Raw genomic sequence first — 57,542 nt, 5'->3', positions numbered from 1 at the left:
TTGATAATTCTCTATGTTTCATATTAAAAGGTTATTTTAGAAAAGAGAGAATTGTCGGGGTGTTGCAATTATCCACCGTCATCCATCAACGATGACCTTCGAAGGTCCCTTACTTGCCCATGTTCTCTCCTCTTCAAAGATCTAACCATTTCAATTGAAGTCGTTGCTCGTTCCCACCACATCAGGCTATATGTCGAAGGGATTTCAGTCCATCGGTTCCCACCACCGCAGACCACCACTGCACCCCAACGATGCCCGTCAAGTTGCCTAACTCAATTTCTGAAATTGGATTCATATGGTGAAGGGTTTTTTGTATTTGTTGGAGATGAATCAAATATTTGGATAGGTGTCGGGAATGTGTGGTTGTCAAAGCCACAAAGGTACAGTTCTTCCCATGCTTGGTTTGGGTCTGTAATTCAACAATGGTGAAGATCGAATGAGACTAGAGCTGATCTAGTCTTGCCCAAGGGTATGACTGTGTTAGATGTAGTCTTATCAATGGTTAAGACTCAACTAATCTTAGTCTTTGCTCTGACTAGTTTTTGGCAGAATAGGTGTCACTAAGATGATATAAGTCTACCCCATGGGCTAGAATGAGATGATTCTAGTCTACCCCATGGGCTAGACTGAGATTATTTCAGTCTACCCCATGGGCTACACTCATTTAGACGTAGTCTCGCCCTATTTTTCCGAAAATTACCCAAGAGAAATAAAGAGGTAACTCACTGTAATTGGGTTGTAGATGAATGAAGAACAATTCATCGGATGAGGGAGGCTAGACACATTGCTCGAAAACACATAATTTCGTCGGACTCCAGGGGTACCTCCGTGAACTGCGGTAGCTCCGGTGATTATGGATGAAGTGGTGGTGGCCTGGTTGGTGGTTTGGTTGGGTGAGAGAGATGGTAAAAGAATATAGTGAGGTAAGAGTAAATACAATGTGAAAGAGGGAATGGTAAATGAGTAAGGGGAAATAGGATAAACATATAAAAAATAGGGCGTTTTTGTGTATTTGTAGGGCGTTGAACAACAAAAACAACCTAATTTACTATGAACTTCCCATTGTACCCTTACTAGATTATTTTCCAATTACCTGCCCCTTTTACCTCCTTTATTGACTCTCTCCTTTCACTCTCTCTCCTCACCTTCACTGATACTCCGACACCACCGTCATTATCCACCGTCCTCCATCAACGGTTGACCATACGTTCATTATTATGCCCGGTCACTTGTTACTAAGTATGATCCAAGTCTCAATCAATGCTTCTTTGACTTAATGACACTCTAGACATCAACTTCTCCATAATACGACTGTTATCCCCACCCGCTTTTTATTGTGTTCAATCAATCCTTCCCCGGTTATTTATGTGGTACACATTGCAACTGTAGCAAAATATCATTGGTGAAAGGCATAATAAAAGACCCTTACAAAACTTCGATTTTTGGTACTTCGATTTTTTAGTTGAGCGATTTCCGTAGATAATGCTTAAAGATAACAAAATTCTCAAAATATGTCCCTTTTCAATATAATTCCCAATATAATTTCCACGTCAGCATAAAATCCGGTCTTAATATTTTTTTACAAGTCAATACAAAATCGCCAACATTAGCGATTAACTATGGTAAACCGCTAATTGAGTTGGCGGTGTCAATTAGCAGTTAGATAACCGCCAACTCAGTTAGCGGTTTGATACACCGCCAACTCAGTTAGCGGTTTGGTATACGTTTGGTACTCCGCATAAGACAAAGACCTCACTGTTGCACCAGTGCACCACTCCTCCTCACCTTCCTTCCGCCTTTTTGGATCCACTACCTTTCTTCTTGAGCTTTCACAACTCCCAAAAAAAATGGCTTTATGGTGCGTTATATTCACCTGATTTTCACTTATTTTTTCTGAACTTATCTTATCTGAACTTATCTGAATTTAACTGAATTTATCCGAACTTATTAAAACTTATCAAAACTTATTTTAGTTATAAATTATACTTGGTCAACCCTTATTTTTCCTGAACTTATCTTAACTTATTTTTCCTGAAATAATTGGAAATAAGGTGAACAAAACATGGCCTTAGTCAGAGGTTCAATGTCTTCTAGGAGAATGGAATTGGCTATATATTCTAGCAATTGACGACATTTATGCAACTAATTCTCTCATCTTGCAACCAGCTCGTGGTTGGATCAAAATTGGCTTTGGATTTTGGTTCGATGAGGCTTCTGAATCAACTTTGTACTTCAAACACAAGTGACTAACCATTAGATGTTAGAGGCGAACGAGAAGCCTATTCCTTCTGCACAACCTCCGCCAGAAGTGGTGGTCGCAGACACGCAACAACAAGTAAAGGGGATTTGTAAATATGTGAATTTTATAAATATTGTTAAAAAGCTTAATTGTTTTTTTGGGGGGTTTGCTTGAATTTGATCAAGAACTCGTAATTATTGTTGAATTTGATCAAGAATTTTGAAATTGTTGTTATAAATTTTACTTCACCGCCATTTTTGTTGTTCTTGTTGTCTTGATGTTGATAGTAAGCGTGCAATGTATTTTGTTTTCAGGATTTTTTTTTAAAAAAGAAGTTTTATAGTAGAACCGCCAATTCAATTACCGGTTTCATAATGCGTTAAACCGCAATTGAGTTGGCGGCTTGTAGAAGAACCGGGAAAAAAAAAAAAATCTAAAATACCCGATGACGTGAACGTTAAATTGGCAATTATATTGAAAAGGAACATATTTTTGGTATTTCGTTATTTGTTAAGCATTATCCAAGGAAATCCCTCTACAAAACCTTACTTTGTATATTCCTCTTGCCATATTATACCATTTGAACAATCATACTCTCTAGTGGTGTCGTTTGCCTTTTTCAGTTTTCCCTACCGAAAAACTGACATTACCCAACAAAATAAGTTAAGCACAAAGTTTGAACCTATATTCATCCGTATATGACAACAAAATAAGTTAAGCACAAAGTTTGAACCTATATTCATCCGTATATGAAGTAAAAAAGGTTCACCGCAAAATGCAGCCAAATTAGTTGCTCAAACAATGACAAGAAAAATGGGAGGACAAACCTGTGGAAGCCAAGGAAACATCAATCTCTCAACTTCCGAAGCAAACATACAGACTAGAAACTTTTACACCTCTTAACCATGTTTTTACAGGCAAATCACTCAACCCTCAATTACACGCTCAACAGACCAGTAAGAATATACCAAGTAATAATCTACATATTACAACACTCAAATCATTATCAGAGGACTTTCGGGGTGTAACCCCCAGTTTTCATCCACAAGACGTCATTTTGAGACGTTGTCTCGACTGGATGGGTAGACTCCTCCGCTCACCGTCCCTCTTAACTCTACAATCTATTTACAGTCCGTTCAGCTAGTTTTACACTTTTACAGTTTTACCTACCTATCAAGAGGGAAATCCACATCATTTTCAGTCACCTTGAAAGGCTGAGGATGCTTGTCTGTGCAATACAAATTCCACATCTTGTAAAAAGCTCTTTCGAGGTTTTTAACCTGGGAATTCAAATGAATAGCATCAGTCAATAATCAATGACAAACTCCAACCGCACATGGTTGAAGTCGTACGAGATTCAAAGAGAGAGAGAGGAAGCTCACCCAACGAGCGGTGTCGAACAACGGGCAAGTTAAACGAACAGCCTTCAATTGGTTTCTAAGGGACTCAAGTTTTGAAGGATTTAATGCCAGTGCAACTGCCCGCTCTTCATAGTCCTCGATACTACCAATACCATGAGCATTGTTTAAATAAGTAAAGCTCCTTTTAACAGCCAAACTTCTAAACAAGCTAACAAAAAATTCACACCACACAACTTGATAAAAACCTGAATTCCAAGTGAGAAATTCTCTCAGAAGAAGGGGGACAGACTCTTATACTATGCCCTCAGCGCAAACCAAAATTCCAAAAAGAAGGACGAAGAACTCAAACCAGGGATATCACTTAAATCCGAACATGTTTTGAAAAATAATAATGGTTGGTAACTAGGCCTCTGGGAGTCTGGGGTATCTTGTTTTCAATACACTGGCATCTTTTGAGAAGATATTTACCCGACTAATAACTTTATATGACACATCAATCAATCTGATGTATTCTAGACTGCGTATCAAGTAACACCTTGAGAATCATGAACGTAACGTGCAAAGGAAATTACATCAGGATAATGCATACTCCCTCGGTCCCTAAAAGATTGCCCCATTGCAACTTTTTGGTCAAATGTTGAAAACTTTGACCATGAATTCTCATTAGTTTATACGGAGTAAGAAATAATATTATCATGTGGGGTCTTGTTAGATTCATTTTAATGTATATTTTTAGAATATACAATTTTATATAAATTTTACGCGTGTAGAATTAGAGATATTTACGTTTTAAATCGTGCATTGTGTATAAAGTCAAATGGGACAATCTTTTTGGGACGGAGGGAGTATATACAGCTAATATAATAAAGCACCTGGATATGTAATGATTACCTGTGCACTATCATCTCTTCTCCAAGTCCAGTAGCAAGACATAGTGAACCAGCAACTCTTGTAGCCATTTTCTCAAGGGGCAAAGTAATCATTGGTAAGCCAGCCCACAGGATATCTGTGCCGGTGGTGTGACCATTGCATAAAGGCCTAAAAGACGTAACATTCACACATCAACTAAAACTGAACAAAAATTAAGCAACAGTAGGAAACTACCCGATAACAAAAGGTGCGCTATGTAAGTAAAACAGAGAAAAACTGTTACGTGTCCAAAAACAGATCAGCCAAAGCACTGCGTCTGATGTGCTCATTTTTTGCAGCAACATCTGTAAATATAATCTGATCTTGCCCTACTCCTTGAGCAGCAGCATCTGTAGCACATGAAGAAAAATAACGATAGATTAATGGAGGTGTGGAGATTGAGAACCCATGATAGTGAAGAATAACTTTTGGTTGATTGCACTTTCTAGTGAAAATATGCGTGTTGCGAAAATTTTACATACATGGTAATAATCAAAGGGGAAAAAATCCTTCTCCAGGGAAGGAACGAGACCAACTTACATGCACGTAGTCTCGATTCTCCAGCAGCTGGAAATTTTAGAAGCCACAAGGCACTGTTTGGTACACGTTTAAGAATATTGCACCTTGAAACAAAACAAGATTTATAATGTTATTAGCAATTATAGAGTACTTCCTATCAGAATAAGGAATCTAAAAAAGTTGTAGGTAGATGCGTACTGAAAGGTACAAAGGAAGATGGCAAGAAGTACCAGGTAGTGAAGATTTCAGGATCCATTTTATATAATTGATTGAAGCATGCAAACAAGAATTTGTCTTCTGGAAGGCCATAATCTGAACGTTTGGGGTGGCAATTTGGTTCCAATAAATCTCTATTTTTCTGGGCAAAATAAAAGAAATTTACATATTCACTCAGAGGAAGAACTTATGGGGTAATAACAGTTCAGAAAAAACAAAAGAATTCAAAGTTCGAGTATCCAAAAGGCAGGAAAACAAACCTGTTTGTAATCATTTACAAAGTAGCAATGAGGGAGATGAACGAGCTTCTCGGAGTAAATATGAGCAGAACGGAAAGGTGATACAAACTGGAAATAGGAGTAAAGGTGTTATTTATTAGCATTAGTCAACAAGATATAAATAATAAGAAACTTGTTCGCCTCCAACCTCATCAGTGACTAGGTAGTCAATGTATGACGCACCCATCGTGCCTGGAAATCCCATGTATGAGACCTGAATAGGTGCGGGTTGCATGGCGAATATTTCATTTCTGGCACCCTGTGTTTACATGAATGGATTTGAAAGGATAAAGTTAGAGAGGTTCCAAACTTCCTACTAAAGACTAATGCAAATAAGTTCTGATGAACGATGAGTCGATGACATATGATGAAGTATTCTTACTTTGGTGTAGCCATTGAGGTTAACAAGAATCTGTATGTTATCCTGATTAATAAGTTTGGCTATCATATCTGATGACATAGCAGATACATCTACAAAATGCTCAGCTTCCGATTGAGTTCGTTGTCTCCACTCAGTCCCATCATTAGGGCTTAACGCGTAACAGAAAACCTGGACAGTTTGCTTCATCTGATTATCACAAGTGCACTACGAAAAGCACCAAAACCAAATAGTTTATGATAGTGCCAGAAATACCTCAACATTTTCTCTATTGTGCATACCAAACACAGAGCCCATTAGATGTGAAAGAGGATGGTTACCAAAGTCACTGCTCACGTAACTGCATAGTACAAACACAAAGTTATTAAGATGGCAACAAAGCAACTCCAATTGATATAACACTACTAAATCATCGGACTCACCCAACCCTAAGCCTCTGGAAACCGCCTTCACTCTTTATTGTAATAGGTTGCGGGTGCTTGAAGGGAGACAGTGCATAGCGGGATGCAACTACTGAGCAGTGCTGCGCATACTTACGGCTAGAAGATGGAAGCCATAAGTTAGGCCTCAAATTTACACTTTCTGTTGAAGGAAATTGATAGGTAAGCTTACCTGATTTCAAGAGCAAGCATAGAATCAAGAGGATATGCGATCGCATGAAAAGGTTGTACACTTGGAAGAACTGACATCTAAAATCAGAATCAATTATTCAAAAGCAAAGTTAGCTGATTACTTAAAATCCGAGGGTAGGTTTAAAGGATATACAGATCGGAATTGCTTCTAACCTTAACTTGTCTTTTGATTATCCCCTCAACTTCGGAAAACATTTTGTCTTTATTTTCCCAGCTGCAAACGCACTGTACAAAGTGTGATAAGATTAATCGTATTAACCAAAAGAACTTTTACTGAAATATCAATGGGAGTCGAGCATAAATTCATTCACCATACAAACTGATAACATACACATATTACAAGTTCGATCAAGCTCAAAAAAAATGTATATGGGCAAAGATAGGTGGCAAAACGTCTTTGAAATTAGTTGTAATACCAAAAAGAATTATAATCGTATTATCCATTTGTATAAGCCTTGAAATATGATAAAAACTTTTTATATCATCCTTAAAAAACCAAGCCATGCGTTATGAAGATGATGCACTGCTGTGGCTTTAAAGTTGATGCAAATACTTCACGCAAACACTAGTACCTGTAAAGTGTGGAGAAGATTACAAGTCGCTTCTGGGAAATCTGGGCGCAACTCCAATGCTTGTTTGTAGCTTTTAATTGCTGCTTCCACATGTCCACTGCAACAAGAATGCTCCATGTATTAATAGTTAACTCAACGACGGGACTACTAATATATTTGTAGCAATACCCTTACCTGTCTTTATAAGCTGAAGCCAGATTAGCATGTGCTTCAGCCATGGTAGGTCGTATGTTAATAGCATTAATATAGTCCTGGAGTGCTTCACTCACTCTTCCAAGCTCCTTATAAGTATTTCCTCTATTCACTAGACCATCAGCGGCCAATGGATCAATACGTAAAACTTCGTTGTAGCAAGATATTGCATCTGCATAATTACCCTAGTACAAGAAAAGAAAGGAAGGTCAGGAAATACGGAGGCGAAAGAACGTAAAGATAAATGAGGAAACAGATGATCATAATACCTGCTGTTTATAAATAACTGCCAGATTGTTGAAGGGAGCAGACAATCCAGATGTGACACTCAATGTTGCCTTATAATAAGTAGCTGCCACTGCCACCATATTCCTGCCCACAAGAAATATCGGTAATTATAAGCTGTACCAAGCATACAAATAAAAGACCGAGACAAACTAACTAAGGAAAAGAAGACTAGAAATTTTACCATTCCATATAAATATTTCCGAGGTTGGTTAAAGCTTGAGGGTGATGAGGTTGTAGAGAAAGACATTGCTTCACAGAAGAATATTAAATCAATGTATTAGATCGCAAAATTTGGTGTCAATCTGAAATTAAAAAAAAAAAAATCGCTGCTGAAAAAACCTACATTATAGCATTGGATTGCTTCATCAACTCTGCCCACATCTTTAAGCGCATTACCCTTATTTAAGGGAAAAAAAACCAAATCAGGTCTAATAACATGACAATATGCGGAATATACAAAATGATTCCTCATAATCAGAAAGATCCCAGAAACAAACCAAATTATTGTATGCCTCCAGAAACCCTGAATCACAGTTAATGGCCTCTTTGTAATGAAGAATTGCCAAATCCAACTGCCCTTGCTCATAATACGTACTAGCCAAATTACCTGCCATTGTAAGGCCACAATGCTATGTCACAAACATAGACAATACTAATTTGGCGAAATATCCATCAACGAACATAAAATCAAACCCAGAAATACTTCTGACAGCCAAACATGCCAACTTGAAACAAATAAATCATATATGAGAAATACACATTCATGGGTAGTCTAACACAAGCTACAACAGTTTCCCCACAATCAATAAATGAAAGTACGAATATAATACAACCATGTTACATTCTCCCTCCACTTCTATGTTATTCTTGGTCGGAATATTCTAGTTGAAGAAAGAAAAACTTTGGCCATGAGTGTGTTAATTAATAATATACAATGACTTTGAAGCTTGGGTTCAAAAAGGCATCAGTAGTTCCATTATCCAGACAGATAGCTGAAAAAGTCATTGGTAGTTTCGGGAAGAAACAAACAGAACATCACAATAATTCAAATCTCAGAGATTTATCTAATCTCATAACTCCTACAACAATAACGTAGAAAAAAAATAGAAGGAAGCTTACCGAATGCCATTGCATAGTTTGGTCGCGCCTGAAGAGCATGCTGATAGCACGTGACAGCTTCTTGACTCATTCCCAAAGCCTGAAAGAAGAAAAATAAATAAAAAGCCTGCTTTTTCTCCATGCATAAATATGTTGTTAAACTAACCTACTCAGCAGCATAGAAAGAAGCACTTTAAACCAATTTACCTTGTAAACATTTCCCAAGTTCAAATACGCATCAGGAAAAGATGGTTTAAGTTTCACAGCTTCCTGAGAAAAAGCAAGCATGAAGGTCACAACTCACAAGTGATTGGAAAAAAAATAAGATCAGAATTATCAGTCAGAATAATAAAGTGAAGCACGAAAAGTTACACTTAACTGTACACCATAATTTCAAAAGAAAAGGGGACACAAGAGTTCTATCTACCTTGTAATACTGAAGAGCCCTATTTAGATCACCCGATTCCATAAAAAGGCCAGCAAGATTTGACCAAGCAACCGCAAAAGTTGGTTGTATACGTATAGCCTCAAGATAGCAACTATAAGCCTGCACAAAAATAATTCTACAATATGAAGACTTGGAGATGGAAGTAACAACATGATCAACATTAGAGCCTGCCGTGTAGCCAAGAATTGATATATGTACTGAACCGTAAATCAAGCCATTTACAGACACAAATTACTCCCATCAGTAACAAAACTGGTGATTGAAGAAGAAAGAAAAGAAAATTAAGGGGGGTGGGGGGGACAAAAGGAAAATCAAATATTGAGACAATCATTTCCCGTTCAAGTTACATATTCCCTCCATTTCATTTTGATCTACTCACTTCACTTTCCATCAATACCAATGCTCCCATACTATTTTAGGAGAGATAAAAGCTAAAGTGTGATAGTAACTTGCATAAAGTAGTATATGTGAGAGTAAAGCGGTGGGTCAAATGTCTAAAAGAAGTAAGTTACCCGTGCGAAGATTAAAAGAGAACATCCATAAAAGGAAAGTGGGTAATTAAACAGAAACGGAGGGAGTATATCATTTTGAGCCTATTTCATAAAAGCAAAATCTACCGATAGGATGATCATACCCGGAATTGAAAATGAATGGTTTGCTAGAACTAGATGGAGACTACTGTTAGATAACACAATATTGAACATTACAAATTAACAACTATGTATAGAAGAAGACATTATCACTGAGTTCAAGAACTTCCCTTTGGCAACTTTCTTCCTCTCGTATACCCCATAATTTAAAAAAGGAAAAGAATAAACAAAGAGGAATTGAATAGGAGATCAAAAAAAAAAAAAAGCTAAAATGCAACATGAAGTAAGAAACAGATCATCATTAAAAGTCTAGTCTTTCTATAGACTAGCAACACATGCTGATACTGACCAACATCTTTCCAACGAGCTTCAAGAAAGCAAAGTGAATATTCATCACTTACACGATAAGTAAATTAACGTTTCCCTTTAAAGTAAAGAAAAAATAAATATCTTTGGTATATCACCATGCAGGACTTACTTCTTGCACTAAGCCTTGTGCCTTCATTAGATTCCCAAGGTTGCTATGTGCATCGACCTGATCAAAGGCACAGAAAGTTCAGCCAAGATATGGCGTTGAAATCCAGAATTCTGACCTTAAGCCCTATTTGACCAAGGTTGACATAGAGGGAGAAAGAAGGAAGAATAACAACGCTGTGGCATTAGTAACCGGGTCTAACCAAAAGAGGATTTAATGCCAGAGCCTGGCGGCAACATTGGGCTGCCTCTATCAATCTTCCATTACGCATGTATGCACTAGCTAAGTTTGACCAGGCATCCGCAAAATTTGGCCTCAGCTGTAAGCATAATGTACACGAAAATTCATTAGACACAAGGAACAACAACATGAGACAGTATAATAAAATTCAGGGAAAGAACAAGATTAGACTCGACCACTTAAAATTCGACAAGAATATCAGTTTATGTGGACAATAAAGTTACACTCATGAAGAATTATCTTCAAGCACGCACAGGTTTTGAAAGAATAAAATAGTGCTGAGAGCAAATAATAAGATGCGAACCCAGCTACATTGTAAAACAAGACACTAGGTACAAAAACAATTAGCATATCATCATGTAATTAAAATAGTTAGTAAGGATCATCTTCACAGAAATACAACTAAAAGCTACTAAAGGCATGGTTTCTTCAGTTTACTAAAGGGTCTGACAAGATTCTTAAGATACTCCCTCCATCTCCATAATGAAGTCCACTTTGAGCTTTTATAATAAAAATAAGTAAGCGTAAACTGTGTAATTAACGAGTCAGGTTGACCAATAGTGTCTAGTATAGTAGTATGCTTAAAATAGTGAATGATCATTGTAAAGAAATGCATTTAACCAAGGAAGAGAGTAAGATAGGACAAACTAAAAAAGAGAAAAGGAGTATATTTTTAATAAGTGAACGGACTTTTACTAATTGAAATTGATTTATTTACTGATTAAAACTGATTACTACTTATTTGAACTGATTTTTACTAATTGTAACTGACTTCTACTGATGATAACTTTTACTAATTGATTTATTTACTGATTACTACTTATTTCAATTTGTGCTTCCACTTTGATATCAACCACAATTATACAGAAAATTCCACTTACGTAACATAACAGAGAGGTAAAGACAGATTAGCTGCAGAATATGCATAGATCACATGTATCACTAAGAAACATACCTCAATAGCAATTAAATAGTAGCGGATTGCAAGATCTACATTTCCTTTTTCCTGTACGAAGGAAGTAGCATTAAGACTAGAAATCCATGTGTCGCGTTTCCAGCAATTAAATAAAATTAAAGCATTAATGATCTCATGTCAATGCATTATAATCACCTTCCATGCATTTGCCATGTTGCCAAAACACTCTGCAAAATGCGGATCAATTTGTATAGCTTCTTCATTCCTAGCAATGCACATATCAAAATCATGCAGCTGGAATATGACAACAACACAAATGACAAAGGATCAGCTGAAATCTGTTTAAAATTAAACTAGCAAAAGAAGACAAATAAGAAAACCAATGGAACCTGATAATGTATGGCACCCAAAAGGAGAAGATTATCTGTGCGTAACGGATTTCTTTCATAAACAGTATTACTATGCTCCAAAGCCTTTTTATAGTCGCCCGCCTTGTACAATTGATGCGCAGCACCTAGTAACACGTCTTCTTTTACATCTAACAAATAATATTGTAGTGAAAGTTAGAACCACATTATTGATGCAATCTCCCTTCAGGCCTTCACCAACAGTCAGAAGCACCATAGAGTGTCCAAAAATTTGTCAGACATTGCCACTAAAAAACTCCAAACATTAGCACAACCCCCCACACCCAGCATCCCGAATCCCGATAAGTCGATAACTATCCCCAACAATGGCTCACAAAGTCACAAGCATGCTAAATTCAAGTAACAAGCAACAGTGCAATACCTTTAGCACTGAATACATGTAACAATAGCTATTAAAGCAGGAATAAAGAACATAAACATCGAAAAACTTGATTTCATTTTCTGAAAATACATCACAAGGTGATCGGAATTCAAAATTACTCCTAACCCTCGTAAACAAGGACCCTTTTGCATCATAATTCATCACTAATCAAACTTCCAAATTACAAATAAATTCAAATTTCTTAGTTCTTACACTACCAATTATGAGGACGGCAGCTAGCTCAGTTAATAAAGTCTTATGGGATAATACCACGGGATCAAATCTCGTCTACATCACTAACCTATACAACTCTCTATGCACCCACAAATTTATACTATCAATTTAAAAATGATCAACAAAAAAAACAGAAAAATCAAGCTCATAATATCCAGCAATTAAATTCATGATTTAAATTAAAAGAGGGAAGAAAGAAAAACCTTCACGAGATTCGGTGCCCTTGAAATGGTTGAACTTAACATCGGATTTAAGATCGAAAGACGATTTCGACAGCTGCAGATCACTGTTCTTGTGATGATGACATTGTTGCCGCGATTCGGTTCGTAAGGAAATCATATTCGATTCTGTAAGAAAACCCTAACCAACAACAACTGATCACATACAACAACCAAAACCACACTATATGTGCAATCAACTACTTTGTATAATTCATCCAATTACGAAAATGCATAAAGTTCCTTCAAATTGATGCTAATCGAACATTTTCTCTCCTGAATTTGGAGGAGGAAGATGATGATGACGACGTTAGGAAAGAGGTGGAGAAGATGGGTATGAGCAGAGTTTGTAAGAGAGCGTAAAGGACGCCATTTGTCTACAGGAAAAGAGGAGAGAGAAAAAGGAGGAGGGAAATGGAAATCAGAGCCGTTGAAGTGTAGGGTGACAGATGAAGAAGAAACATAACCAAGTGTAGCAACTCGATCGGTGAATGTTGTTCTTTACGTAATTTTGGTGTTACTTCGTGTTTTAATGTTTTGGGCAACTTTTGTCTTTTTCTTTCCCGATAATTATAAATTTATAATTCCTATGATTATATTCTTTTTTTTTTTATTTTATTTGTAGAATAAATTCCTTTATCACCTTCAGATTCCTGGTTCCAACCTATTGATCCTATCCTAAAATAAATAAAATGTTACACAAATTATTTGTTTTAGGGAAGGTAATTCGGTTTCTGATTTTATGGTTAATCCTTGATGTAATGAGTTATCAATGAATTAGGCATACAAATATATATAACGGTTTTATGTGTAAGACAACTTTCTTGCCATTTAGCCGTATTTTTAATCAAATAATTACAGGTTATGATCAAATGATTACATTAAATTAATTATGATCTACAATCAAATAGTCATACCATCTAATTAATCTATCTATTACTATATACTAAAAGAGACACCAGGAATGACACGTGTCAATTCCTGGTGCGATTGTTTCCCGCCAAAAACCACTTTTCTAAAAAAGAGTATCTGTTTTATTTTATTTTTATTCTCCACCTTTTTTTTATAACTATTTATGTATGGAAACAAATTTTAATTTACAAATTATGGAAATAATAGATACGAAGTAATAATAATTATTCTAAATTTGTAATATTTTAGTCAAATCGCTATATTAATAATGGAAAACATATCACTCAATATTTTGGTCAAATTGTTATATTAACATTTTAAATATGCATATTAGATGAATAAATTTAGACGAGTATGTTAAAAATGTTATAACTATGCAGTACTTTGGGAGATATTCAGTTAAATATTTTGTGAAAAAAATATCAAAAATCCATGCGTGCACGGGATCTAATATAGTTACTATATACTAAAAGAGACACCAGAAATGACACGTGTCATTTCCTGATGCGATTTTTTCCCGCCAAAATATTTTTTTATTTTTTTACTTTAAAATAAATAAATTACATTACATTTTTTTAGAAACTAAGATAAACATAATTTTAATTACCATAGATGTGTACTGCACAATATATTATTGGAGGAAAGTTAAATCAATATTATTTTTTCCTGTATGATATAATTTTATTTATGTATTATCATAACTTTTTAATCTGATAAGAAATATTAAAAATATTGATAAATGAACTTCTAATGTTAGTCTACTATTAATAATATAATACATGGTAACTGGTAAGTAAGAATGTTATTTAAAATAATAATACATGGTAAGTAGACTAACATATAAGTTTATTTACCAAGATTTTACCCAATTCAAAATATGTTGTATTTGGCTAACTCGGGTATGCTCGGGTCTTTTCGAAAATTAGTCTTGAGTCATTCGATTTTGGTTAACGTTGTTAGATCGTTCTACATACAAGTAAACGACTATAATTTTCAACTTTGTATAGTAACATGCAAATTTAGTTCATTTGAATATTTTTTTTACACAACTTTAAATTTATACTTTTCATATATCCTTTTTACTTTCATGTTTTCCTAATATCACAAGTCTTTTACTTGCTATTAAAATAATAAATTGTTTTAGTAGTAGTCGTGCGTTGCACGGGCCCTGAACTAGTTAGTTATATTTTCTAACAAAAGAGTTGTTACGTACACTTTTTCATCGTGTCATAATATTTTTCAATGTCGTAAGTTTCTGTAGATCTCCTAATATACTCCTTCCGTCTCTTTTTGTTTTTACGTTTGGTATTTTTTACGCGTTTTAACGACTAATTAATGTGCATTGAGATTCCTCTATTATTTTATTTAAACAAGTCAAATTACGTTTATTTATAATGTTTTCACTTTTATCAAAATTCTGATATTGAAATGAGAAAAATTTAATGTCCAAATGGAAAAGTGTGAGATATTAAATGACCAAATGAATTTAATTGGCTAAAATAATCATTGGACACAAATTTTGATCGAATATTAAATAATTTATGTGATAATATAAAAAGAAATGTAAAAAATATTTTGGAAAACCCAAAAAAAAACGTAAAAAACAAAAAGAGACCGATGGAGTAGTAAATATATACGGAGTATGCTTTTATATAACGAATATTTCACACCCACTAACGAATATCTACATTGTTGTCTTTTTCTTTTTGATACAGAAATGTCATGCATATGTATCCCGATTGGAATTCCTCAATAGGGCTTTGTTATTTTGGAGCGAATTAATCTAAACTTATACAAGTTGATTTGAATGAATTGAAGCTAAATTTCAAATCCCGTAGATGCTTTTATTAATTTATTTTTGGTGCGAATGAGCCACAAGGGCTACAAATTACAAACGGGAGAAGGTGAGGATTCGACCATGTGACGTATCCAATGTATATACCCTCTATTTTAACCACTAGGTCAAACTTTATCGGTAACTTATAAACTTTATTTCCCTCAAAAAAAACTTATAAGCTTTATAAATCACAACATTAATTTGCACTAGTCTTAATTTGTTATTGACTTAATCAATAAGTTATTGAACAAGTAGCTTGGAACCTTCAACACGAGCTTGATACAAAGCAAGCAACTTCTCCCTAGGAGGTAGACATTCTTTTACAACACCAAACTTAACAAACTCTTGAGCCCAATTCCACAATAGAGGAAATCTTTCATACACCAAAATCTTCTTTCTTGTAACTTCCTCTTGTACTCCAACCCAATATGCAATCCCATTAGCAACTATATCAACAAACCCAACATTTTCACCACCAAAAAACTTCTTCCTTTTCACACTAAGCTCATTTTCAAGCCATCCTAAGCATTCAAATGCTTCATCCATGGCCTCTTCACACTCTTTTTCATCAACCCACAAGGCCTTTTGTCGCGCTCAAAACAACCTATCATCTATGAAGTTTGCCCGTGAAAGGGCATTAGCTTTCTCCCAAGGGTCCTTAGGCAAAAGGGGAAATCTTTCCCAAGTTTCATCAATTAATATATTGAAGGATAATGAGTGACTCTACTATTGGTTTACCATTATGAACCAAAATTGGGATCTTTTTATTAATAGGGTTGTACTTCAAAAGTTGAGGACTCTTGTTGGTGAGGTCTTCCTCTATGTATACATAAGGGATGCCCTTAAGTTTAAGGGCTATTTGGATCCTATGGCTAAAGGGACTTGCCCATCTTCCGTAAAGCTTCACCTCTTCATTATCCATTGATTTTTAAATTTCTTCCTTTATATTTAAATATCCGAAGGATTGTTGCATGGTTTTTTCTTCTTTCATAATTATATAGCTTGTACATGGATGTCAACTAGCTTAGTTAGTAAAGTCTTGAGGGGTGGTGCCTAAGACCTGAGATCGAATCTCGTTTACATCATTTCTCGTCTTGCCCTTTGTAGCTCTCTCTACACCAAAAAAGTAAATTATATAGCATGTAGTCATGTACATATCAATATATATTTGTACATATCAATTAATTTACGGTCTAGAGAGAAGACGTGCCTAGTTGTAAGTGCGTTTAACCTTATTAAAAGAAAGTATATGCTACAATAATGTGTTAATTTAATGGTACTACTTTGCAACAAGGATAATGCAACATGATTTCATCATGACTTCATTCATGATTTTCATCTCTTTTAAAATGACATGGTGGGTGATCTCATTCCACTATTAGCCAAATACTGTTATGGTCTTATGGACTACTGATGTATGATAGATTGAAATAATATACTTCCCAATATGATAAGATAACAGATTTAGGTATCAGGTATGTAGTACAATAGAAAGGTAGCCAGGTAGGTATGAACAGTGTGATCATATGTATGGTCCGAAGTACTTCGTAGTTTGTACCCGTATATATTATCTGAACTTATTTTCCGAAATAAATGGAAGTAAGGTGAGGAGAAACATAACCTTGGTTGTGCCATACATGAGCCGGAAATTCTTATATAGACATATGCAACAAAATAGATACTTCATATATAGACAGAAGATAAAGATGGAACTAGGCCGGGTTGTTGGCCCGAGGCATGGCACGAGCATGAAGTTGTGGCCGAGCTTAGGCCCGCATTTTTCTGGAAAATGCACGGCAAGTCAAGTCAAGTCACGTCACAACATGACATGACAAAACACGTTAAACAGAGTGAAATTAGGCTTAGGTACGAAGATATGGCCTGGACCGACACTTGGGCTTGGGCCGTGCCTGCCCCCCTCTATAAATATTTGGCATAGTCTAGCCCAACAAGAAACAAGTGGACTTGGCATGAGCGGGCTCAACACGAAGCACGACCCAGGCCACCACCATTTTTAACAAAAGCCAGAAAGGAAGAGATTGATATCAAAAAGCTGAATCTTCAAGCAATATGAATCTCATTATTCATATATATATATATGTACAGGTTTTGTGGATAGCTTTGCCGCTTATTGTAATTTTGTTACAGATTCTGTCCTGCTAAACAACTAGATTTCATAGTTACAAATATAAATCTGAGAAGAAGTAAAAAAAGAGAAAAGAAAATCTACTGTAATGGTAGTTCATCTTTATAACTCACATCCCTACTTGGGAAGAGATTATAGTGACCTTCCTGATCATTAGAATCAATGAGCATTGACACAACAGCCCGCATCGTGGGGCGATCATGAGGAGACATACTAGAACACAACAAAGCAATCTTTAAAAACATAGTCATATGAGCAACAATGCTCTCATCTTGTAAGTTTAATCTAGTGTCGAAAATACCAGTCGACAATGAGTTCCTCTTGACGTAGTTTCTGACCCACGAAACAAGATCACCCCCATCGTCTATTGGCTGTACTGGTGTTTTTCCTGTCAACAACTCCAGCATTACCACGCCGTAGCTGTATATGTCACATTTTTCTGTGACTTTCATGGTGTATGCATATTCTGAAATCACAAGGAAATAATACTTATATCAGTGAACATGATGACAAATGCATATACAGAGAAGCAGATTAAGAACTTGTATGTGTGACTTCTTATTCACTAAACATATCATATCTTACATTTTGCTATCATAATTGAACATATGGAGATTCCTTAACTCAGGTTATCGTTCTTTCCACATGAAATCCATTTATACGAATTTATCTGAACTTATTTTGGTTGTGAATTAAATTGATGGAGTATAAAACTAATATTAGGGCTTCAACTATCAACTTAAGCTTTTGGTTGAGTTGATCATTTAACATGGTATCAGAGCCGGCGTGACACAAAGGTCACAAAATCTAATCTCATCCACCCCTTATTTCAAGGTGGAATATTTAGCGTTGGGTATAGGGAGGCCTATGTTGCATTCACACTTCAAGCCCAAAGGACTTTCATGTGAGGGGGCGTGATAGAGAAATAAAACTAATATTGGGGATTCAACCATCAGCTTAAGTGAATTCCTGACGTGAACTATTTCATTCCGAAACACTTTTTTTCTATGTGAAATATACCAAACTACAAATCCATGAAATTAACCTTATGTTATGAAATTATAAAAGAAATGGGAGATAAGAACATACCAGGGGCAATGTACCCATAAGATCCAGCAATAGCAGAAACTGACTTGGAATAAGGCAGGTCAACTACTTTTGCCAACCCAAAATCACCAACATGAGACTCAAAATTCTCATCAAGTAAAATGTTATTGGACTTTATGTCGCGATGAATTATTCGAGGCTTACAGTCATGGTGCAAATAAGAGAGACCTTGTGCAGCCCCAAACGCAATGAGAAACCGCGTTTGCCAGTCAAGATTATAAGATTTCCCATGAAGAAGTTCGCCGAGGCTACCCCTTGGCATGAACTCATAAAGAAGAACATTAGCACCCTCATGAAAGTAGAACCCATGCAACTTGACAATATTCCTATGCCTTATTTTCCCAAGAGTTGAAATTTCAGTCCTGAAACTGTCATTGATGCAACCATCTTCCTTGTTAGAAGCCAGCTTTTTCGCAGCAAAAGTTTTACCAGAAGGCAATACTGCTTTATACACCTTCCCACAAGCTCCACTACCAATCACAAACCTCTCATCAAAATCATCAGTAGCAACAAGGAGATCATCAAAAGTAAACCCTTCTTTGGGAAAGAAGTACATATCTGAATCAATGTCACTGAAGGACTTATCTTCTTCAACTGGTGTAACAATGTCAACTGGCCGAGTCAACAAGTATAAGATCACAACAATGAAGAATAGAGAGACACCACCTATAACAGCACAAACTATTGCAACGATTCTACCAAGACGGAAACCACCCCTTCCGGAACTATTAGGAAGAGTGAGTGAAGAGTCGTAGTCACTGCAACCACCAAGGGGCCCACCGCAGAGACCGTTGTTGCCGGAAAAACTTGAAAGAGATGCAGTTTGGAAAGCAGGCAAAGAAGGTAGAGGGCCACTGAGGTCATTGTAAGAAAAGTTGAACCCAATTAAACTTAATAGTGTCTGTAATGAGCTAGGAATCTGGCCAATTAACTGATTGTTATTGATGTAGAGATACTCCAGTAATGCAAGACTCCCGAGTTCTGGGGGTATCTTTCCTGATAGATTATTGCAGCTCAGATTCAGACCAATTTGCAGACTTGATAACCTGCCCAATTCTGGAGGGATTTCACCAGAAAACAAGTTACCACCCATCTGTAAATCGGTTAAACGAGGGAGGTTTCCTAAAACTGCAGGTAAGTTTCCTGAGAAACTGTTGTCAGAGAGTTTCAGAAGCTCCAAATGAGAAAGAGTTCCAATCTGATCAGGCAAACTGCCTTCAAAATTATTCCTGCTAAGATCGAGACGTTGTAGCTGGCTGCAGTTAAAGATGTCAGATGGTACAGGTCCACTAAATGAGTTTGATGAGACATTAAAAGCCACCAACTGTGAAAGTTTACCAATTTCTGCTGGTAAAGCTGATGTGAAGTGGTTGTGTGCTAACAGAAGCCTTTGTAAGTTACTGCAGTTTCCAGTCTCAGGTGGGATTGGACCACTGAACTTATTTTCACCCAATTCAACTGAAGTCAGATTCACTAACTTGCAAACATCAGTTGGGAAACTTCCGGTGAGGCGGTTATCATACAGGCGAAGCTGCACCAGTGGTTTGCAGCTGATTATATCTGATGGGATGTTTCCAGAAAGCTTGTTTGAACCCAGATTTAACAAGATCAAGTTAGAGTTTCTGCAAAGGTTTTGAGGGATACTTCCTGTCAGATTATTCGAAGACAGATCAAGAACCCACAAATGGCTACGCAATCCAAGCTCTTGAGGAATTGTACCTCTGAGAGAATTGTTGAAGAGCTGCAACATCAGTAGCTGAGGCAGATACTGAAATCCAACAGGAATTGTACCTGTCAGAGAATTTATCGAGAGATCGATTTTACTGAGATTCTTCAAGTCTGTAAGCTCCTCAGGGATCACACCCGTCAACCGATTCTCGAAAAGATAGAGCAACTCTAACCCTTTAATCATACTAATCTCAGTAGGAATTTCACCAGTCAAGAAATTCTCTGAAAAATCGATTTCTGTTGCTGCAGAAAGTCTCCCTATCTCTTTTGGTATTGTCCCATTCAAAGCATTTCTGTATAGGTATAAACTACTAAGGAACTTCAAGTTCATAAGCTCCTTAGGTATTTCACCCACAAGATTGTTTCTGTAAAGAGCAAGAGTTTGCAAATTCGTGCAATTCGAAAGCTGCCATGGGATAAACCCAGAAAGCTGATTATCCCATAGAACTAACTCAGTCAAGTTGCTTAGCAAACTGAGCTCTATAGGGATGTTCCCATTCAACTGATTTTGAGCAAGACCAAATAACTCCATACTCTTACATCCACCTATTTCTGCAGGTATACTACCAGTAATGAAATTCTGACCCACTCTAAACTTCCTCAAGTTCTTCAGCTTCCCTATCGAACGAGGTAGCGAGCCGCTGAAACTGTTGGTGTATGCCACAAACTCTAACAAAGAAGACAGATTTCCAAGCACCTCAGGAAGAGGGCCAGAAAGCTTATTGTTGCAGATATTCAAATAGGTCAAAGATGACAGTTTTCCCAATTCTTCAGGGATATGCCCTTCAAGATGATTGTTCTGCAAAGATAGAGATTGAAGATTGGAACAGTTCCCAATCTCTTTGGGTATGTTCTTAAACAACCCATTAAAGGAAAGATCAAGATGAATCAAATGAACCAAACTTCCAATACTTGGAGAAATTGATCCAGATAGATTCAGGTTGTTTAAATCAAGAGTTTCCACAACTGGGTTACTACCATTACTACAGATTACACCTCTCCATTTACAAGGGTTTTGGTCCATTGGATTCCAATTACCAAGATCATCAGATTTATCAACCAATCTACTCTTCACATCTAAAAGGTACTGACCCTCCAAATTAAGGCCATTTGCCTGATCACACAAAAGGGTATGTACAAGAAGAAATACCATCAAAACCTTGTAATAATTTGATGAATTTAAACTACCCATTACCAAATTAGCTCCAAAAAACCCCAAATCAAAACAACCCAGTTCACAATTCACCCCCCCAAAAAAAACTACAAAGTTTTGGCAAGGTTTTTATGTATTTACACACTATAAAACCTATATTTAATCATCCCAAAGTTCTACAGTTAGAATTACAGGTAAAATTTTCATTGATAAGGAAGTCAATGGTGTAGGAAAGAAAGGAAATTTGCATACCTTAAATCTTTTTTAGGCAAAAAGATTACAACTTTCTCACAAAAAATGATTTTTAGGCAGGGGAAGTATTTGACTTTGATGAAATGTCACTAAAATTTTTGATCTTTTTAGAGAAATCAAATTAGAAAGGACTTTCAACTTTGTGTAATGATGAAGAAGAAGACTGAAATCCCATTTTGCTAAATTATTTTAAAAAACATAATCATTTAGAATATGATTTGTATGATTCAGAAGAAAAAAAGGAAGAAGAAAATGGCCGACAAAGCATGCAATAAAATCACCATTTATGGGATCCCTCTCATCTCAATATCATGCCGTCTGAAAGATTGGTAAATTTAATAATGGGTTTTTTAGAAAAGTGGCCAACTCTTCAGATACAGAAGCAACCCACCAGAAGTGGATAGTTGAAGTTTGAATAATAGGAAAATACGTTTCTTTATTTTAAAAAATTGAACAAGAGAGATTTTCCCTCTTTGCTTCGTTTTCAGTACAGGAAAATGACAGATTTTCCCCAAAAAGTCACTTTTCCACCCTTAGTGATCTTCTAAATTGACAATGTTTTGTACTCGTGTAAAGAATTGGCAACCAGGTTGTTTGGTTTGAGTTAGGTTAAATATAAGTGATGAGTATTTCGATACAATTTCGGTTAGGTAACTTTTGAACGAATTAATTAACTTATTATTGTGGAAAAATGTTACGGTGTAACTTTTTGCCTCATTTTTGTTTTGTATTATCCATTTTCAGGGTATGAATTGGGTCAAATTTGTTGGATTTTGTCTAAGATGGCTAGATGCAAACTATCCAAACCAAAATTGAATCGTCTTGACTCGAATCGATCTCAACAAATGGGTAAGCAAAAAACTTATTTGTTTCCAACAAGGTAATTGGAAATAGATCCCCAGTTGGATCTAACTCAACCTCAAACAAACTAAATGACTTCTTTCCATATAGAACCAAACTGAACTAAGTCGACACAAAATAAACTATTTTTTTTTATCTTTACCTATAATAGAAGAAGATAAAACAGTAAAGTCGTAAACCCCCATATGTAAAATGTGCACCTTCTTAAACTGTACGGAACAGTCTCCTGACTCTTCCATCACTAGATAAATTATGTATTTTCATTCAACTCCGTCACCCCATCACATAATAGTATTTTTAACTTTTAACTTAGGTTGATTAGTTGAAAAAAATGCAATATACAATAAGAAAATACTGTAGGTGCTAAACTTTAGGAACGAAAATTATTTATCATGAACACACGGGATTATGCATGATACCACGGCTAGTACCTTACAAAATACAGGTCCGGTCCTGACATTTTGAGGGCCCTAGGCGAAATAAGGAATTTGGGCTCCTTCCAAAATAATACGTCTTTAACTGAAATAATATATTTTTTTTTTTTGTGAAATCCATTATATTGTTGAATTCAAATCAATAAATACTTACTATATCTCCTTTGCAGGATCCTAGAATTTCAAAATCCGGCTCTAGTCGATTTCTTGAAATATTTCAATAAAATAAATACTCACTTAATTACAAGATAATTAATATGCGTAAGGAGATATTTTTTGAAAATAAAGATTCATTTTGAGCATATAAGAACCCTAGACCTCTAGTAGATATCAAAACTTTAAAACCTACTTTCTACCAATGAGCCAAAGAAATAACATGTGTATTTAATGCGTTGTTCATTACTAATACTAAATTACGGGATATATAGACAATTATTTTGGGCCCCTTTCCGCCTTGGGCCCTAGGCGGTCGCACCCTCGCCTACCCCCTAGGGCCGGGCCCGACAAAATACAACCAGCTTTAGGAAGTATTATTATACACTAAAAATTGGCTAATCACACTGGACTAGACTGGGTAGTCATGAACTTTGTAGACCGATGGAATTTAGTCAAAGAGTAATGGAAAATGTCAAAAACAATAGTATCCCACCTTCCTGTCTTTAGCGTACAAAAGCCAAGTTGCCAAATTCTAATGTAAGTAGCAACTTGAATATTCAGTAAATTACCAGATTCCAGCATATAACGTAGCCTTGCAACATGATGATGAATGCCCTACGGAAATGCTACACGTATATCGAGTCAAAACTCCACTCTCCAAGTCTCGAGGGATAGTAAGAGGTGTTCAAAATCCAGTCCGGACATGAAAATAAATCGAAATCGGATCCGTTTCGGATCGGATCAGATTGATTGATTTCGGTCCGATATTCTGTCCTTTAAATTTTGGTTTACGGATTTCTGCCTGGTCTTATCCAAAATCGAAACTTTTCAGTTTCGGACCGGTTAACCCGATTTACATTAAATAAATCATTAATATTTTATAGTGTCCTAAATAATAAGTCGTTATCTTTATTTTTCTACTCTTGGTCTTCTATATCCATCTCTACTCCTTTGAAAACGAAGAACTAGTGTTCGAAAGATTTTCTAACTATATTACGTTTGAAAATAAATAACCTCGAAAATTGTATGAAGGCATATTTAATAATTTCGGTCCAATCCGGTCTAAACCCGGACCAAACCAGATAGTATGTTGAGTTGGTTATAGTATTCTTTGTAGCTATCTCTTCATTCATGAGTACCATGACCACGGTCATAGAAAGTGAACCGGAGTTTGAGGGATCACCTTTTTCCTGTAAGGTAAGATAAGTTGACACACCTTAGTAAAAAATTCCTCAAATAAGCTCCGTGTGATTTGAACCTTAGACAACAGGGACCTAAGATGGGAAGCAACATCACTATTCCATCAACGACCTCAATCTCGGGTTGGAGGTTTAATTGTTAAGTTGTGCGGAGTATGATTTTTGATAGAGTATAAACTAATCCTGGGGCTTCAACCATCAGCTTAAGATTTTGGTTGAGTTAGTCCTTTGACATGGTATCAGAGCCAGCGTGACGCAAAGGTCACGGGTTCAAATCTCATCCACCGCTCCTTTCAAAGTGGAATATTTGGCGCTAGGTATGAGGAAGTCTATGTTGCATCCAGCCCAAAGGGCTTTCATGTGAGGGGGCGTGATAGAGTATAAAACTAATCTTGGGGCTTCAACCATCAGCTTAAGCTTTTGGTTGAGTTGGTCCTTTGACAATTTTATACTTGTACTGGAAGACTAGACTTTGTCAAAAGACATTACCGAAGTTTAGCATATGCTTTATTTAAATATTAATCAAACAATGACTTCGCCTAGTAGAACTGATTTCACCCTCCAATCAAATAGTTTGGATTCAATTCTCACTAGGGGTAATTTAAGGGCGAGTTCCTCTTATATCCGCCATTGACCCACTCTCAAAGTATCTATCCAGATACAAAGTATACGTTTTTTTTCCTTTTTTTTGACATAAGATTTGACCAATAATTGTAGGCGACATGATTATAAAATGGAACATTACCAAACGTTAATTATCATTGGATAAACGTTTTCATCATTATTAAGATACAACCCCCCCCACCCCCACTATTCATATCCTCCTATAAAAGTCGTGGTATTTGGCTTAAATTTTAGAAATATACTACTCCAAGTTTTATAATACAAAGTTGTTATATACTTGTTGTTTCGGGTGCAAATCCCTAAGAAGGAAATGTGTCTGAATAAAGGAAACGTATGAGTATTTGATTATATTCGGTAGTTAGCTTTAATAATCTTAAACAAGTGTATCAAGATAAGTGGATAATGTATAATAATTGTAATAGATGTTGAATGCCTTTACAAAATGGAGAGTAAGAGCTACTTATAGTAGCATTAATTACGTTTTGGGCCGTGCCATCACAAGGACCGTTTGGGCTACTTCTTTCGTGTCTTTGGGCTTTGGTTAGCTTGCTCGAATTCCATGACTGTTTATTTGGCTTTCGTGGGATCATGAGAACAAATAGGCCCAAAATGAGGAAGCCAGTTTGGACCCCGACACTTGTACTTCAAATTAACCATGTAGTATGTAGTAAATTTTAAGTATAGGTTTCGAACGATTTTCCTAAAAATAGCTAAAGCAATAATCAATTCCCAATTTGACAATTTGCATTAGATTGAAAACTATTTCCCGTGGTACAGTCCACGTATGATTGGGATACGAGTTTTTTTTTAAAATTTTAATTCCTCATAAAACCGCGAAAACCGATAGCGGTTTAATAAGAACCGCTAACGCCAGTAGCGGTTAAGAACCGAACAATCGATCTGATTGACCCAATGTTACAAAAAACGAGGACCAAAAAACTCAAACTGGTCCGACCCAACACCGAAACTGAACCATAATTGATTTGGCCCTAAATGACCCGATACCCGAATCGCCCCGCACCGAAATAACTCGAACATATATTTCCTGAAACTTAATCAACCCGAACAGAAAATAACTGTAAAACTTTAAATTAACCCGAATCGATCTGACCGGAAAACCTGAAACCAATCCAAATCGGGAACAACTCAAAATTACCAATAGTTTAAACTAAACAACACAATTATTTTTAACTTTTAGTACTTCCTCCGTCCCGAAATATTCACACCATTTTAACTGGACATGTTTGCCAATGCACAACTTTGACCACCAATATCTTTAACTACATATTATAAAAACTTATAAGATATTAATGTTTTGAAAATATATATTAAAATGAAGACAACAATATATTATATTTCCTCCGTTCCGGAAATATCGCACCATTTGTTTTTTCTACGACTTTGGTCATTTCTTGTGATTCTTACGTAAGGAAATTTTAGTCATGTGGGATCATGTTAGATTCGTCGACATATATTTTCTAAATATTAATTTTTATAATCATTACTTGCACACGATTCAAGATATTAAGAGTCAAAGTAATAGTTAGAGGTGTAAAAGTCAACCATGGTGTGATATTTCCGGAACGAAGGGAGTATACTAACACTTATTTTCATATACTAGAAATAAAATAGGGTCAAAGTATATTATGTAAATAGTGCAAAAATTCAAAACGGTGCGAGTATTCCGGGAGGGAGAGAGTCCGAAATATATTATATCCTAAGGAAATTGTGTATCCGTCAATGCATCCGAACAGTTCTATGATTAATTAATTATTCCGAAAAGCACAATCAACATTATCCGATTACTTATAATACTACAGGATTATGACATGCATGAAATTTTCATTTTGTACTATATATTTCATTAGATACAATTGCTACACAATTACACAAACCAAACATATACAATTATACATGACAAGTTGATAACATGTTGTGACGCAACCATTTTGCTGCATGAGAAGTAAATGGTGAAACGCTCGGTTGACGCCGGAAATTCGTGGCAATTCCAACATAAATAAGAACCTGTTACAAGCAACTGATGATGCTCTGACGAGCAGCAACACTTGAACCATGACAACCATCCTATACACTTGAACCAGCAACGAGTGTGGTTGGTTGCTATTGCTAAGTAAAAACAAATATTTACCTTAGTAATTCTCTTACTGAAGCTTGGGAGTAGCAGATACTAAACTCTTCGGTATAAGCTGTAACCTATAAATCTAACTAAGTTGAATTAGTAGAATTAACATACTGAAGAATTTAGGTGCTCTTCTGGGGAAGGGTTTCAAAAGCTGAAACTGTGTTTTCGAACTTGATTCGATGAAGAGGTGTTCCACTTTGCTTTATCGCACATGCTACCTTGTCTTCAAGAGGGCAACGGGCTTTCAGCATCGAAAACACGTGATTGTTTAACCTCCTTGCTTTCTTCATGGCTTCTATTAAGGATTCCCATCCCTTCCAGTTTAGAAAGCAGAAAAATCAGTTTACTCTGAGGTATAACAATTCAATCTAAACAACCTCTCAAACGCATAGTTTTAAATCTCAATAAAGAGATTTAACTCAAATCTTAACTAAAGATAATGCAGAGTCAGATTCCAAGCCTTAGTTCTTGTAGGGAAACATGTTCTACTGCTTCTCCAAAATAACAGTAATCAAAGTCCATGCATAGACGCATAGTCCATACCAGTGGCGAATATTTTTACTCAGCAATTCCTGTTTACCCATTCAAATTAATGTTTCCTTAACTGTCAATGTAGGGAAAACTCTCATAGACTGGCACACCCATCCCCCACTGTGGATCCTTACGGACTGTAATTATAGGGATGTCTAGATGCAGTATAGACTCTAATCCTAGACCAATACACTGTTGTAATTAACAAGGGCGAAGGAAGCAAGTATTGCAAGGAGGAAGATGGGTGGGTGGGGGGGGGGGGGGGGGGGGGAGTAAAAAATGATAAATACAAAAACCATTTTACGTGTTCAAGGAGGAGATATATCCACTTGAGGCTTGATTACTTGACACATTTGTAGAACCAAGAGAGTTGCCCAACTAATGGCTTGCTCTCGGTAATTAGTTGAACACAAATTAACAAAAAAAGTTGTGCTTGGTCATCATCAACTCAGGTTTATGCTGATATTAGATGCATCATCAAGCTTTCAGGAAATCATATTATCAGCTTTATTAGTCTTACTCAGGAATTGAGAAACTTTAGCAGCAGTGAAATATGTATAGGCAACATCAAAGTTACTGAATAGAACCAAAGTTTTTGCAAAAGGAACAGTGAAGCAACCATGGTAAATAGAATCCGGAATCAACATAATAATTGGAAACATAAACAACCGGATAATAAACAATTCTTACCTGGATACCCTGAACATTTTTATGCATTTGTGTAAGTTCTGTGACCTCTACTTCTGCAGCGTTAAGGACTTGATATGAGAAATCAAAAAGTTCAAAATGTAGTTGCTGGCCAAGTAAATATATTATTGTACAGCCTCCCCAAGCTACTGAATCTCCCAGCACTTCATGACTGTTAGGGGCTCCTTGAACAGATTCTTCTAAATGTTCCTGCAGAGAGTGCAGTCAAAAAGTCCATAAAAAATGAGAAAAAAATCTTCTCCAATACACTTCCTTATATCTTGATAAAACTTGATGCATGTTCAAGTGAATTGTTAACGCTCTTGAGAGAAAGAGAATTTCACTCTCATCAAATCTGATCACAATATAGATAGGGGTATCACACCATACCATTACCCTAATGCCTATAACAAGGCTCCCAAATCCCACCTAGGAATTCAACCAGAGTTCCCCAGATTAAATGCATAGTTCCCCTCTCTCTAAATCAGAATGTACATGAAAGTGCGCCTTGTCTCGTATAAAATAAACTAAAAAGAGTTTTGTCATCATGATTCAAATAAAGTAGTATGCTCATATAAGAAGTATATGAAAATTTTCAAGTAAACAAGTTCAACAAAACCCTTGATAGGAAGGCAAAGATATGAAGATACAGTCACGATAATTATAGATATCTAGCATCCGTGAGATTTTCTACTGCCTTCCCTACATGCAGACCAGCCTTATTTTGGAGATTCTATTTGCCACCAATCTTCTCAAGGTTATCAAATACTATATCTAATCCAATAATTGAATTAGCAAACAACAAAATATGAACTTAGTCTGTTAGAAGCTTTTTAAAAGAGCCAAAAAAAGTAGAACCCAAGTTATTTAGTTGTGACTGCAGAGACACTAAAGACCTATAAAATTGTCAGTATGGTTATATGAATATCTACCACTAATTAGAATCCGTAAAGGCGGATTGCAAAATCAATTTAATATGTGTGTTCTAGGAGTATGGAAGTTCCTTTCAATAAAAGAAAGACAGATGCTACTCTTCACTGACCCCTGCCCCCCCATACAACAACAATACTTATTTTCAATTATGTTTCAGAGCACGGAAGAAAAATGGATGATGAACATAAACACATTATTACATATTCGGGAAACAATCACACCATTAATTAGAAGCAAAGATGCTCCTAAATCCTAATGGGTAATTAATGAAGAACAAAAGACCTATAATTGTAACACTTACTATTTGAAGGCCACTAAATATTCGGTAGAAGTCTTTTGAAGTTGTAATGTCTATGAATCCTGTCTTTGGAGTTGCACTCCACTTGCCACAGTACTTATCCAGTGCAGCACTTGTAAATGCAAGAGCATATTCCAGAACACTTCCAGTGTTCATATTAGCTTTGTACAAGAGATCTGCAACAAGGCAGTTTAAATGTTACACATGTACCGATACTTAGCATTATCATTGTCTTGGTTGTCTATGAATGTCCTTTGTTTGAGAAACAATGACAATTTTCTGCATGAGTTCCTTTGATAGCACAACGTTATAAGGTATATTGCAAAAAATTGGTTTGTCCATCCCTGTGATCAGGATCACAGGAAACTCTACACGTTATTTTCAAAAGAATAGTAGTTCACGGAATTATACTGAGAAAAACCATGTTCCTGACTGTATTTCAAGAATCGAGATCAAGTAGTTCTAGCTTCCTTCTAGACTCATGCAGCAGGAGCTTTGAAGTATATCTCCGTCATGGAGATCCAACATAATTGGAGCAACTTGTCACTTATTTATGCCCCTGCTTCTAGAACAACAAATCCTCCCAGGTTTAACCCCTTGATTTTATTGAGTGGCCTAGGATGGATAATAATAGACTGTAAACAAAATGTTTGACATCTATGTGCGTATAAAAACTTCCATTTAACTATGATTATATTAGAAAATTTCTTGAGATTGTTCATGCCCCAAAAAGGCACAAAAGGTCAAATCATGAACATTTAAAAAGTTCATAAAATCAAGGAGTTGATCACTACGTAGATGTTAAAGTTTTGAATTTCATATTATTAATAAAAAATGCAGATAACGTTATCCATAAGCAACATGGTTTTTGGCCATTAAATTTCAATAGAAAGGGTGTCACCCATTATTGATGCGTCAAATGTCTAACTATAAAGCATAAAGTTCCAAGTTTCAAGAAAGCTATCAGCAAAAGAGTGCCATATTGTTCCTAGTAAGTTACCAGTTAAGTAATAGAACGTGTACCTTTCTACTTTCTCGGACTATAATAGATTTACACAAGTAGATAATATATCATATAGCAGATGGCTGAAAAATGAAGGAGACTTGATACCTGCTGCTTCTGCTTGTTTTGACATTGTGTAGAAGGATGTTGGATTTGAACAGTTAGGATTCGACACAATTGCAGTAGTTGTTGACTTCATGAGATTGACAACAGGGCTTTCCCCGTCTCCTTGTGATAGCAGGATTTGACCATCCGCACCAGGTATGAAGCCAAGCCAGGGTGCGAGTTGCATAAAGCGCGTTGTATCTACTTCCCTCTACAGGAATAAAAAAATCCACTTGTGAATAACAAGAAGAAACGTTGGTTTTAACCAGTAACTTGGTTATCACGCTCATGCCATGTACCTTATAATGAAAATGACATAGAAGCACATATGATTAAGAAAACCAAGATTTGTTTCTCGTTCATCTGCTATGCAAATCATGAACGGCAGGCGGCATGTTTATCAATCAGATATGGATAGTGACTATATTGTACTTCCTCCATTCTTTTAAAATTACAACACTTCCTTATATAGTAACTTTTACATTATTGCAAGTGGGTTTTTATAGTGTAAGTAGGGTTTTTTAAAACTTACACTTGCTTTTTGGGTAATAACATGGGGCAAACTACCCACTTAACCACTTTCCTTCTCTCTCCTCTTATATATCAATATATCAAGTGTTGCAATTTTAAGAGAATGGAGGAAGTATGGAGTATAGGATATTAGAGCTCTAATCTAATTTTACTGGTTACTTTAGAAAGCAGGGAGGGTGGGGGGGGGGGGGGGGGGGGAGATAAAACTATCCTGCTCCAAGTTTAGGACAAAGCAGGGACGTCAATTTGCATATAAACAAAAACCTTAGTTCCTCTAAGTACTGCAAAGTGGTTCCCTCCTATCCTGTCTTCCTGCACTAGCTAATTCTGAGCATATTAACTTATGCTAATACGGCATCTTATCAAATCAAAGCATTGGTTATCAAGAAGGGTCGGGACTCAAGGCATAAAGCAAACTGTATATTGGATTTTGGAATACACTGGTCTTCCTGTTATGATCTTCTGCCGTGGTCTCATTTTAAAGGATCAAGCCTAACCAACCAACAACACAGTTAGTAGGTCAATTTGTTTTACTTTTCATTATATTAGGATTGAGGATTACTGAACCTTTCAAATTTTATGACAGTACTTTAATAATTGCAATTCTTACAAGTACAAAATTTCTATATTGATCTTTAATAAAAAACGATAGGATAAGTATTGAATACATATCCTATTTTGGAAAGCTGACAAAATCACACGCAGATACTTGATAGGCGTTGAAATGCTTACTAAATGTTTAATAGTTCTAATTTTAGCTTCATACACACATAGCCTATATGGACTAGGGAATTAGGGATACATAAAGCATATTATAGGACTTACCAATACAATGTCTAGAAGACCCATCCAATACAATGTGCTTCCTATCTCCTTTATTCCCTGAAGAACTTCCTGCTTGAGTTCTGTCTTTGAGGTCCAGTTAAGCTGCTCTTTTATGTATCTCATGCACCCTAGACATTAAAACTTTAGTACTTTAATCTGCAAGAATGGAAAGACAAAAACCGGCCGAAAAAACCAAAACTTTCCATTAGAAGGTACCTGCAACACCACCATCAAAAGGTAGCAGACCTATTGATTTGGGCAACGATTCTTGCAATCCTGTAATCATTGCTTCAAGAGAACTTATCTGTTCCATTAAGTCACTCAAAATAAGATGCAGATATGGATCAAAGAAACAGGCTTGTTAACGTACATGCATCCCCTGATTCAATCAGTTTTCAGTTTAAGGAGACTGCTACCCCCTCCCCCTCTCTCACTGGGGAAGGGGTTACAAACCATCAAGTGTTATCACTTTTCCTTTTTATGTTTCTAACCTTTCCTTAAAAACACATGGCACCAATACAAATGTCATTCTCATCTACAAAATAAAGAGCCCAATGACCAGTGTTACCTAATACATCAGTACCCCCCGCGAATTGCGTATTGGGAACACGCGTATTGGAACGGGCCTACTCGTTCTGTGGCACACTTTTGGGCTAATGTAACATAATTAGGTAGCGAATTGCGTTTGTGTACCCGTTCTGCTTATTAAAGAGCACCACGTATTAGGTAACACTTAGAGCCACTAGATACTTATTAACTTCCTAACCCCACCAATAAGCAGGATAAATACCGAGGCATTGTTGTATAAGTGAGAAACACTTTAGCAGCTACTTGTAGACAAAGAAACTTTACCTTATTAGATATGTGATCCAACAGAGCACGGATCAGCCATGGCAAAGACCGGATTCCCAAAAGGCGGACGATGGAAAACATGTGAGGCATTCCAAAGAAGCCACTGTGTAACCGCGTAAAACTTTGGTGTGCAGAATTTAAATCCTGAACAATAGTAATACAGAAAAGAAAGAAAATGGAAACTTAAGTAAAGAGTTTCTTTCTGCCTTTGCAACAATAAGGTGAGAAGATGAGTGCTAAGACAAAATAGATGACAGACTGCAGCTCATGCCCATGGGAAATAGGAGCAGTTACTATTGTATTCAACAACAGAGCAACAGTAACATTAAGGTTGATGCCTCACAACTAAAGTGTTTAGTATCCCATATGCAAAATGATACTACTGTGAACTAAAGCTTTAAGTTGCTCATATAAAATGGAAAGAATCATGTTGAGTCCAGGGAAGAAGTCAATTAAATTCATCTTACTTGGTTACCACAATAAAAATTTGGCTTGGCATATGGCATTGATGGCTTCTGAACTCGAACACTGGACATTTTTGGTGATCGGACGAATCGTTGAGTAGTATTACATAATATGAAGTTCGGTAGGAAATCATTTTGCATCTCTGTCCAGATCTACAAATGACAGGAAAATAATATCAGTCAAGGGTGGTGCTGGTCTTGCTAGATACACATAACACTGGCATCTGCAATAAGAAACATGTCCTATATTATCATGACCTCAGAAAATAAAATCAATTGACAAGGAGATAAGAAACAACGAGGCAACAAACAATTCAAGAAAAAAAGTCTTCTCAGAACCAACCTCTACATTAAACAGAGATAAACTTACAGAATTCCATTTTTTTTAATTAACAACAACCTTTTGATAAAGAGCTACATAACATGGTATTCATGGTCGGGGCAAAAAGAAATGTGCTGTATGGCAAGGAACATCTAACAAAAGAGTACAATGGCTACTGAAAGACAGCTTGTCACCAGTAACGGGACTCAAACAAATAAGAACTTCAAACTATGACCATTTCCGTATTATTCAACCAGTGTCTAAAACTCATTAACTTCATCTACATCCGCAGATAAACTAATAAGATCAGAAGGGCCATTGCTCCAAAATACTCCAATATGCAAAAAATGGTGCTTAAAATTTAGAGTTCCATTTATGCCCAAACACCCCAGGTTATAGCAAAGAAATCACATACTCACTAAGTTTAGCTTGCTTTCCTAGATAACAGCCTACAAACAATTGAGTCAATGAAACCTCCGAACACACGTGATATAAAAAATTTCAAAAAAATAACTCTAAAAAATTTCAAAAACATAACTCCAACAAAAAAGGACGATTAAGGATCAGATCTAAACTTTTCTCTCCATCGAGGGGGTGGAGGGGGAAAAGGAAATCCAAGAACTCACAGAAAGCAGCGATAATAAGTAAATTTATACCAGTTGATAGATAAACATACAATCAAAGGAACAATCAAGCTACTAGAGCCGTAAGTTATGAGTGACACAGTAACAATCATATATGCTGAAAGGTAGAATTTAAACCTGGTATGCAAGTCGGCTTGAATATGAAACAAGAGATATGTTCTCTTGCATCTCACTGAATATCAGACTGAACGAGTCTATTGTCAGATCCTCAGACAGCAGCTTATGAGCATGTTTTAAGATATTAACGAGGTTTTCCAATTCCTGGGCATAAAAAAATACTCAGAGATGAGAACAAATAGTTTTTTGATGGCACATTATCCAAAAGAATCACAGAAAAATTCAGACACTCACCACAATAGCACAGATATCTTGGGACTCAAAACGATCAAACAAAAATTCCAGGTTCTCTCTGAATGTCTTGTTCATACGTTGGGAGATCAGGCATCTCAAATCAATACTTCTTCCCAGTAACTACATATACATCATTAACAATATTAGATTATTGATGCAAGAAAGCCAATAAAAACTTATTCAAGATCACTAACAAATAGAACATATTGAGGTTTTACTCCTTTCCAGATCCCAACAACTGCAAGATCCATGGGTGTAGTTGTTGTGTGACAGGATACCTTTTATAAAAATCTAATGTTCTTTTTTTTCATACAGTGAACATCACCCTTTTTTCAATTTCCTGTCAAATAGCATTTGATATTTTTGGCAAAAGAAGAAAAGAGAGATTCTACTCTTTTAACTTTTCAAGTGTAACCGGTCTCAAAAGATATAATTTCACTTTCCTACAAAACCAGAAAATATCAAGTTAAACAAAACATCTACCTCATTTTTTCTTTTGAAATCCTACAGAAAAATAAGGTAATGCAGAGCCAGGAGGACCACAAGTCCTCAAGCAATAGAAGGAAAAGAATATCAGCATAGAAGTGCTTGCCAAACACAAACAAGCAGTCAGTCAAGGAAATTCCTCAGAAGCTTCTATGGAACATTTGAAGACCTTTTCCTATGACAATCTGCAGTTATTATGATTCGACAGTCCAGTAGCTGCCGCAGAAAGATTTAAGATATAGTTGTTGCATTTTAGCAGCACGTAGGCATTTAGTGATTCCAGTTAAACTTCTTCCAAATATTTCAGTTTATTATCTATTTGATGAAAAGTTGAAAACAACTCGAAGATTTTTTTATCTTTTAGGCTATTATAGGGTGAATCAAGTGCTATGTTCTGGGAAGCACTTTTTATTTTATTTGTAGACAAACTGTAACATGATAGCTCGAGGGAATCTCTTTATCTTTTAGGTATACGTCAAATATTACTCATCAAAATTAAATGAACAAGTCACTGGGAGATACCATGATGATTAAAGGTGGATGATCACAAAACTATGTCGAGTCATGGTCATCCCATCCCAAACAACTTGCAAAACCATGCTCACCTTTACCCTAGTCATTTTCAATAGTGCGTTGAATCTCATAGGTTGCACAGAATATTTTTCTCCATTGTCCACTGCAAAGAGGAATGAGGAGTCGAGCAATTCCCTAACATATGAAAGCAACAAAGAGTAAAGTTTTAGTGAAGTATCAAATTTTAGAAGGTAACTTTAAGTATCATAGCAAAAGAAGAAAACAGATCAGCTGCCAGCAATACCTCGCTGCCCAACTCTTGTAATATGTGAAAATTATTTCACACAATTTGGATACAAAAATATCAAAACAATGGTCCACCTGTAAGAAGAGACAGATGTATCAAGCCCCACGTCAGAATGACCAACGAAACACGTATGTGATATGAGCACTAATCAATAAGTAGTACATCAATGTTATCTGCAATCAGTATCTTCTATGCATAATCTTCAAATAGAAGAAATCTAGAAAAGGAAAAGAGGAGACAGAAATTACAAATTAGTCTGTAAATTAAGTACATCATGCTCATTGAAGACAAACTTGATGGATCAAGAAATAAGTACTGCAAATCTACAAATGCAAACTACTGGATCTTTGAGGGAAAATTTTCTTGGACCAAGAATGCATGTTTTTTCTTTTTTTCTTTTTGTGGCTGTAGTGAGAGCCAACAATACCTGTAGTTTCTGCGTCTTCGAAACAAGTTGATACAAGATAGCCCAAGCCCCAAGGGAACAAGAGTCTTGTTTGGACATCAGATTGGAAGTCCTTTTGATTTTGTATTTCAAGAGAAACGAATGGATTTTTTGCAGTAGAACTAGTGGGTGTGACTGGTTAAGCTTTATTTATGGGATAGACTAGAACTGCTCTATGCAGGTATTTTCACAGTCATCTTTTAATGAAGTGTAATTGGCGCACCTCCTTTTCTCATTGATTTATTGAGAGGATTCCTTGTCCTTATGCTTAACAGAATACTTCACTGACAGTTGCAATATTTTCCCCTTTTTAGAAGACAAAAGAGTCAAAGACACGTACCAACTTCTAACGATAATATAGAAAAGCACCAGAAATGCCATGAATCAAAATAATTTTTTCAAATTTAAATAAATGATGCTGCCAGCAACTTGCCGCACTCATTTTCTTTCCCTTAATATGACAAATAATAGAGGACGGTGGGAGCTATTATTTTCTCCTGGATATGAATGAAAAGATTCCGGATCATATTAAAAAATTAATTGGAAACCAAACCAACAAATGTTGACTTCATTCACTTACAGATAAGCTATATTGAAAAATGAAAAATAATTAAAATATCATCCTTGATGCTATAAGGACGCTGGCCTCATTTTAAAAACTTCTACTGACCTCAGGAGGACACGAATGAAGCCATTAGTTCCCACAGATCTCTTTGTCGACAGCAGGAAAAAAAAAACTTCTCAACTTCTGCTCGTCAAAAGGCCTTACTCTTATGCTTCCTATCCTCAATAGAAATAGGTTTTCACTCCAAACCTTCCAACATAGGCAACTTTACCCACAAGCAAAAATATATTCCTAGACAAAAAGGTGATCTAACCAACTATAGGTCCTCATTTGTAATCACATTAACCCCATCATCCTTATTATAACTAACACCCTCCTCCAGTAGTTATGTCTTCCTCATGTTTCAGCTTTTAACTTTCTCATCTTTCTTCCCGTCACGATGTAACTAGCTACCCCTCATTCACATAATCATTCAACCACTCTGTAATTTGATCAATGAAACATGAAAAATCTATGATGACAAGAATAGTAATCCAAAAAGCAAATGACAAGCAACAACTATAAATACTGATAAATCAGAAGCAATTAGTTTTCCGACAGACAGCGAACATGCAAGAATTCACAACAGCAATAAATAAATCACATATCCAATTAAAGGGACTCAGCGAGGGGGTGAGGAAGGGAAAAGACATCTAAAACTACCTCAGCTTCAATTTCATCATAGAGGAAGCGCTGCTTGAGCACAGTTAATGCTTGTTGGGAAGCATCGTTGTAGATGTCAAATGGCATAACAACACTCTCAAATAAGCCCGCATTTTGAGACTCAAGCACATAATCCACTAGCATCCAGGGAAGAGAGCATTCAATTGGGAACTGCAATCAAGCAACAAATCAGTTGCATTTCATTTAGAAATATAGTATTGTGTCATGCTTACGGACGTGTGATAACTTGGGTGTTAAACTATGGAATGCTATACACAAGTAATCAATTTGAATCAGGAGGAAATCAGAAGGAAACAAGTTGAAGGTCTCAAGTTTGTGCTAAACAGAAAAAGCTAACAGAATTAAGTGTGATGGTGGGTCTATTCTACACAAAATTTTGGAGCAGAAGTAGCTGCGTAGGTGGTCCCCAGGATCAAATCACTACTTAACCAAGTGTAAGGATTATTTTGAAACAACTTTTTACAGTAGCATTGCAAAGGGCATGTTCCGTGTTCAGAAGAAGCAAACCTAAAACAATACTCCATATTCCTATTTTTAATCTTAAGTTACATATTTATATCAAAGTAGTATTTAGGCTATAATCCCCCCCGCCCTCCCTCGACAGAAAATATAATGATAATGGATTGCTGTTTTGAGGAATGTGGAATGAATTTTAGATTATTCCGTGGAAACATTCCTACTTAAGGGCATTCACTTCCTCCATTTACTACCAAATCCTTCTTCAAATCCTTGACACCAATCTTAACTACAGAAAATTTATAAAACAACAAACAAGTGATAGAATGGGGAAGGCGGAGACAAGGAAAGGAGATTTTTTTGGAAAAGTAGACCCTGCTTAGGGAGAGAGAGAGAGAGAGAGAGAGAGAGAGAGAGAGAGAGAGAGAGAGAGAGAGAGAGAGAGAGAGAGAGAGAGAGAGAGGGCTAAGGAAGAAAAAGGACGTGAAAGTGTGGGATTGGATTCTTTGGAGAGAGAAAAGATAAGAGCAACTTTTTGAACAGACAAGTATGCTATATTTCAGACATCTAATAAAAGCAAGTGGGAAAAATAATATGGGATGTGTCGGAGGAAGCATGAAGTAGCAGAATCAGTTGTCAATTTGACTTAAGTGAATTTTGAAATAACTCTCTGTTACTACTGGGGCGAGACTGTGAACATCTGATGCCCCACCCCCATCCACCTTTCTAGAGAGGAGCCTCCTTACTCTTTAGAAACATTAGCAAATTGTTGATGTTGATGCATTTAGGACTGAGACAAAAAAAGTGTGAAGAGCGGAAGATACAAGGAAATATTTACTCGGTATTATGTGCACATAGGAAAGCTATAAGATACTTACTCGTAAAGAAGCGCAGAACAACAATCAGCAGATAAGGTTTCCTAATTTTACTACCAGCAGCCACACTTCAACATACATCAACAAAACATATCTATGGGTCTAGTTTCAACTACGCTGCAAATTTTAAGTCAATGTAACTTTCCTACATAAATACTAATAAAAAGCAACTTTACAATCGTAGTTAGAAGAGGATTTCAGTCTAGTCAGCACTGGCAGGCTAAGTGTAAACGACAACTCATCAGTTACAGGAATGCAATACATATAAACTATTTGACACAAAACACACTACATTTGACTAAGAAACTATAAACAAGATAAATATTTAGATTTGAGTGAGCTTGAGAATTATCACTTCCCAACATGGAGTTCTGCCCTGCTTTACCTGGATGACACGGGATGTTTCTAAATAAAATTCTCTGAACCAAAGGAAGCCAAGATCTGTGAGTGTTGCTATTGTCACTGCAGACACAATCAAGAGCCAAGATCAGCTACATCAATAATAATTGCTCAAGAAGCTAGCAAGTCTAGTAGCTTCGAAAACTGAAATTGTAAGTACATCAACATTTAACATCACAGCAGAGAGTAGCAGTTGCTCTTGGTTTTATTATTTCAGGGAATACCAACATGTATTGAGGGGCATATACACAAATAAAAATGTCAACAAATAAGAAAGCGAAGGGGCAGAGAAAATGAGTTGAGTGTGAATAACAGAAGATAACCTGTGTAGTCCAGCACATGCAGAAAGAAGCCCAGCTTGTAAAAGAAGGTTTCCAACTGTTTCAAATCCTCAGCAGGTATATCTGATCCAGTATTGCTGAAGAGCCCACCTGGCTTTCTCAAATTTCCACCAGAGACAACCTCGTAGATCAGGAACTGCAAGCAGTGGACCTGAATTTTGGAAGGAAACAAGTGCATAAGAGAATGTTGAAACAACTAGGTACCTCTCGAAGAAAAAGAATTAAGAGGAAAAGCAACATAACTATCAACTTGCATGTCTTAGTACCAATTGAAACAGAAATAATGAAATAGATAAAAAGAGAGATGAGCATTTGACTTCTTTTTGTTATTAAAGTGGCACTGTGGCAGTATGCATTGTGGTCAAAATGAGGGCAGAGGAGGTGCTCACAAGTCTTCTCCCACGCCTCAATTTGTTGTCCTATTGTAAGTTTGCAGTGGGACGTGGTTGTTCTATTTCTTGGAATTTCCTCTTAGAAGGGATCAGTAAAATAGGGAGTTCAAACTTGAAAGAGCAAGCACTCAAGGATGTCAAGGTGAGAATCCCTATATAAGAATCAAAGCTCCTCATATTGGGCAATTGCACTTGATCTCTTAAAACACCCACCAGCCCACCTACTAAGGGGTGTTCATGGGTGGTTAACCGTCCCGAAACTTGATTCTGTTCGGTAACCGAAAATTTCGGTTCGACATTTTCATGAACCGTAACCGTACCGTTTAAACCGGTTACCGTTTAAACGGTTAACTGCGGTTTCGGTACGGTTACCCGGTTAACCATAAACCACTATTCAATTTTTTTTATTTCTATTTTGGATCGCATTTACGTATTATTTTTTTACAAGAAATAACATTTTTAAATAGAAGATCAAGTCAAACAAAAATAAGTCCAAATAACATCAAAAATTACACAAGTTCATCATGTTCAAACAAAATTACGAAGTCACGTACTCATTTTTGCAATAATGGACTAATGGGCTAAGAGCCTAAGAAGTAAGTACCTAATTGAGCTAGCAGCGCACAAACAAACATTTTTTTTTACTAAAATGCTTTACCTATATAATTTAGTGATTTTGTCACCTCCAACTAAATTAAAATGAATAGTTTTTTTTAAAACATAAATTTTGGGTTTTTCGATTACCGTAACCGACCCATTTAACCGTAATTTTGTCGGTTCGGTTACCGTAACCGTTTATGTTATTTTTTCGGTTCAGTTTACCGCCCGTTTAATCCGATTTTTCCGGTTTTCAGTACGGTTCGCGGTTACGATTTTTTATGAACACCCCAGCCTACTTCCAAGGTATGAAGGACCATAAACAGCAGAAACCACCAATTCCTTTCCCTGAGATGATATAACACAAAAAAATATGTGAAAAGGCCTCAATCTTACACAAGAAGAACGCCCTTTGAATCCTCCTATGAAGTAAGAGCCACCTTATCCATATGTTCAAACTCAGAACGTAGACCTGAAAGTCTAAACTCTAAAGCTAGACACTTGCAAATAGACGCCAAGAGAGGGCTCCAGAAGAGAGCTAGCTAGCTATCTCCTTTCCTCCTAATAATTTAGTCAACACATTAACCAAGAACTTTCATTATACATGTGACATCTCCAAGAAGCCCTGCCAATTATCCTGTAGGATTTATTTAGCACTCAACACTGGACTTTGTACTTAAGGTGTGAACAAGAACAGCCAAGCCTGAGCTCGGTAGACTCAAGCCATTGTTCGTTCACCCCAAGCTTTGTGAGCTACCAGTAGTTAGCGGTTGTTAGCCACAACTCAATCTGGGCTCACAACTTGGATAAGCTCAGGCTTTCTCTCCCTGGCCAAATAAACAAAAAGGCAATTGAAAAATCAATATGCTTTCTCACTAAATCCCTTTCTACGCTTGAAAGTTGCAACAAGAAGTGAGAACAATGACATTGAAAAATTGGATACAAAAGAATCTTAAAAACCTCATGCATCCTCATCAAGTTTTTGATGTTGATGAAGCCAAAGACATGCAACCAAGTCTGCATGTTAACCTTTCATATTTTGGCATCAAATGATGCGAACCTGAAAAGTAACGAACCCAGAGCCAACAGCCAAAGCACTTTCGCATGGATAGAGAAGGAGGAATAAACCGTCTATGGAATTCAGAATTTTTAAGGCAAAGAAAATTAGGATACAGAAAAGGGTTACGGATGAGCTCAGAAAGAACGATGATTGTGACAGCAGCAAAAAGGCTAAAAATAAATGAAACCCTGGATAAGCTCTACTACTCAATGTTCTTTTAAATCCCTAACAACCTAGTTCAAGTTGTCTATCCTTTATACTAAAATACACAAAGTACCAAGAGCTAATCCAAACCTGTCCTAGCCAAATAGCACTTCACTCGGACTTGGCTCAGTAAATGCTGAGCTTGGTTTGGGCTCATGTTATCTTGAACAGGGCTATAACTTAGCTGAGTCCCTGAGTCCAAGGATTCACTGGTACGGCTCAGCCCATCAAACCCCTTTCTGATCTCTCTCTTTTCAAAATGTTGAGCCAAACATCACCAATTACCCAATGTGTTCTCTCATTAAAACCATTGAAGAAAGGATCTTGTCAACTACTATCATAGCTACCATGAATGAATTTCAAGGAAAAGTAGCAGACAGTAAACACACCTGAGCTGCTGTTGGTCCAACCGGCCTGGGATACAAGTAGCTCCCTTTACTTTCTTCACCTTCTTGCTGTAGAGAATGCAACTCATTCTCCTGCTTGCTTGTATTTGCCATCCAATCTGCTGAAAGGGTCCGCATATCAGACAGAATCCTGAAAAAGATTAATGCTAAATATTAGGTGGGGAAGAGGGATGGACCCAGTAGAAGAAACGGCACAGAAGCACCACTCAATGTTTGAGAAAACCAAAGAAAAACTCAGTGATGCCATGTCGAATTGAACAGAAACATTACCATCCTTTTCTGATGTTACATACGCAAACAAAACTTTTGTACTGGATGCTAATTCAAGATTTTTTTTATAAGAATAAAATTTTAATAAAACACACAAAGAGGGTTAAAGTTTAAATCTTCCTCACAACCCAGCCACCGCCAAATCTAAAAACCCTAAACCCTGTCATTGCTCCCCGGAGGGGGGGGGGGGGGGGGGTGAGGAGACGCTTCCATTCCCTTGGGTGAGGGCTGGGAAGCCTTCCCTAATAACTGCAACTGGAAGCTGTGCTTGAGGGGGGGTGAGGAGCAAGGAGAAAGAAAATGGGGTCAGGTTACTGGAGCACTTGAGAATAGAGAGGATGAGGAAGTTTGAGTAGGGGAGATAGGATGGATGTGGGTTAGGACGATTGTCAAGGAGAGAAGTGGTTGGTGTAATACAAGGAAGAACTGGAGCAAGATAAATGGGGATCTAATGGGAAACAAAATTCAATATCCTGCAGTTCTGCATGTCTTTTTCAACCTCTGATTCCAAATCTCTAGGAACTAACTCCATCTTAATGACAATGTGTTAATTCTCTGAGTTAGTAGGCTGTAGTGGGATCTAATTTTGGAATCAGTCTTTGTCTAGACTCTAGAAAAGTAGAATCATGCACTATGCTGGATTTTGTAGAGCCACTACCCTACCATAAACAAACATAGGCTTTTTTTTGGGAGCACAAACTCCAAGAGTTGCAGGCTCCACATGGCTCAACTTCACAAAGCCCCTCCCTTACCCCACCCTCCATGAAATTTGATCCCAGTGCTTCACCCTAGCCTCAAAAAGACGAGTGCTGCCACTTGGCTACTACCTCTAGCTCAAAAAATTAGCCACTTTTTATGATAGATAAATCGACTTGAATTCTTTCCAGAAAGATTTTCTTCCAAAGGACCAAAGGAGAAGTTCTTCATCAATCATCACCACAGCCAAGTGAGGCTAGCCATTAATCCTTTTCTCTATGAAGTGCATAATGTCCCTACTATTGGCCCAGAGTCAGAGGATGCTTTACAGAAATGAAAAGACTGCAGATTTTACAATATTAAAACAATAGATTCTGATCGACGTCAATCAGATTCCCACCTAGAAAGATCCTTTTTTTTCCTAAAGGTAGTACGCAACATAGTTGCCAAGGTATTCTGAACGAAGTCCTGAACTTCAGCATGAATTGTTTCCCATAGGGCATCAGCAACTAATGCATCACTACGCTGCATCATCGATCCAATGCTTTTAATATAACCAACAAGCTCAATCAATGCTCTCCTTTCCTCTGCACTGTAATTATACCGCACCACCTGCAGCGAGACAAACGATTATCAGTCAAAATAAAAGATACTGGCATTACTTCAACAAAGAAGCATATGTATTATGAGGGAAGAATGATTCCTTTAGCCTCCACTTTCGGGGGTTAGCTTGTTGCCATTAGTATTGGGCTACTGGCCCCCTAGGTGAACAATATTCTCCCCTGCCCACCCTCTGACACCCATCGCACTGTCCATCCCCCCAAAAGAATAAAGTCATTTTACATAAGAAGTATTTTGCTTTATGTCCCAATAATTAGACAAGGCAAGTGGGAACACATTTGAGCTATATGAAATACAAGACTAAGAAAGTTAACAAGAAAATGCCTTCTCATAATCAGAATTTAATGTTGAAGCATTATTTGATTCTTCGGAAGATTGATCCTTGCTAGGACGAGAAAATTTCCATGCGCATTGTTCCCAGATACGGCCAGTCCATCTGCTTAAAAGTTGAAATCCTTCAACAACCATATCATACATGTTGCCTTTGACATCTTTGGACCACTCAACTTCAGCACCCTCACTGGATTTCAATAAATCTAACTGCAGTATATGAAAAAAGTATCAGAACCATGAACTTTAAATATCAGCATATCCTTACATAAAAACACGCACAAATTAGCATTGTGCTTCATGCCTCCACAGAGAAGGTTGAGAACAATTAAGCATCAGAAAGGATGTACCTGATTAATGGATGAAGCAAAACGAACTGTGAAATCATCATGTTCAGCCCGAATGGCACCAATATGGTTGACTATAAGATATTGTCGCTGATAAGTAAAGTTAGTTAAGGAATATAAAAAAATTGATATTCTTTTGCATATAAGATTTTCGAGTACCTAGGAATTGTATTTACATAAGGCGAGACATGAATATCTGCCAAGATCATTCATAATCAATAAACAAGATTCACTTGCATTCAGCCAAAAACAGTTGATGATTTCACAGAAAATAAAAGAAGAGGATGATAAACAGACAACTGCAATAGAAACTGAAGAACAGTGAAACAGAGCAACGAGCTTCAAGCCTATCACTCCTGCTTGATACTCTTTTTTTTTTCTGATTCCTCTGCTGGGTTCACTTACAATATACCCGATACCTATACCCTGAAAATCGCATGAGGAGCCAGAGGCCAGAAAAGCCATTTTACAGTATATAAGACCAAGGAAATCTTCGCTCAAAAACTTAAAGTACTATCATTCAATCAGAAATAATATAAATAAAAAGGCATTCCAAATATAAGCCACAGGATAAACAAGAGGCAATCATCAAAACTTATGTTCGTGAAAGAGATCACTGGGGTCCATATATGATACGGACAACTGAATCTCATACTTGTAGCATCAAGGAAAAGACATAAAACCATCAATCCTTCAAGCATTAGACTAGAAAATTTATCTGACCAGCAGAAATCTAATCAAAGGAACAAACTGAAAAATAGAACAGGGGAGACTAGCAGAGAGAGAGACAGCATGAGAAAGAGATTGAGGATCCTGATGGGAAATGGCAAGTTAAAATAGAACATTACATGTGTGCACAGACATTCACAGTCACAAACATGCATGGATGTGTGTGTGTGTATGTACGCGTGTAAATGGATAATTACATGTGTGCATGCTAAGCTGGATAAAGATAGCAAGCAAGCAATATTGCTTATGAAGAATAGGACAATCAAGAAAGAAAAACAAACAATAAAAGGATATTCTTGAGCCTCCCGAGGCTGAAGCTCGTGTGGCGATGGAAGAGCTAGAAGACGAGCTTGACTAACAAACTTTGGGAAATATGATGACAACTCTTTCATAATAGCAGCAGGAGAAAGATGGAGATCTGGAAATGCAGGTATAACTGGATCACTCTGCGCATTATCAGGATCGAAAAAGTCAAGCATCAATTGTTGCAACATAACTCTAGAATCCAAAAACTTTTGAATGAAGTGAAGCACAGTATAAGTCTTGAATTTATGGGAACACTATGAAATATACCTTGAAAATGCCAATAAGTCGATTGATTTTTATCCTCTTATAGAGTGCTTCGGTATCTTTCTCTGATGTAGTTGCTAAGACTACAAGAACAGGAAGGACACGCAAGAGAACATGTCGCTCCGGAAAGAGAAGTCCAAAATCCAACTCCAATGACTCAACAGAAAAGACTATCAGAGCTTGAAGAATATCTTCTACACTATCAACGGTTAAGGAAGTCCCAGGATGAAAATTGAAAGCATTTTTAAAATCTATCCAGCCACTAAAATAAAACAACCTTACTTACAAAACCTAAAAACCTTAATACAAACGGCAACTTGTATATGTCAGGATACTTGTTCACCCTAAACATCTCCACGTGCAAGTTCAATAGAATAGCCCACCTTGTGCTTAAGAAAATCTAGCGACAGCCAAAAAGAAGTACACTCTGAAGTTAAGTATTCTCCATAAAACTTGACTGATCAATTATTAAAGATTCAAATATTGAATTAAACATGTGCTGAGCATGACATGACAAGTACAAATAATTGACCAATACCTGTAAATCGTCCAATTCCTCCCTCATTGAATCAGTATCTTGCCACTGAACACTAACTTGAGTGAACGTCCTTCATTCAAATTTGTCAACAGCGGGAGTCAATATAGAATGCACTGTCAAATAAAACTGGACAGACAGATATCCACTAGTTCCTCCACACCCCCCCTCCCTCAAAAAAATTTATCATCAAAGCACTTTCAAATAACAATGGAAACAAAAGATGATAAGGGAGAGAGCAGTTAATATATAGACAACACTAATAATACTATCAAATACTAAAGAAAGATGCACCTATAACTTCTATATATAGACACAAAAGGTGAATAAAATATGACTAATCCATGCATATTATACAGCAAGAAGAGCAGGAAGTAAAGAAATAGCAATTAGATCTATATGGTGTAATACTATAATTAGCAAGCATACCTCTTGTACCAAGAAAAGTCATTTGGTATGCTAGCTTTCGCATTTTTAAGATGGTCAAGTTGCACTAAAACATCCAGCAGCTTCAACATGGACCTGTAGCATACAAAACAGCTTCAAGGACACTTGAAAATAATATGAAAAGACATTTTTGGCGAAAGACAAGGTGTCCTTAAAACAAGAACAAGAATTAACTACATTACTTGAAGTTTATACTTAGCATGGAAACCCCTTTCATGATGGCTAGTCTCTCATTTTGGAGAAACATGAACTTATTTTCTGATCAATTAAAATGATTTTACATGGTGACTGAAAACGTTTTGAGTCCTTTTTGCTAGAACTTGAAACATTCTTCATTAATGAATGTTGTAAGCAGATAGGAGCCAGAAGATAAAGATAGGAATATAAATAGGGCTTCGTAAAATAAATAGGACAGAATTTCAGATACTTTTTGGTATGACACCCAACAAAATCATCCATTGTTGTAGAGAATATCATTTTAAAGAACCTGAAATTTACAGGGACAGTAGAGTAGTAGACTAGTAGAGGCAGAAACCCTTTGCTCGACACCTTAATATGTTTAAACTGTGATATAGTTAATCTTACTGCCAACCAAATTATTTTCTTACTTTTACTCACCAAAGATGAGTTACAGTAGGGCCATTGATGCGTCGCTCTGGCCTTGAAAAGCGTTGCATGTCAGCTGCTAGCTGCATTAGATTACAGGCAATTATATATATGATTTGGTAAGATAATCAAAGGAGATACAGTACAAGTAACAATAGGTAGAGGAGAAAGCACATAAAGTGGTCATACTTTAGAAGCTGCTGATGCCTGCCATCGTTGAATTTCGCGTAGACGACTCATCTCCAAATCCAGAACTTGATATGTCTCCAAATACAGTTCAGCTTGGCTATGTTTCATGGAATCAGGAAGCTGCAATGGTTCCCAACTGTTAGAATCACACACAAAAAAGGTGGGAGGGATGTCTTTGTTTAAGATTTAGATATAATACAGAAAAAGTTTAAGGATGAAGTACTAAGAGGGTTCAGAATTGGAAAAATGACAACACATTACCTGAGTGATGCTCCAGTATAAATTATACTTCCAACAACAACAACAAAGCCTTAGTCCCAAAATGATTTGGGGTCGGCTAGTATAAATTATACTTCCACCATAATTTATTTATTTTAATGCTGCCATTTGTGATTAGCTACTTTAATAAGGGTAATAGTGAAATGATCAATTCACCCACCCATATGAGTATCCAAACTGTAGGAGAGATTATATAATAATAGTACGACAAGCAAACCCACCTATGTGACTAGTCAGTAAATAGGAAAGAGGGTTGGTGAAGTCAAGTATTGTCATCTACAACATTTTAACAACCAAAAAAGGAAATGGTAGAACTAATCAAAAGATTCGTAGAAGGGATATGGTAAAACAAAAAAATGGAGGAAGTAATAGAACAATTCTAACATGCAAAAGAATTTCAACATATTTGGGTTTGAATGGAATATAATTAGGGAGGATTACTGTATCCCATAGTACTTCAAAAAAAAAAAAAATCACCAAGGGAATCCTGTTAAATAAAAAAATAAAAATGAAGTAAAGAAATTCACCTGAGGAAGCGCCTTTATACAACTCCGATATGTATAAAGCACAGATGACATCTCTTTCCCCTCGTGGATAAGAGTGTTCTGCATGAAAATATAAATATGTTAAATGGTGTCCCTATCATCAGCAGTAGCACATCACATAAATTCAACATAACCAGTTGAAAAGGCAATTTATACATGAAAACTATATGTTCGTTTTAGACATTCACAGATCTAGAAGTACAGGCTGGCGGGCAAAGTGCATACCAGCTGATTAAGAGCTTTGGTGTCTTCAGATAGAGACAAGCGATAAGCAGCAACATCACTATACTCTGCAAATAAAGTAAAGTCATATAGAGGAAAAAAAGCTCGTCAACAGAAAATATATCCTCTTTCCATCTATATCAAATTAGCAGAAATATCATCATCTAACAGTTATGGTAACAATTCAAAATTTGGAACCATTTATGTTGATGAACCCCTCCTGTTGAAGGTATATAAGGAGTAGTTTTTAAGAATAAGGTGCTGTTAATCTTTCTCTACTGCTGCAGGATCAGTGATCCGAGACATTAAGAAAGAACACCAATTTGTGCCAAAGCTTTTGACCTGGGTAATACATCTGCTTTGGCGGCTGAGGCTACAGTGCTTCAGAACAATGCTCTTCTGGCCAAAAGGAGGCTCCAAAATTTGTTTGAAGATATCCTTCAGATACTAAGCTACTTTGATCAGTTTGATGAGGTTACAAGCTTACTATGAACAACAATTTCACAGAAGCAAATATACTAAAGGGTTGCAATTTGGTTTGCAAACCAGGGTCATTTTTATCTTTCAATAGTGTGAATACTTTTTGTAATCAGGAATTCCAAAATCTGATGCATTATAAGCTAGGAAGAGATATCAAAACGAGAACCTCCTAGCAATTAGCAATGTATGTTCTACCTACAAAAAACACAACACCAAACATTCCATCTTGTGCATTTTGTAACCCACACAGACAACTAATAAAAGTAAAACGTCCAAGTCTTAAAGAGAAACACTACATTACAAATATTTTGTTACTAAAAAATGTAACAAAAATACTTACCAATTGGACTGGTAGTTGCACCTCTATCAGATGACACCCAAACTGCTGAACCTTGCACCTCGGGCTGATCATCCTAAAAAGATGTTTAAGATGTATAAATAAATACATTATTGCAAAAATTAAACGAGGAGGTGCATGAGTGACACTCAAACAACAACAACAACAACAACAACAAAGCCTTAGCCCCAAATGTTTTGGGGTCGGCTAACATGAATCGTCGTAGGAGATCGTCATTGTCACCAATCAAACCAGAAAGAAGCAGGAAGTTAAAAAATAAACAAGGAAGAGGGAGAAAGTGGAATTAATGAAAGTAAGATAAGAGGAAAATGTATGTATATATATATATATATATATATATATATATATATTACATAAAAAATATTATAATGGATAATAAAAATAAGTAAAGTTTAAAATAAATAAGTAAAATAAGTACATTTCAAAACAGCATATAAAAAAAATTGAAATAAATAAAATAAAAAAAACGCAAGAAGAAAAAGTAAGAAGAGTCAAAATGGAAGTTGTATAAGTCAAATGAAGTCATCAATGTATATTCTCTCCCCCACTCTATCCTATCCAACGCTATATTTTCTTCGATCCCAAGAAGGCTCACATCATGCTCAATCACCATCCTCCAAGTTTTCTTAGATCTTCCCCAACCCCTTGCAATTATATCAATTCCCACCCTTCTAGCCTCCTAACTGGGGCATCACCTGATCTTCTACTTACATGTCCAAACCATCTTAAACGATTTTCCATCATCTTAAACTCAATCGGTGCAACCCCTACTTTCTTCCTAATAATCTCATTCCTCAAACAATCTTTTCTTGTATGCCCAAACATCCAACGTAACATGCGCATCTCCGCCACATTCATCTCATGCATGTGACAATGTTTCACTGTCCAACATTCCGTGTCATATAACAACGCCGGTCGAATTGCCGTGCGGTAAAATTTTCCCTTCAATCTTTGGGGCATGCCTGAATCCCATAGGAACCCCGTGGCACTACCTGCTTTGATTCTATGAGCCACATCGCCATCCAATTCCCCATCCTTTTGGGTAATAGATCCTAAATAACGGAACATTTCAGAGCCTTGGAGAATTTTCCCATCTAAGGTAATCGCCCCTGTCTCTCTGTTTTGGACTCCACTAAACTTACGCTCCATATATTCTGTCTTGTTTCTACTCAGCCTAAAACCCCGAGATTCCAAAGTGTGTCTCCATAACTCCAACTAGCTTTCCACTCCTTTCGTTTCATCATTCAACACAATATCATCTGCAAACATCATGCACCAGGGTATACCATCTTGAATTGACTTCGTCAATTCGTCCATGACTATAACAAAAAGAAACGGGCTAAGTGCGGAACCTTGATGCACTCCAATTGTAATTGGAAATTCTCCGGTCTTACCAACACTAGTTCTCACACTCGTGCTAACTCCCTCATACATGTCCTTGATGATATCAATATACTTCCTCGGATAGCATGAGTGACACTCCTTGGACAAAAAAAAAAGATACGGGGATTGAGATGAGAGACAATCTTCATACTGAAAATAAATGTCAAGGGCAGGCCTCAGGATGAGGTTCAATAAAGCATCAGTGTTCATACACTATAGCTCGTCACATTAAGCTCCTACAGCTCTTCATAAGTTCGTAACAAGATCTAAACATAAATTCCTCCATAACAGTTACTAATATACCCGGATACATAAATGATAGTCAGTTGTCCTGCAAGAGTTCAAAGTATCAACTAACCCAACATAAAAGTAAATCAAATAACAACTAGAAATTTCAATATATACATTACTTAATGGTAATACTGTTATCGCCGTTGACAATAACATCCACTCCAATCTCGAAGTACGGAAAATTTTAAATAGATTCAAGTAGATCGAAATTAAAGTCGGAAGATTATAATGATAAAGGTTTAGGACAATTATTGGCACAACACTAGTTCACTCCCATTAAAATATTATTGAAATAGCTCTCCTAATTCCATTTTTCATCTTACTATACGATCCTGACGAAATATTAATAATCGACTTTGAAACCGAATGCACCAACTAACAAGTCCTTAATCTGTTTGAATAACCATAAAAGACTTAAACTAAAAAGTTAAAAAAAAACAAAGACAAACAATAAACGGATACAACTCCACTTATACGTAAGCAACTCTTCTTATTCCATCTTCTGTGTTACTTTACAACACCAATACACTACACACCAACAAATCATTAATGGTCGGTTTTGAATCCGAATATAACAACTAACAAGTTGAAGAAAATAGTGCTCTTGTGTATATTAGTTCTTAGGATTGTTATGGTGTACATTAGTTCTTAGGATTTATTAGTAGTCTGTTGTACTATTATAGCTTCTATTTGCTTTGGCTTTTCTGAAAACCTCCTTGAAAATTTCCTTGATTCATGCTGCTCACAGAAAAGGCACTCGCTTCAAACGCTTCAGTGGCTACTTCTTGTCCCCCATTATTTGCTTCTGTTTTTCAGCATGTTACACCAAGTGAAAAGCTCCGTTAGGACTTGGTAGAGACTCCATAGCCAACAAATTTGCTGCTATTTTCTCATTCTTTCTGTTTAGCCCCAGCACAAAGTCTATAACTTTCTTCCTTCCTTGCATCTCCACAAACTTGTTGAGAAGATTACAGCTGAACTTCTCCATAGCCTTGCATGAACATTCTGGTAAGTGGTAACCCTTCAACATCTTGGATTTCATCCCAGATTTGTTTAGACCTGAAATAGTATTCAGCAACAGGTTGGTTTTCTTGCTCCAAGTTCTTCACTTGCTTCTTCAAAGACTACAGTAGGGATGCATTAGTCTCTGCACACCTCTCCTGTATTTCTTCCCGTAGTTTCTCAACAGAATCTATGCAGGTGGGACTATTTGCAATCTTCTCATCCATGGATCTATAAATCCATCCTCTAATTATGTAGTTATTCCTTTTCCACAATGGAAAACTTTCTTCGGCTTCTCCTGGCTTCTTGACTTTTCCATCAAGAAATCCTAGTTTGTTCTTAGATCATAAAGCAAGCTTGATGCTTCTGCTCCAGTTTAAGAAATTCTCACCATTAAAACCGATATTTCCCAGTGGTATTTTAGCATTATTCAGAATTTGCTATGAAGAATAGATCTACATATCCATTTTCAGTTTTCTGATTTTTGTGTTTTTCACCTCCAGTCATCTTCAAAGATGATTTCTTTTTCTTTTGATAAAATTTTCAACAATGAGGAAGTCAAGAAATTTATGATCTTTATAACCTTACAGCTCTGATACCATGAAGAAAATTGATAATTTTCTGTTCTGTTTTTTGTTTATATTTTGTGAAGTTGTTGCCATAGAATTCCATAAAATCTTCTCTACATCGCGGCGTATTTCCCTTTACAACCAACGAATGTACAATATATACTAGGTACATGAACTCTAATGTTCCTACACCTCAGCAAGCTAAAAGCCAAAGCAAATAAAAGATGGAATAGTACAACAGAGAGCTAATAAGCCCTATGAACTAATGTACACCAGAACTAATATGCACAAGAGCACTAAATGTGCTGCATATTTTTCTAGGATCTACTAATCACAGGGGATGATACAAAATACATTGATTTTTTTAAAGAAGTGTTAGACAAGAAATTTACTGTGAAGGACCCAGGATTGATGAGGTTCTTTCTAGGTATTTAATTATCTAGGAATAGAGACGGGACTATTTTGAATCAAAGGAAACACATTCATAATTTGGTGAATGCATCTGGTTAACAAGAATGTAAACCAGAAAGATTTCCACTTCAAAAGGGGTTAAGACTCTCTACCTTTGATGGAGATCTTTTGGAAGAACCAGAACTCTACAGAAGCTTGATTGGGAAGTTATTGTATTTGAATTTGACAAGAGTCAAGACAAGACATCTCATATTCAGTACAAGAACTTAGTAAATTCATGCAGGAGCCTAGACAACCAAATCTTAGGGCTGTTTTCCATGTCATTAGTTATCTCAAGGGAACTAGTGACTGGGGTCTTTTCTACCCAGCTGTATCAGTCATCACAGTGACCGCATTTTGTGATGGACTAGTGTACATGTGCATTCAGTGGGAGGTCTCTCACAGGTTATTGCATATTTCTTGGGAAGAGCTTGGTTTCATGGAAGACCAAGAAGCAAAAGACAATATCCAAATCTTCAGCTGAAGCGGAATCAAGGAGCATGTCTCAGATTGCTAGTGAAGTGGCTTGGATTGATGGTGTTCATGAAGATATACCAATTACCCTCTATTGTGATGATAAGCTGCAAGTTACATAGCTCATAACCCAGTTTATCATGCACGTACCAAGCATTTAAAGCTGGATTGTGATTATATCAGGTTGATGGGGAGCTGATTAAAACTGCCTCTATTCAATCTGCAAATCAGCTTGGTGTAGGGCAGCACAAAAACTTATCTTTCAAGTTAGGCCTTTGTCCTACATCCCAAGTCCAACTTGAGGAGGGGATGTAGAAAATATGCACCACATGTAGTGCTCTTGCGCATATTAGTTAGGTGTACATTAGTTCAAAGGATTTATTAGCTGTTTGTTGTACTATCACAAATTTTATTTGTTTTGGCTTTTAACTTGTTGAGGTGTAGGAACATTAAAAATCATGCACCTAGTATATATTGTACGTTCCTCGGTTGTAAAGGGAAATCCAATGAGATGCAAAAAAAAAGATTTTCTGCAATTCTATTGCAGCAACTTCACAAATATTAAAAACACAAAACAGAAAATTTAGTAAAACAAATAAAAAAGGTTGTACAAAAGGTCTGGGGAAAAGTCCAACTATACGCAGACCCCTTAATCTGTTCAAATAACAAGTCCTTAATCTGTTCGAACAACAAGTCCTTAATCTGTTTGAATAACCTTAAAATACCAGAATGGCAGTCTTCCAATTAAGTATAATCTCCTTGATTCTGTTTTCGTCAGATGAATCACTACTAATTTAACAGGCGTCACCTCCACTATTAAAAAAAAAAAAAAAAAAAAAAACACAAGGTGCATACATTACCAAATAGACTTCAATCACACACTTTAAATTAGTTTTTCACAGCTAATTTCTTGAATAACATGCTTAAAATTGTAAAATAGATAACGAACCACAATAAAACCCTAAAATAATTATTAAAAAAGAAAAATACACACCTCAAGTGAGAATGTAGATAGAGCAGCAATGGCTTCTTCAACTGGAACAGCCATGGCTCCTCAATGCCGCAAGATAACCTATTCAATCTGCAATTATAAAAAATCGACATGAAAATCGACGCAATTGGTACAAAAATGGCAATGATCAAACAAAACTAATTTCAATGGATCAACATGAAAATGTGTAAAAATTGAAGCTAAAACCTTGAAGATTGGGAGTGGTAGTGCGGAAAATATGGTGGTGAAATGAACTAAGATCTACAGTAGAGGAGAGAATGAGGAAGGTTTAGGAGTAGTGGGGAAGGTGAAGTTGGTTGTAGTGTATTTTTCTGTAACTTAAACTTCACTACTTCAGGTCTTCCTCCTGTCTGTAATTCTAATCGTCAACTTCCTTCTCCTTTCAAGTTTCAACCACCGGTGTCGTCCCCACTTCTTTATTGGGCGGGGTGGGGCGGGGCGGCCCGGCGGGTATTTTGAGGTAATCACAAGCAAATATATTGGTAAAATGATTTATCGGCTCATTATTTCTAAAATTTTAGGTTAGTGTGACTGTGCGAGAAGAGTCTGATACGGAATTATGGGGGTATATGATTTATTTCCTTTTATGCCATTAACTAATAATTTAAAATTTATTGAAATATAATCAATGAATAAACAAAACAAAGTGATATTTGCTCTCTCTATTTTCAGATCTCCTTAAAATACGTAAACACTTGATACGCAAGTTAAAAAAAAAATTAAAAAGTTTTTATTCGACGTCCTCATTCGCTAAAGACGCCTGCGTATTTATAATAAAAGTACCATTTTACCCTTTAAAAGAAATTCACCCCACGTTCACCCCTCCTCATTCCTTCATTGTTATCTCCACCCAACTTCAACCGGAACCCTGCCACCTTCAACCGAGAAATTCACCCCTCCCTCACTTCACCCCTCCCCCTTTACCCCTCCATGTTATCTCCGCCCACCTTCAACCTGAAACCCCTCCCTTCCCTGTTAACTGCCGCAACTGTAAACACAAAAGGAGAGGTTTCGCCGCCAAATTAAACACAAAACTACACGACGCGGAGGAGGAGTGAAGCATCGACAAGTACACTTTATTGGGCGTAGTTGAGCGGCGGTGGAGGAGTTGTAGAAAAGGAGAGGTAGCACGACGAGGAGGAGGAGAGAAGCGTCGAGGAAGCACGAGGAGTAGTTGTCGGAGATGTCGCCGAAGAGAATGACCATGCGACCTATGTCCTTCCCGACGGCGGCGGGTCAACGTCAGGTAATGGGTGATTATTATTATTTTTTAGCTTGTTCGAACAGGGGGTGCTGCCTAGAGATGGCGGCCCCTGCCATGTCACGGCCGCCCATAAACAGCTGGAGCAACATGGCAGGGGCCGCCATCTCTGGGCGGCACCCCTGTTATTTTAAAAAAAATTGTATGAATTTTTAATTTTCTGTTAAAGCCTGAACATAAAAATAAAAAAATTAAAAAATTAAAAAAAGTTGCATCCCTAATTTAATTTATACTCCCTCCGTCCCGGAATACTTGACCTGTTTTCCTTATCGGACCGTCCCTTAATACTTGACCTGTTTCTAAAAATGGAAATATTCTAACAATATTATATTATTTCTCACTTCACCCCTATTAACCCACCTACCCCCTACTCCATACAAAAAATAATTAAAAATTCAACCCCTACTCTCCCCCAACCCCACCTCTTAGCCCACCTCCCACTAACTGCATTAAAATAATACCCCACTATCAACTACTACCTATTAAATTAAATAAGTCAATTCAAGTCCCTTAAACTCTGTGCCGGTCAAACCGGGTCGAGTATTCCGGGACGGAGGGAGTAATATATGTAAATTTTTTAATATGTTTTTGAAAATGAAACATTTTCTCTTGTTGTAAAGATGACTATAATCAGGTGCATTTTGGCTTTGGCAGCTAGTAGAGGTTGGGATTTGTATCAGTTAGATGTGGATAATGCTTTCCTTCACGGAAAGCTTGATGAAGAGGTTTACATGAAAGTTCCGGATGGTGTTCCCCACAAAAGCAGCGAAGTATGTAAACTGAAAAAGAGTTTATATGGTCTTAAGTAAGCCATCAGGCAGTGGTTTGCAAAGCTTCATACAGAATTAAAGACACAAGGTTTCACACAATCTAAGAATGATTGTTCCTTGTTCCTAAGGAATGATGGAAATAACATCACCATTGTTGTTGCGTATGTGGATGATATCATCCTTACAAGTACTGATACTGACACTATTATGAATCTCAAGACTCACCTACATAAAATCTTTAGCATTAAGGACTTAGTGAAGTTACATTACTTCTTGGGCATAGAAGTTTGTTACACAGATCAGGGCTTGGTATTCTCACAACAAAAGTTCACCAGGGAGTTATTACAAGAGAGTGAGTTCGATGTGAAGCCTGTAATCACACCTCTTCCTCTGAATCTAAAATTATCATCTGAAGGTGGTGTATTAAGTTCCAAGTCATTACAGATGCATCGTAGGTAAACTTAATTTTCTCACACATACGAGGCCTTATTTGGCATATGTTGTACACACATTGAGTCAGTTCATGAATGCTCCTACCTTGGGCCATGTTGCAGCTCTACATCATACCCTTAGATACATTGTTGCTACCTCAGGTCAAGGAATTATACTAAAGGCAACATATGATATCAAGCTACAAGCTTACTC

At 36.6% G+C, this 57,542-nt stretch overlaps 3 protein-coding genes and 1 pseudogene across 3 annotated transcripts; all 4 read right to left on the bottom strand.

Annotated features, from left to right (window-relative positions):
- Positions 1–3,071: 3,071 nt before the first annotated feature.
- On the bottom strand, positions 3,072–13,079 carry LOC110794706 (probable UDP-N-acetylglucosamine--peptide N-acetylglucosaminyltransferase SEC). The gene is made up of 28 exons (XM_021999666.2): positions 12,579–13,079; positions 11,742–11,890; positions 11,548–11,646; positions 11,392–11,442; positions 10,399–10,515; positions 10,200–10,256; positions 9,111–9,230; positions 8,891–8,953; positions 8,705–8,783; positions 8,083–8,192; positions 7,929–7,982; positions 7,767–7,834; positions 7,567–7,669; positions 7,280–7,482; positions 7,106–7,202; positions 6,687–6,758; positions 6,514–6,590; positions 6,324–6,440; positions 6,157–6,241; positions 5,905–6,072; positions 5,671–5,781; positions 5,505–5,591; positions 5,259–5,386; positions 5,050–5,132; positions 4,754–4,859; positions 4,492–4,638; positions 3,622–3,742; positions 3,072–3,519 (listed from the first exon to the last, which is right to left on the bottom strand). The coding sequence occupies exons 1-28, from the start codon at positions 12,712–12,714 to the stop codon at positions 3,406–3,408; spliced, it is 2,922 nt and encodes a 973-aa protein (XP_021855358.1). The 5' UTR covers positions 12,715–13,079; the 3' UTR covers positions 3,072–3,405.
- A 2,266-nt stretch (positions 13,080–15,345) lies between these two features.
- LOC110794720 (probable glutathione S-transferase) lies at positions 15,346–16,282 on the bottom strand (annotated as a pseudogene).
- A 1,120-nt stretch (positions 16,283–17,402) lies between these two features.
- Positions 17,403–22,247, bottom strand: LOC110794705 (probable leucine-rich repeat receptor-like protein kinase At5g63930). The gene is made up of 2 exons (XM_021999665.2): positions 18,578–22,247; positions 17,403–17,954 (listed from the first exon to the last, which is right to left on the bottom strand). The coding sequence occupies exons 1-2, from the start codon at positions 21,513–21,515 to the stop codon at positions 17,569–17,571; spliced, it is 3,324 nt and encodes a 1,107-aa protein (XP_021855357.1). The 5' UTR covers positions 21,516–22,247; the 3' UTR covers positions 17,403–17,568.
- A 4,496-nt stretch (positions 22,248–26,743) lies between these two features.
- LOC110794704 (protein PIR) lies at positions 26,744–55,237 on the bottom strand. Its single transcript, XM_056843793.1, has 31 exons — positions 55,054–55,237; positions 54,849–54,935; positions 49,668–49,740; positions 48,851–48,915; positions 48,608–48,685; positions 47,802–47,921; positions 47,625–47,695; positions 46,989–47,081; positions 46,563–46,632; positions 46,360–46,424; positions 46,028–46,223; positions 45,749–45,900; positions 44,729–44,822; positions 44,373–44,588; positions 43,828–44,039; positions 42,444–42,591; positions 39,784–39,952; positions 39,447–39,523; positions 37,710–37,880; positions 35,995–36,071; positions 35,783–35,885; positions 34,692–34,811; positions 34,458–34,601; positions 33,378–33,527; positions 32,911–33,054; positions 32,275–32,362; positions 32,059–32,186; positions 30,706–30,913; positions 29,598–29,770; positions 28,367–28,573; positions 26,744–27,459 (listed from the first exon to the last, which is right to left on the bottom strand). Exons 2-31 carry the CDS (start codon positions 54,900–54,902, stop codon positions 27,265–27,267), a joined length of 3,861 nt encoding a protein of 1,286 aa, XP_056699771.1. The 5' UTR covers positions 54,903–54,935; positions 55,054–55,237; the 3' UTR covers positions 26,744–27,264.
- Between the last annotated feature and the right edge of the window lie 2,305 nt (positions 55,238–57,542).

The sequence above is a fragment of the Spinacia oleracea genome, chromosome 4, assembly GCF_020520425.1.
Source record: "Spinacia oleracea cultivar Varoflay chromosome 4, BTI_SOV_V1, whole genome shotgun sequence".
Taxonomy (NCBI): domain Eukaryota; kingdom Viridiplantae; phylum Streptophyta; class Magnoliopsida; order Caryophyllales; family Amaranthaceae; genus Spinacia; species Spinacia oleracea.
Note: the sequence above shows the minus strand (reverse complement) of the source record. Positions and strands in the feature narration are given on the sequence as shown.

Excerpts from the sequence above, each read along its gene's own strand:
- LOC110794706 (XM_021999666.2), bottom strand. The coding sequence starts at position 12,714 with ATGATTTCCTTACGAACCGAATCGCGGCAACAATGTCATCATCACAAG. Across the intron at positions 6,591-6,686 it reads TAATCAAAAGACAAGTTAAG|ATGTCAGTTCTTCCAAGTGT; the intron begins GTTAGAAGCAAT and ends TTCTGATTTTAG. Across the intron at positions 3,520-3,621 it reads TGTTCGACACCGCTCGTTGG|GTTAAAAACCTCGAAAGAGC; the intron begins GTGAGCTTCCTC and ends TTGAATTCCCAG.
- LOC110794705 (XM_021999665.2), bottom strand. The coding sequence starts at position 21,515 with ATGGGTAGTTTAAATTCATCAAATTATTACAAGGTTTTGATGGTATTT. Across the intron at positions 17,955-18,577 it reads TTATGGGTACATTGCCCCTG|AATATGCATACACCATGAAA; the intron begins GTATGTTCTTAT and ends TTGTGATTTCAG.
- LOC110794704 (XM_056843793.1), bottom strand. The coding sequence starts at position 54,902 with ATGGCTGTTCCAGTTGAAGAAGCCATTGCTGCTCTATCTACATTCTCA. Across the intron at positions 46,633-46,988 it reads GACTTTTCTTGGTACAAGAG|GACGTTCACTCAAGTTAGTG; the intron begins GTATGCTTGCTA and ends ATTTGAATGAAG. Across the intron at positions 27,460-28,366 it reads AAAATGTTCAGGGTATCCAG|GGATGGGAATCCTTAATAGA; the intron begins GTAAGAATTGTT and ends CTAAACTGGAAG.